The following is a 72,089-nucleotide window of genomic DNA, read 5'->3' as shown; positions in this document are numbered from 1 at the left end:
CCTAAAATCTTTGCTCAGCACTTAAAAACTGCTCGACACATGAAGGTGTCGAGTGCCAGTTTTGCTCGACACTTGAAGGTGCCGAGTCACAGATTGCTCGGCACTTGATGGTGTCGAGTGATAGGCAACAGGTGCCGAGTGAACTCGGCACACAAAGAAAAATTGCTCGGCAACAATGGATATTGAGTAAGCTCGGCTCCAACTAAGAAAGAGAAGAGATTGCTCGGCACTTGATGGTGTCGAGTGATAGGCAACAGGTGCCGAGTGAACTCGGCACACAAAGAAAAATTGCTCGGCAACAATGGATATTGAGTAAGCTCGGCTCCAACTAAGAAAGAGAAGAGGATGCTGAGTGTTCTATTCAAACTAAAAAATATTATAACTTATAAAATTTCAACGTGAATGCTTTCACCATTAAAACCAAAAAACCCAATACTTGAAACTTCCAAACAAACTTGTCAAATGCAATAAACAAGGGAAGAGCAATGGATTCAAGTATGTCTGCTTGCCTTCTATGCAATCTTTGATTTAAACTATTACAAAATCTGGGAGCATTCGGCTTTAACCAGAAAACCCTAAAATAACCCTAAACTGGTGAATCTTCAAACTTCAATAAACTTTAAATTTGCAACACTAATGGTTGCATACAATGGTGCCTGGAGCAATCATTGCTTCAACAGGACAAAACAAAACAACAACCAACTCACAGAATGAATAGAGGAGTCACGTGCAACTGGAGACACTGAACATACTTCCTTCTATCTCTGTAACAAGTGGATCTGCTAACCACTTTCTTCTTCTTCCTTTTCTCTGCTCTGCTGAACTGAATCTCTGAATAATCTGAATGAAAAATTGAATATGAATGAAGAAACATTCCCTTTTGTCACATTCCATTTTCCCCCTCATTTCTGATTTCAAAAATCTCACCCACTGTATTTATGTTTATGTCTGTTCTGGACGTCAGAGGTGGTAGGTGAGCGTTTGGCTCTAGGGGCAAACGTCAACTGTTGCATTAAATATTCCAACTCTCCCCTTTTGTCCTGAGCCAAACAAACAAAAATCAATCCTGATCCAAATCAATTACACCAAGACACTCTCTTAGGTGTACAAAAGATCCAATGCCTAAAGGCTTAGTAAAGATGTCTGCTAGCTGCTGCTCAGACTTGCAAAATTTCATCTTGATATCCCCATTCTCCACCAACTCTCTGATGAAGTGATATCTGATCTCAATATGCTTGCTTCTCCCATGGAAGACTGGATTCTTGGACAATGTAATTGATGAGATGTTGTCACAATAAATTGTGGTTCCATCCTCTTGCTTTTCATTCAAATCTGTCAAGATTCTCCTTAACCAAATAGCTTGACATGTTGTTGCATTTGCTACTATGTATTCAACCTCTATTGTAGATTGAGCAACGATAGGTTGCTTCTTGGATGCCCATGAAATTGCACCTGATCCCATATGAAACATGTATCCGGAAGTGTGCTTCCTATCATCTATACTTCCAGCCCAATCACTATCAGTATAACCAACCAACTTGAAATCATCATTTACAGTATACAAAATTCCAAATCCCTTGGTACCTTTCACATACCTTAGGATCCTCTTTCCCGCTTGCCAATGGGAATCCTTTGGTGTTTCTATAAATCTGGAAATCAGACTTACTGCATGCATTAGGTCTGACCGAGTTGCAGTCAAATATATTAAACTTTCAACTATACTCTTGTATAGTGTTGGATCCACTCTCTTGCTAGAGTCTTCCTTGCTCAACTTCAGACCTACTACTGTTGGTGTTGGGGCTGCCTTACTGTTCTACATTTTGAATCTCTCCAAGATCTGTCCTGCATATTTTTCTTGAGAGATGAAGATGTCATCATGCATTTGTTTTACTTCTATGCCTAGAAAGTATTTCAAGAGACCTAGATCTGTTATCTCAAATTCATTTTTCATGGCCTCTTTGAACTCACCAATTAGAGTCTTGTCATTACCAGTAAAAATTAAATCATCTACATACAAGACAACAATCAATACATTACCATATGTTGCCTTGATGTAAAGAGTGGGCTCACCATTGCTTTTGCTAAAGCCATTACTCATCAAATATGAGTCAATTCTGTTGTACCATGCCCGTGGAGCTTACTTGAGCCCATAAAGAGCTCTCTTCAATCTATATACTTTGTTCTCTTCAACTACAACTTCATAACCAGGTGGCTGCTCCACATATACTTCTTCTTTTAATACACCATTTAGGAAGGCGGACTTCACATCCATTTAGAATACCTTCTACTTGTGTTGAGCTGCAATTGCTATGACAGCACGCACGGTTTCTATTCTTGCAACAGGGGCATATGTCTCATCATAGTCTCTTCCATACTACTGTTTGTAGCCCTTGACTACCAACCTTGCCTTATGCCTATCAATCTTGCCTTCAGCATTGCATTTGGTCTTATAGACCCATTTCACTCCAATCACTTGCTTTTTTGGGGGCAATTCAGTTAGCTCCCATGTCTCGTTTCTTTCTATGGCATATATTTCCTCATCCATGGCCTTACACCATTTCTTCTCCTTAATAGCTTCTTCAAAATATATTGGATCACTATGAGAAAATAATGCAAAATTAACACTCTCATCATAATCTTCATACCTTTCATCTTGGTATATCTCCCAAAGACTCTTGGTCTTTCTTGGTAACAGGGAGGAGAGTGTGGGATTAGAATCTTCACTGCTGCTGCATTGCCGACTAGCTCGGTCTTCACTGGTACTTGGCACTGACTAGCTCGATCTTCACTGGTACTCGGCACTAACACTCGGTCATGCCTAGAAGAGTTCGGCAATGATTGAACCTGCTTGCCTTTTCTTCTATTTGCTCCTTCTTCTTGTTGTTCATCAGTGTCTTCTTCACTCATAATTGGCAATTTACTTGAAGTGCTCGGTGACTCATCAGTTGGACCATACCAAGACTGATTTTCAAGAAATTCCACATCTCTTGAAAGAGTCATCTTGTTGTTCAATGGGACATACAATTTGTATGCCTTTGATTCTGAGATGTACCCTATGAAGATGCACTTCACACCTTTGTCATCCAATTTCTGTCTTTTTTCTTTAGGCACGTGCATATGCAACACATCCAAACACCCTTAGGTGTTCAACTGTCCATCTTCCTCATGACCATGCTTCCATTAGAATTATGTCATGGACTGCCTTTGTAGGACACCTATTAATTAGGTAAATTTTTGTTGCCATAGCCTCTCCCCAAAATTCAGTTGGGAGACCTTTCTCTTTCATCATGCTCCTTGCCATTTCAACAATGGTCATGTTCTTTCTTTCAGCCACTCCATTCTGTTGTGGTGTGTAGCTGGCTGTGAGCTCTTTCTCTATGCCATGTTTCTTGCAAAAATTTAAAAAAGAATTGGAGGTATACTCCCCTCCTCTATCTGATCTGAGGACCTTGATATAGTGTCCACATTCTCTTTCAGCCTGGGCTTTAAATTCTACAAATTTATCAAATGCTTCAGATTTGTTCTTTAAGAAATACACCCATGTCCTACAACTAAAATCATCTATAAATGTCATAAAATAAGTACTCCCTCCAATGGAAGTAACTTGCATAGGACCGACTAGGTCAGTATGCACTAACTCTAATGGATATCTAGCCCTCCTAGAATTTCAAGAATTAAAGGGAAGCCTATGTTGCTTACCCAAAATACAAGCCTGGCACTTGTCACATGAATTTCCTATGTGTGGCAAACCTTCTACCATTCTTTTATTTGACAATAAATTTAAACCAACATAGCCAAGATGACCATACCTGAGGTGTCATAGTCGTGAGGGGTCTTCAATCACACTCCTTAGAGCTGATTGTGTGGGAGGTGCAGCACCAACTTGAGATGAGAAACATGTCTCTATCTTCAAGGGAAACATTTTGTTCTTTGTCATTTGAACTGTTGAAAGTAAGTTCTTGCTCCCATCCTTTTCATGGATGACACACTTGTCATTCTCCATCAGCACCTTGTATCCATTTTGAATGAGCTAACCAATGCTCATCAAATTGTGCTTCATACCAGGGGTGAAATACACATTTTGTATTTCCTTCTTCTCACCTTTCTTGGTGCGGACCATAATAGATCCTTTGCTCACAACTGATAAGGTTCCATTGTTACCCATCTTAATCACACATTTGAAACTCTTGTCAATAAATGAAAACAAGGTTTCATTATCACTCATGTGGTTGCTACATCCACTGTCAAGGTACCAAACCTCAGGGCTTCCTTCTTCACCAACATTACACATGATGAAGGCAGTGGCATTATTTCCACTTCCCATATTGACATCAGCGACATTTGCTTGTCTTGACTAATCTTTTTGCTTCTTCCAGCATTCATTTGCATAATGCCCATATTTATGACAGTAGTACCATTCTACATTACTCTTATTTGAGTTGTAATTTTTCTTACCTCTTCTTGAGGTATTTTGAGAGCTACTTGCTCCATCTGCTCTTCCTGAGCTTTCTACTGCAGCATTCCTTTGTCCTCTATTACCTCGACCTCTACCTCTAGAGTTTCTGCTTGAGCCATTTCTTCCTCTCCCCCTTCCTCTTGAATTTGTCTGAGTCTTGAATGCTTGCTCTTGGGAAGATGAAGAAGTAGATCTGTTGATCCTATGCTCATGGGTTTGAAGTGTACCCATCAACTCATCCATTGTCAAAACAGTGAGGTCTTTTGCCTCTTCTATGGTCATGACCAAATTGTCATATTTATGAGGTAAACTCCTCAATATCTTTTCACTATCCTCTGCTCTTGATAGTCTTCTCCATTTGACTTCAATTGGTTCATCACATTGGAGGTCCTTGAACTGAAGTCTGCAACTGATTCATTTTCTTTCATCTAAAGGTTCTCAAACTCCCTCCTTATGTTCTGTAGCTTTACAGTACGGATTTTATCAGTTCCCTTGAAGTTTGTCTCAAGGGTATCCCATGCTTCCTTTGTATAATTTGCTGCTATAATCTTTGGGAATATTGTCTCTGTCATTGTTGCTTCAATAAGACTTAATGCCTTAGCATTCTTCCTCCTTGACTCCTTCAAATGAGTCTTCTGTGCATTTGTGAGGGCAGCATACTGAGTTGGGTCTATCACATCATTGAACCCATTAACAACAAACTCCCATAAATCATTTGCAACCATTATGGTCTTCATCTTCTTTGCCCATGTATCATAGTTTTGCCCATTGAATGGTGGTGGCTGCTACCATATCTTTCCTGTATCTACTGCCATGTCAAATATCCCAAGAAAAAACGTTGCCCTAACTCACCGTGGATGTGGGGCCTCAAAGCTCTGATACCATGTGAGAAATATTATAAATTTAAATTAGAACTCACAACCCTAAACCTAAAATCTTTGCTCAGCACTTAAAAACTGCTCGGCACACGAAGGTGCCGAGTGCCAGCTTTGCTTGGCACTTGAAGGTGCCAAGTCACAAATTGCTCGGCGCTTGATGGTGCCGAGTGACAGGTTGCTCGGCACTTGAAGGTGTCGAGTGACAGGCAACAGGTGCTGAGTGAGCTCGGCACACAAAGAAAAATTGCTCGGCAATAATGGATGCCGAGTAAGCTCGGCTCCAACTGAGAAAGAGAAGAGGATGCCGAGTGTTCTGTTCAAACTGAAAAATATTATAACTTATAAAATTTCAACGTGAATGCTTTCACCATTAAAACCAAAAAACCCAATACTTGAAACTTCCAAACAAACTTGTCAAATGCAATAAACAAGGGAAGAGCAATGGATTCAAGTATGCTTGCTTGCCTTCTATTCAATCTTTGATTTAAACTATAACAAAATCTGGGAGCATTCGGCTTTAACCAAAAAATCTTAAAATAACTCTAAACTGGTGAATCTTCAAACTTCAATAAACTTTAAACTTGCAACACTAATGGCTGCATACAATGGTGCCTGGAGCAATCACTGCTTCAACAGGACAAAACAAAACAACAACCAACTCACAGAATGAACAGAGGAGTCACGTGCAACTGAAGACACTGAACATACTTCCTTCTGTCTCTGCAACAAGTGGATCTGCTGACCACTTTCTTCTTCTTCCTTTTATCTACTTTGCTGAACTGAATCTCTGAATAATCTGAATGAAAAATTGAATATGAATGAAGAAACATTCCCTTTTGTCACATTTCATTTTCCCCCTCATTTCTGATTTCAAAAATATCACCCACCGTATTTATGTTTATGTCTGTTGTAGTGCCTCTCGTGTTTGCAGTCTGTACCTTGTCTATTTTTTATTCGAGAGATACTTGATACTCTTTTGATATTTGTACCTTGAGACGACCTGAGGGTCGAATGTTATATTTTGATTTCTGTACCATAGATGCTTTGTTACTATGCTATTCAGTTTATCATATTTGCATGTTGATGTTATTTTGAGATGACAGTAGATCTATGATAACTGATTATCTGGTGATATGATGTATTGGACCTATTTGTTGACTATGCTATGAGATGGATTCTATACTATGGTTATTTACTTCATTCTCGTCTTTTACGCTTTCTGCGAATGTGAGTGATGTAAATGGATTAAATAGGTATTTTAATACATGTTGCTTCGGCTATGATATTATTTGCCATTGCACTTGATCGTGTGTTTTAGTGTGCAGGAATTATATCCCTGGCAGTGGCCTATGGAGTTAGTGATCCAGCTGTTCATATTTTGCCAATGTCGCTCCTATATGGTCGACGTACCCTTATTTACTTGTTTTATATTAAAACCTTTCGGTGATTAGTAAATCCGAACTCAATTGCATTATGTGATTAGACCAGTGAACATGTCTGTGCATTTAGAAGTTCGCATTTGTCGCGAAAGTGTTAAGTGTTTCTCTGTAATTTTGGGTTTTCGGGTTTTTTATCTTTTGGATTTAATTTCTGGCAGCTTTGCCTTAGGTGAAATCCCGTTGCGGATAATAACCTGTTTTCGTTTGGGTCATTTTGGAGTTTAACTACTCCAGCTAGCTATTTTCCAGAATTGACTATTCACCCAAAAAAAGTGAATAAGTATTGGAAAAGTGATTTCATAAATCACTTTTCACAATTTGGAAATAGAATTGTAGAGCAAATTTGGAAATCCTCTTCTGAAGGATTCTTGTTTTGCTCGTTCTGGGAGCTGTGAGCATGGGATCTGCGCGAGGTTGGTCTTGTTGGATTCGGCTCGAGGATTTTATGCTTTGCCGTCATTTTCAACTGTTTTAGCGGGTGGTTTATTTTATTGTGCGGGTTTCAGTTTCTGCCTCTTTTTCCTTCAGGTAGGGCCTTCCCGTTTTTTAGCTTTCGCTCCGTTTCAGCTTTCGTTTCTTGTAGCAATATGTTAGGAGGCTGAGAACTAGTGTTCCCCTCCGTTTCCGTTCGCTAGTTCTGTCCGGTTGGTCGGGTATGAACGTTTTACCTGTTTTTGAAATGGGGGTTTGGGTTTTTGGGCCGTTATGCTGGCCGTTTTTGCATACGGTGTCTGTTTTCGATTTTTTTGGATTTTTGGAGTTTTTGCACCCAAAGGCCAAATGGGTTTTAATTTTGGAATTTTTCCAAAATTTGGAGTTTTTACCTCATTTTGCGTGCCACCCTATTTTTTCGGGCTTTCTTGGCACATTGTGGTTCGTGGATCTGGATGATCCATTTGAATACCAGTCAGAACACTTTTGCATCTTTTGTTGCATTGGGATGCGTGTAGCATCCGTCATCCCGATTATGTTTTCGGTCGATTGACTTTTGTTTGCATTCTCATCCTGTCCTTGTGTATGATCTCTGTGATGGTGGTGCGCCACACACACATATATTGTCGAGTGACCTGCGCGGCTCGATCTTCCGTGGTACTTCCGGAAGTTGTGATCATTGGGGTTGGGTTGGGAGTTTGCATGCCTTCGGGCACTCATCGTTGGATGAGCATGGGTAGGGTAGGGTAGCATATGGAGGGGGCTTCTATCCTGTAACCTGGTGACTACTTCCTGGTTGGCAGAGGAAGTTTTATATAAGTGATAATTAAATTAAAACTTGGGGTGGTAATAACATTAAAGATAATAAATGGTACTTTTGTGTATTGGCCTTCCGTTGAGGGAGTTGAGCTACACAGTGTATTGGCCTTCTGTTGAGGGAGTTGAGCTACACAGATCCGAGCTTGGGCTTTGATGCCAAGCGACTCTCCATGATGTCAGTCCCTACGTAGTAGCCCATTGAGGTGTCTGACCAGAACCTGTAGTTTATGCATTGTTTATGTCTTGGATTCAGTCATCATACTGCTTGGCGTGTGTGTTAGCCATGGTTGTTGTTTTGTGTGTGTGTGGTTGGATCATTATCTCCATCAGCACGGTGGGTGTGGACCTATGGGTGCCACGTGGTTGGGAGGCGTAGCTACCTTCACCACTGCTAGGGACCGGTGTACAGAGACGGTCTATTGTTCTAGCGTGATCGTTGCTGGATGTGTCACTTGGTACTTCGGTATACGGAGAATGCTTCTTGTGATTTATGCTCTCATTATGATGTTATCATGCTTAGATGATGTTAGTTTTAACGCTTTCCTCATTATGATGATTAGCATGTAGTAGATGATGTTATCTGATTACAGGGTTATCTTATGTTCTACTAGCATGTTAGATTTCATTACTTATATTGTAGCATGTTTAGTAGTGATGTCCCTATCACGACAGCACCGATGATCTAATCGGTGGCTTGGGATGTCATGCGCGGGGGATGGCTAGGGCCCATGATGGTCCTATGACGCCATTGACGGTTGGGAGGAACCGCGTAATTAGTTGGTTATTTTGCTCATTGCAATGTTATCTATGTTATTGCGATGTTATTTCAGTTGTCGTGAGGTTTCCTTTCTGTACTTTCCCTTCTTTGTTTGATAGATGGTTAGATTTTGTTTCCTGTTACTCAATTTTGGTTCGAGTGTTTTGGCCTCGAAATGTGGATCCGGTACTCCCCGGTGTGGAGGTTCCTTTGTCAGATTTTCTCCGTTTTTGAGCTCTGGAAGTGTTTTTATTTTCTATGGGCGACATTTGTTCAGCATTGTGCAACACTGATAAAGTATCGCACGCCCATAGAAATAATGTCGCACGAAACTAAAAAGTGTCGCACGCAATAGTGAAGAAATGTCGTACGACACTGGAACAGTGTCACATGGCTTTATGAGAAATGTCGCGGGATACTTTTCCAGTATCGCACACCTTCTTGAGAAGTGTCGCACGCAGTAAGGGAGAAGTGTCGCCCTCCCTTAGTGAAAAGTGTCGCACGCCTTTTGGTCAAAACCTACGCGTGCCAACAGCGGGCACTTTTTGTAGTGTTCTGATCTTTTTGAGAGTTGATCTGGATACCTTTTTGGCGTTCTTCAAGCCTATGTTGTTGCATTTTGAATTCAGGAGGTTTCTTTTGAAATTCAGTTTTTGGGTTTCTGTTGTAGTCCTTCGGGGTTTAAAATATATCATTTAAGTATAAGTTAATTCCTTATACTTAAGATATATTTTAATATATGCGATGATTCATTTGAGATGGGTTTTTAGACCTCTACGAGCTAAGGTGTGGATTCTAGGAAAAATTAGGGCTTCAGAAATTCAGACTTAGCCAAAATTTCAGGGCTTCAGGATTTCAGACTTATCCCGTTTCCTAGAGTCAGCTTATGTCTTTCAGCTTGGTAGACCGTTGTGGTTTTCGTGATTGTGTTCTAGTTGGTAGTGGTGTTTTGAGATCCGTTGGTGCTTGGTTGTCTTTCAGTCTTCCGTTGCGGTCTTTTGGTTTGTGTAGGTTGTATCATGTGCACTTACACTTTTAAAAAAAAAAAAATTGTTCTGACTTGTTTTCCATCCTTGTTTCCAAGGATCTCCGGGCGGGGCATTACATCTGGTATCAGAGCCCATGTTGCTACATTGGGATCTCTGTGTTATGCTTCCACTATGGTTTTGGTTGTTGTGCATGTTTGCTTTGTTACATATATTTATCTGTTATCTCCTTGGTTTATTGTTCTAACTCTTATGCTGTGATCTGATTGTTCTGACATTATCTTGTTGCTTCCTATCAGTGATGCCTCCTGCACGTAGACCTGGTGGCCGTGGTGGTACCCGTAGTGGTAACCGTGGAAGTGAGCACCATGAAGAGGAACGTCAAGGAGGAGGGGGAGAACATGGTAATATTGGTGATCAGAATGGCGAAGGGGCGGTGATGCCTGTCCTCCAGCAGATTCTTGCTCTTTTGGGCCCTCGTGTTGAGGAGCGACAACAGAATCAGAATCAGGAAGAGGGATCTCATCATGGAGATTCCCATCACTCTGAGCATAGAGAGGAGGAACGTGAACGTGAGCGTTCTCTTACTCCAGCAGGTGGCAGAGGACACCGTCGAGGTGGTAGAGACCGCAATAGTGAGGACTCCATCAGGTTGGATATCATGAAGTCCCTTCAGAGTTCCAAACCACCACCATTCGATGGTAGGGGAAGTGGCCTCAAGGCTGAGACTTGGTTGTTGGACATGGAGCCCTGCTTCACCATGTATCCATATTCAACCAACATGAGGGCCCGTTGTGCAATTATGCAGTTGAGGGACCACGGATCCATTTGGTGGAATATTGAGAGTCAGAAGCTTCAGCTTAGCGTTGCAGATCTCACTTGGGAGATTTTTGAGGAGAGATTTTGAGAGAGATTCTTATCTCCTCAGTACAGGGAGGCTCGTGCTGATGAGTTCCATGCTATCCGTCAAGGGAATATGACTGTGGATCAGTACAAGATCCGATTCTTTGAACTTAGTCAGTATTCATGCTACAACAATGATGATTTTCTCTTAGCGCATCATTTTATCCGAGGCCTTAAGGATTCCCTCATTGGAGAAGTCTGAATGCATCAGCCCAGGACTCTTGTGCTCGCGGTAGAGAAGGCATGTATTGCAGAGGAAAATTTGGCTAGAGGATTCAGTAGCAGATCTGGTTCTCAGAACCAGGGTGCTAGGAATGCAGGGCAGGATGCACAGTTTACCCAATCCTCGGGAAAGGGTCAAGCCCTATCAGAACCGACTCAGGGTGGTAAACGTAATGGCCCTCGATGGAAGTTTTGGGGTAAGGGAGGTGGTCAGTCTTCTGGTAATTCAAGGAAGAAAGGAGATAATCAGAGCAGAGGACAGAAATCTCAGCAGGATCGTCCTCCTCAGTTTAGTCAGCAGACTTCCAGCAGAGGTAGTGCACCATATCCTAGTGCTACTCAGAGTGGTCGTGGGACAGGACCCAACTTTTCTGGGAATTGTTACTCTTGTGGCCAACCTGGCCATAAATCTTATGATTGTCCCATCAAACCATCTACAGGACCTGGTAAGGGCGCAGCGAGATCTGAGCCTACTGTAGGAGATGCGGGTTGAAATCATAGAGTCTTTGCGGCAGTTCACAACCGTCAAGCTGAGCATCAAGGTATGGTAGTCGAGGCTACATGTATGCTGCATGGTATTTCAACTTCAATTTTGTTTGACTCTGGTGCCACCGATTCTTTCATTTCACCATCTCTTGTTCAACGATGTGGGCTAGTGGCAATGCGTCAAGTTGATAGATGGCAGGTTGAGTTGGCCACGGGTTCTAAGGTGGCTGTTGACTCATTGGTTAGGAGTTGTTTGGATTTGGGAACCTTCACCACCATAGTGGATCTACGCATTCTACCTCTGGGATCGTATGACATTGTGTTGGGCATGGATTGGTTAGTTGCCCATCAGGCCAATATCGATTGCCATCGTAAGGTGGTACAATGTGTGGATGACACAAGTGGGCAGGGGGAACTTTTGGGAGTTCAACGACCAGTCTCGCTTCGTATGATCTCAACTAATCAGCTGAAGCGGAGTGTGCGAAAGGGTTGTCAGTTGTTTCTTGTATCTCTCAGTGATCTTGAGGAAGCCGAGAGCCATATGGTAACACTCGATGATCACCCACTCCTTCATGAGTATGCTGATGTGTTTCCTGATGAGATTCCAGGTATGCCACCGCAACGTGACATTGATTTTCGGATTGATCTCGTACTAGGAGCAGAACCTATTTCACGAGCTCCTTATCGCATGACTACTTAGGAGTTGAGTGAGCTCAAGTTGCAGTTGGAGGAATTATTGGCCAAGGGCCACATTCGTCCTAGTGTATCCCCGTGGGGTGCACCAGTCATCTTCGTGAAGAAGAAGGATGGTTCTTTGCGTTTGTGCATTGACTACCGACAATTGAATAAGGTGACGGTGAAGAACCGTTATCCTTTGCCAAGAATAGATGACCTGTTTGGTCAGATGAAGGGAGCACGAGTGTTCTCAAAGATTGATCTAAAGTCGGGATACCATCAGCTTCGTATCCAAAAGGCTAATATTCATCGAACGGCATTTCATACACGATATGGGCATTATGAGTTCACAGTTGTACCTTTTGGGTTGACCAATGCACCATCAGTGTTCATGAGTTTGATGAATGGGGTATTTCGCATGTACCTCGATCAGTGTCATTGTGTTTTTGGATGACATATTGATCTACTCGAAGACTGTGGAGGAGCACGAAGTCCATTTACGTCAGGTATTGCAGTGCTTGAGAGACCATCAGCTGTATGGAAACCTGTGTAAATGTGGGTTCTTCCAGTCAGAGGTGAAGTATTTGGGACATATCATCACTGGTGATGATATGCAGTGGATCCGGAGAAGATTCGTGCTATCATGGATTGGCCGGCACCCACTAATGTCTCAGAGGTTCGTAGTTTCATGGGATTAGCGGGTTACTACCGTCGATTTGTGAAGGATTTTTAACGAGTAGCCCATCCCATCACTTCTCTTCAGAGGAAAGGGAAGAAGTTTGTTTGGTCAAACCAGTGTGAGGCAGCATTTGTGGCTCTTAAGGAGTGTTTGACCAGTGCACCAATCCTTGCAGTGCCTAATCCTGTAGGTGAATTTATGGTTTGCACAGATGCTTCGTTGGAAGGTGTGGGTGCGGTGTTAATGCAGGATGGTCGAGTGATTGCGTTTGAGTCTAGAAAACTCAAGGACCGTGAGCTAAACTACCCCACTCATGATTTGGAACTTGCGGCCGTAGTACATGCCCTTGTCCATTGGAGGCATTTTCTTTTGGGACACAGGTTTGAGTTGCATAGCGATCATAGGAGCTTGCAGTATATCTTTACTCAACCAAACTTGAATGCACGACAGCGTCGTTGGATGGAGTTCCTATGCGAGTATGACTTTGATGTTCATTACATCAAAGGGAAGGAGAATGTTGTCACAGATGCCTTGAGCAGGAGGCGACATGAGGTATCAGTGATGTCATTGGGAGTGGACTTACGGAGCCGTATTTTGGAGGCCTTGCCTAGTGAAGCTTGGTATCAGGAGGTGAGGGCGGAGATCGAGTCTGGACGTACCCTTGAGGGAAGATTTATAGGTTATATGCTTGAGTCTGATGGACTATTGCGACACTCAGGGCATATTTATGTACCCTTGTCGGGTGATCTTCGTACCTTAGTTTTGTCGGAAGCGCATTGTGCACCATATTCCGCACATCCCGGAGTCAAGAAGATGCATGCTGATCTCAAACAGCTGTACTTCTGGACAGGGATGAGACGCGATGTTGCTGACTTTGTTGCTACATGTCTCGAGTGCCAGAGAGTGAAGGCAGAGCATCAGCATCCGGCGGGTCTTTTGCAGCCACATACCATTCCAGAGTGGAAGTGGGATACGATATCTATTGATTTTATCACAGGGTTGCCTATGTCATCGCGGAGACATGATTGTATCATGGTGACAGTGGACAAGTTGTCCAAGGTAGCACATTTTTCACCCATGAGAGCATCCTACACTGCTTCTTCTGTAGCGCATGTTTTCATGGTGGATATTGTTCATTTGCATGGGATCCCTCGTCGCATCATTTCAGATAGAGATCCAGTGTTTACTTCTGCACTATGGACATCTCTACAGCATGCGTTGGGCGCTCAGCTCAATTTTAGTTCAACCTATCACCCAGAGACTGATGGTCAGACAGAGAGAGTAAATCAGGTTCTTGAGGATATGCTTCACATGTATGTTATGGATAGGCAGGTGAAGTGGGAGGATTATTTATACCTTGTTGAGTTTGCATACAACAACGGTTATCATAGTTCTCTTGGCATGTCACCTTTTCAAGCCTTGTATGGTAGACCATGTCGTACCCCTTTGAGTTGGGATTGTTTGGAGGACCGTGTTCTTTTGGGTCCAGAGATGCTTCAGGATATGGAGCAGCAAGTTGTTCGCATTAGGGAGCATTTGGTTACTGCTCAAGACAGGCAGAAGAAGTATGCAGATGCCCATAGGTTGGATCGTCACTTTTCTGTTGGGGACCGGGTGTTTTTGAGAGTGCGGCCGAGGAAGAGCCCTATCCGTTATGGGAAAGGCTCTAAGTTGGCGCCACGTTTTGTCGGACCTTTTGAGATCCTCGAGAGGATTGGTCCTGTTGCTTATCGTCTAGCGTTGCCACCTAGCCTATCGCGCATACATGATGTTTTCCATGTTTCTGTTTTGCGGCAGTATATCCCTGATGTGACCCATGTTCTTGATTGGGATGCTTTGCAGGTAGCGGACGGGCAGCTTACTTTGGAGCCCATTCGTATCCTACAGCACCGGAGGCTGACCTTGCGAGGTCGGGACATAGAGCAGGTAAGGGTCCAATGGGACCCGAGCGATGAGGCCTCTGCGACTTGGGAAGATGCTACACGATTGAGGGGATTTTACCCCTACCTTTTGGCTGGCTTCCAGGAGTAAGCCTATGCTAGTGGCGGAGGATGTAGTGCCTCTCGTGTTTGCAGTCTGTACCTTGTCTATTTTTGATTCGAGAGATACTTGATACTCTTTTGATATTTGTACCTTGAGACGACCTGAGGGTCGAATGTTATATTTTGATTTCCGTACCATAGATGCTTTGTTACTATGCTATTCAGTTTATCATATTTGCATGTTGATGTTATTTTGAGATGACAGTAGATCTATGATAACTGATTATCTGGTGATATGATGTATTGGACCTATTTGTTGACTATGCTATGAGATGGATTCTATACTATGGTTATTTACTTCATTCTCGTCTTTTACGCTTTCTGCGAATGTGAGTGATGTAAATGGATTAAATAGGTATTTTAATACATGTTGCTTCGGCTATGATATTATTTGCCATTGCACTTGATCGTGTGTTTTAGTGTGCAGGAATTATATCCCTGGCAGTGGCCTATGGAGTTAGTGATCCAGTTGTTCATATTTTGCCAATGTCGCTCCTATATGGTCGACGTACCCTTATTTACTTGTTTTATATTAAAACCTTTCGGTGATTAGTAAATCCGAACTCAATTGCATTATGTGATTAGACCAGTGAACATGTCTGTGCATTTAGAAGTTCGCATTTGTCGCAAAAGTGTTAAGTGTTTTTTTGTAATTTTGGGTTTTCGAGTTTTTTATCTTTTGGATTTAATTTCTAGCAGCTTTGCCTTAGGTGAAATCCCGTTGCGGATAATAACCTGTTTTCGTTTGGGTCATTTTGGAGTTTAACTACTCCAGCTAGCTATTTTCCAAAATTGACTATTCACCCAAAAAAAGTGAATAAGTATTGGAAAAGTGATTTCATAAATCACTTTTCACAATTTGGAAATAAAATTGTAGAGCAAATTTGGAAATCCTCTTCTGAAGGATTCTTGTTTTGCTCGTTCTGGGAGCTGTGAGCGTGGGATCTGCGCGAGGTTGGTCTCGTTGGATTCGGCTCGAGGAGTTTATGCTTTGCCGTCATTTTCAACTGTTTTGGCGAGTGGTTTATTTTATTGTGCGGGTTTCAGTTTCTGCCTCTTTTTCCTTCAAGTAGGGCCTTCCCGTTTTTTAGTTTTCGCTCCGTTTTAGCTTCCGTTTCTTGTAGCAATATGTTAGGAGGCTGAGAACTAGTGTTCCCCTCCGTTTCTGTTTGCTAGTTCTGCCCGGTTGGTCGGGTATGAACATTTTACCTGTTTTTGAAATGGGGGTTTGGGTTTTTGGGCCGTTATGCTGGCCGTTTTTGCATACGATGTCCGTTTTCGATTATTTTTGGATTTTTGGAGTTTTTGCACCCAAAGGCCAAATGGGTTTTAATTTTGAAATTTTTTCAAAATTTGGAATTTTTACTTCGTTTTGCGTGCCGCCCTGTTTTCTCGGGCTTTCTTGGCACATTGTGGTTCGTGGATCTAGATGATCCATTTGAATACCAGTCAGAACACTTTTGCATCTTTTTTTGCATTGGGATGCGTGTAGCATCCGTCATCCCGATTATGTTTTCGGTCGATTGACTTTTGTTTGCATTCTCATCCTGTCCTTGTGTATGATCTCTGTGATGGTGGTGCGCCACACACATATATTGTCGGGTGACCTGCGGGGCTCGATCTTCCGTGGTACTTCCGGAAGTTGTGATCATTGGGGTTGGGTTGGGAGTTTGCATGCCTTCGGGCACTCATCGTTGGATGAGCATGGGTAGGGTAGGGTAGCATATGGAGGGGGCTTCTATCCTGTAACCTGGTGACTACTTCCCGGTTGGCAGAGGAAGTTTTATATAAGTGATAATTAAATTAAAACTTGAAGTGGTAATAACATTAAAGATAATAAATGGTACTTTTGTGTATTGGCCTTCCGTTGAGGGAGTTGAGCTACACAGTGTATTGGCCTTCCGTTGAGGGAGTTGAGCTACACAGATCCGAGCTTGGGCTTTGATGCCAAGCGACTCTCCATGATGTCAGTCCCTACGTAGTAGCCCATTGAGGTGTCTAACCAGGACCTGTAGTTTATGCATTGTTTATGTCTTGGATTCAGTCATCATACTGCTTGGCGTGTGTGTTAGCCATGGTTGTTGTTTTGTGTGTGTGTGGTTGGATCATTATCTCCATCAGCACGGTGGGTGTGGACCTACAGGTGCCACGTGTTTGGGAGGCGTAGCTACCTTCACCACTGCTAGGGACCGGTGTACAGAGACGGTCTATTGTTCTAGCGTGATCGTTGCTGGATGTGTCACTTGGTACTTCGGTATACGGAGTATGCTTCTTGTGATTTATGCTCTCATTATGATGTTATCATGCTTAGATGATGTTAGTTTTAACGCTTTCCTCATTATGATGATTAGCATGTAGTAGATGATGTTATCTGATTACAAGGTTATCTTATGTTCTACTAGCATGTTAGATTTCATTACTTATATTGTAGCATGTTTAGTAGTGATGTCCCTATCACGACAGCACCGATGATCTAATCGGTGGCTTGGGATGTCATGCGCGGGGGATGGCTAGGGCCCACGATGGTCCTATGACGCCATTGACGGTTGGGAGGAACCGCGTAATTAGTTGATTATTTTGCTCATTGCAATGTTATCTATGTTATTGCGATGTTATTTCAGTTGTCGTGAGGTTTCCTTTCTGTACTTTCCCTTCTTTGTTTGATAGATGGTTAGATTTTGTTTCCTGTTACTCAATTTTGGTTCGAGTGTTTTGGCCTCGAAATGTGGATCCGGTACTCCCCGGTGTGGAGGTTCCTTTGTCAGATTTTCTCCGTTTTTGAGTTCTGGAAGTGTTTTTATTTTCTATGGGCGACATTTGTTCAGCATTGTGCGACACTGATAAAGTATCGCACGCCCATAGAAATAATGTTGCACGAAACTAAAAAGTGTCGCACGCAATAGTGAAGAAGTGTCATACGACACTGGAAGAGTGTCGCACGGCTTTATGAGAAATGTCGTGGGATACTTTTCCAGTATCGCACGCCTTCTTGAGAAGTGTCACACGCAGTAAGGGAGAAGTGTCGCCCTCCCTTAGTGAAAAGTGTCGCACGCCTTTTGGTCAAAACCTGCGCGTGCCAACAGCGGGCACTTTTTGTAGTGTTCTGATCTTTTTGAGAGTTGATCTAGATACCCTTTTTGGCGTTCTTCAAGCCTATGTTGTTGCATTTTGAATTCAGGAGGTTTCTTTTGAAATTCAGTTTTTGGGTTTTTGTTGTAGTCCTTCGGGGTTTAAAATATATCGTTTAAGTATAAGTTAATTCCTTATACTTAAGATATATTTTAATATATGCGACGATTCATTTGAGATGGGTTTTAGACCTCTACAAGCTAAGGTGTGGATTCTAGGAAAAATCAGGGCTTCAGAAATTCAGACTTAGCCAAAATTTCAGGGCTTCAAGATTTCAGACTTATCCCGTTTCCTAGAGTCAGCTTATGTCTTTCAGCTTGGTAGACCGTTGTGGTTTTCGTGATTGTGTTCTAGTTGGTAGTGGTGTTTGGAGATCCGTTGGTGCTTGGTTGTCTTTCAGTCTTCCGTTGCAGTCTTTTGGTTTGTGTAGGTTGTATCATGTGCACTTACACTTTTTAAAAAAAAAAATTGTTCTGACTTGTTTTCCATCCTTGTTTCCAAGGATCTCCGGGCGGGGCATTACATCTGTTCTGGACGTCAGAGGTGGTAGGTGAGCGTTTGGCTCTAGGGGCAAACGTCAACTGCTGCATTAAATATTCCAACAATTTTTCCATGATTCGCTGTGGTACAAAATTCTGCAAATAATCTTAATGTAAGTATAAGTGCTTGCTTTATGTTATTCATTGTCTGTAAAGTCACAAAATATATATAAGAGATTGCTGTTCGGAATGTGTCCTATGATCTTTTCTGACATACATTATGCAGTTGTGCTTGTTTTCCGTTCTTTCAAATTCTAGATTACTTATTTGTTTGAAAAGGAAACGTTGCCTTGAACAGATTTAGGGGTTATTGATTTAGATTGGTTAGTTATTTGATGTATTTTAATCATATGTTATCTGTAAGTTGGATTGTAAGCATATTGTCTTATTTAATTCAATGAAATTTTTGTTGTTTCCACACAGCCACTTTTAAGCATTAGATAATAAGGAAGAAATTAAGCTTGGAAAAATAAATCAACTTTGACTATTTAACACTTCTTGTTTAGGAATCAAACCTTAGTGTGATGTTTAAGCCGTCCGATGTGACTTTGAACTTTGACTTCTGAATCTATTTTTCTTCAATCTACTTTTTTGCATTTTAATGGTGATTTGCATATGTGGCTTGTTAGTAAAATTACAATCTTTAAACGTTTAGATGACAAACTGATGTGGACGTATTTTTGAGCTACATGTAGGTAAAAAATTGGGATAGGCCTCTCAATTTTCGCTTATGGCTAACTTTTCGTATTTTGTTATCTATATTACGCTTTGGCTCAACAACCTTTCACCAGAGATTTCAATAAATAGTCCAAATGTTCCCTGCATCTGTACGATGACATGCAAAGCACTCAACGATGTGACAATGAGCCTTCTTTTATTTGAAAAATACTGAACTATTACTCATCTATTCTGTAATTTTAATTGCCCTTCTGCTGGTACATATGCATTATTAACAGGTATTTGAAATTTCTTTGATTTACAAGGACCTATAGCATATCTATCACAGCGTAGCCGAAGACATAAAGGGCATAGCAGAAAAGGTGAAAAAAATGTGTTTAGAAATTCGTTGAATAATACATATGTTTGTTTTCAAAATTCTCATAGATGAATGCTATGGTTCTTCTTTCGTTTGTATGCTTTTGCTTGTGTTGTTTTTGGTTGAGCTACTCCACAGTGTCTTGTTTTCTCAACCAAACCTATCTTTGAAATTTGTTTTGTTTTCATTCCATCTCTAACCAGAAACGAAGTCTGTCAACTTACTAACTAAACCCGTAAACTCAGAATTTAATCCTTCTGCTTATCGTTTTTCCCTAGAATTTATGCTTTGTCTTAGGCAAAGATATTGAACTTTTGGCAGCCGGTTGAAACTTAAGTTCTTTTCTTTTTAAACCAGACATTTATAAGAGCACAGAACAATCTCAATAGATTTTACCTAATGTAGAAAGAGCATGATACCAAGAACTGCCTCAAACTTATAGTTTTCTTTCTTTATATTTTTAAATTGAAACGATATTTAATATGCAACCAATGGATAATATATATAGCTCAAACCTGAAAATTTGCTATCGATTTATATAGAATACCTAATGTAGAAAGAGCATGATACCAAGAACTGCCTCAAACTTACAGTTTTCTTTCTTTATATTTTTTAATTGAAACGATATTTAATATGCAACCAATGGATAATATATATAGCTCAAACCTGAAAATTTGTTATCAATTTATATACTTTTTCTATCAGGACGAGAAGTTGGAAAGTAACTTGTAACAACAGTGTTTAGCGTCCATTGTTTTAGAACATCAACATATTAAGTTGTCTCAAACTCTTGAGTGGGCCGACGACATTGCCATCTTATGAAGCTGCTGGTGGCAGCTCTGTTGACAGAGGAAGGTGGAGGAGAAGCGGCCGAGCTGTGGTTTTGGGTGGCTCTACGTGTTGCTGGTAGCACGCATGCACTGTCGTTGCACCTCCGCAGAGAGGGTCGAGTGGCAAAGGAAGCAGAGGGAGAGGAAAGTGAGGTTGCCAAGTTTAAGAACTCCAAGTCTGGACACATTTCCATACTCTCGATTCTTTCAAAACAATGAATAATAGTATATTGAACATATCTCACTCATATGTTATTCAAATTTTCTCTATTTAAAGTATAAAAATGACCTTATTTAACAATATCAAAAATATTACATTTTAGACAATATCGTACAACATATGCTCCTATCAGCATACACATTGTACCTTCTAGTACAAGTGGTAGTATTAAATAATGACTTGTGTGCAATTTTTTGTCAATTTATTGATTATGATAGATTAGGGGAGGTTTCTCATTTTGCACTATGAAATCAGTACATTGTCGGTAAAGGACTTTTCAAGAGTAAAAATGATTAAGCCTCCAATTTGTTGAAAAACTATCTGTTTATGTGTTCTATACCAGTCATAAAATTTTGCATCAGCGCTGCAGTAATTATTTGTTTAAGTGGTCTTGTGATTGACATCACAAAAGTATATAGGTTTATCTGAAAAAATTAAATTTCGTAGTCATCTATAATATAATGAATAAGTATATGTTGAACAATAGAATTAAATGCCATATCTCATAAATTCAACCTGGGTTAAAATAAATTTCAACATGTTTTAAATTTTAACCAAAACATTAAATGTTATCTAACAACATTGATATTTTGAGAAAATAAATTGAATTGATTGGTAAATTGAAAAGTACGTGTATTGCTACATCCTATAAATATTTAAATAAAAATCCTAGACAACATACTTTGTAATTTATATTAATCATGTGGCAAGACTGTGTATTCATTTATATTAATCATGTGGCAAGACTGTGTATTCAATGAATGTCACTCTTGTATTAATTGATCGATAGTCATTAATACTACAACAAATCTCAAAAAAGAGTCCGAGGAATACAGCATCCTTATTGGTGTTGGAAACTGATGAATGGGGCAGAGAATTAAAGATGACTGCAGGGCAGAGTAGGATGGTTGAAGATGGTGTAGTTGTGGGCACACACTGGTGTCTTATTGTTTCACCAGTGAAGTGGAATAAGTTTGTCCATAGAGGGCAGTAGTAGGGGTCATTTGGATCCTAAAGAGCAGATAAAAGGAAGGTTAAAGCAGTTTGGTGGTGACTGTCTTAAAACACAGTCAAGCAAATGCATTAATAACATGTTTTCTTTTCATGTTTCTAACTATGTTGATACAGGTTCAAGAAGATTAGATCACGAGTTGTTATTGCAATAGATGCCTGATAAAAGAGGTCAAAGTCCATCAAGGAGACTATGTGGACTGAAGGCAAGACCCCTATCTCTTGGGGCAAGAACTCTTTGCAGGTGGGGAGTATGGCACAGGGGCACCTAGTAGAGCCAATGGTCACACGAAGACCCTAGACACCTTGGAAGGTGAAAGAGCATCCATCAAGGTTAATTGGGATGTTTTAAGGCCAATCATGGCCATTTTTAATGATCAATTCAATGAAAAGGTCAAAAGTCCTAAAGGTCCTGATAAGGACATTGGGACCTAATTGTTTGTATGGGGGGCCAATAGTGCCCAAGGGGATCTAAATGGACTAGTAAGGTCCTAGATGGGTTTAATAGGTCCTCAATATACCACAATAAGTAAAAACATTGAATAAAAACCTCAATATACTACAATTCAGCATTCAACAAACATGGTCATAATTATATCACGACACATTCTACAGTAGCATCATAGAGTCTCCTGTTGTTACCGTAGCCTCTCCTCCCTCTTTGACGAGATTAGTAAGGAAATCACTTATGATATTTGTTGTAAGGTTCGGGGGAGCTAATTTACCATGTTAAATCTTCACTTAATCTATAAATCATACAAACGAAACTTCACAAAGATGTAAACAATGTAGACCAAACTTGTCATATGGTGCAAATTTGTAGTACAAGAATATTGCAGCATTCTTATACATAAAATGTCAATTGCTTTCTTGGAAACACTTACTGTACATTTTGACAAATAAGATGCAATTTGTAGAATGTCCAAAACAAAGATTAAATTTATTTGAAGAAATGTGTGTTATAAGAAATTCGTTGACTATGGCTCAAGACAGAAAAATCCACATATCAAGTTACAGTGATAAGGATAATTAGAAAGAAGTTTCTAAGTAACCCGGTTACTGTAGCACATCACGCAAAAAAAACTCATATTGAGTTATAGTTGTTAGGAGAATGTACAAAATTCTGTATAAATACCCAATGAAAGCAATTAACCACCACCTTCCTCAATATATAGACACAAAAGCCACTACACAGTTTCTAAAAATTAGATGGGATTTTCATTCACATATCCCATGCTCTTAAATAACCTTCCTATCGTACATCGCATCTTTCAAACTGCTGCAATGCAAAATTTAGATAGGTTTTATCTTGAAGTGCAAGCCAATGAGGGAGAACACAAAACACTTGAGATCCTGCACAAAGGCAAAAAGATCAACAAGTCGGTATCATCAAGTTCAAAAAATTGTTCACACAATTAAGCCCAGAATAAGACAGTTGAGAATCCCTATATTTAAAAGAATTCAAACTTGTCAAACTCTCATAATTTGTACATTTATATGAAAAGTATATAAGCAAAATTTAATTGGATTTATGTCGTATAAACATGTGGCGCGTGACACAAATTTTAGTGGGGGCGATCCACAATTTCAAAATGATGGCAGGGGCAGATAATTTGCACGCTAAACATTCTCCAATGACATGCTTTATCTTGATTAGGCTTCAAATTCTGTTTTATATTAATGGAACAGACTACAGCTTGAAATAGCATCAACAAGAGCTAGCTGGTACATTTTTCTTGTTAACTTGCATAAAACAGGCATTGACGAGATGTTTTCTCTGCACTCATGAAAACCACTCCACTATGATGCTTGCTAGCACAATGAACAAAAAGTGTTCAATATTATCACAGTCTGAAGCTATAATAACTTTGCGACAAGCATTACTAGAAAGATGAAGAATACCAATTTATTATTAAAATTTGGAGGGCACTAATAATTAAGGCTACCAGTCCTTGATGCAGAGGAATTAATAGTTCTATTCATAGTTTGCAAACTCTCTGAGTACTCTCAGAGTTGCCGAGTACTCCCAAGTTTTTTTGTTGGGCGAGTACTGTTGAGTTTAACTCTCGCGTATTTATAGATGTAAAAAAAATGTAGGTAAAAATGATGATGTAGGGAAAACATTGGATTAGATGCATTTTTCACATCATTTTAGTGCTGTAAAACTGTACATTTTCTCTATTGAAACATCAATTACTAATTTAATACATTTTGTAATTGTATTCCACAAAAATAATATGTTTCTTTAAGAGATTTTTAAACTGTTTGCCAAGTTTTCCCCGAGTTTTTGCTGAGTTTATGACGAGTTTTTTTTTAGTTGAAAATTTTGGGTTTGCTGAGTGCTCTCCGAGTCCGAGTCTGCAAACTATGGTTCTATTAAATGACTTTCTTCTTGGAGAAATATGGCTTTATTGGCACTAAATATGCCAGCATAAAATTATACCACCAAGAAAATATGCAAACATCTGACTCAACTATCTAATACAGGGAAGAAAGCAACATATGAAAGCATTCTTCAGGTTTTGGACTTGACTTTGCATGATCAGAATGGGGATGTTGGAACTGATTATTGCATTCTATTTCTATGATAATTACCATTGTCTGTAAAAGACTAGAGTATTGGTACAAATTTTCAGCACAATTACCACCTATAACCTAAAAGTATGTTGTGCAAGCTATAGAAAATATTTATCTCTAGCACTCGTTCGATATAGCTGCACAAATCATGAAGTGGTCAAACTCTATTGTTGTCTGTTTTTTTCCCTCATTTGCACGCTCATTCAATCAGTCTCACAATCCACACATTTATTAAGGATTACTGATTCGTGATCAATATATATATATCTGTGTGCGCGCGTGCATATGTCCTGCTTTTCAGCACAAAATGGATTAAGAATAGTTTTTAAATTTAAAGAACCAAAAACGAATTATTTGAGTTGCCAAAGGCAAAGCTTGACACACATCCACACTTGACAAAAGAATCTAAATAGGGCAATTGAGCATTTACCAAGATGTACATCTTGTACATCAGATGGACCTGGAGTTCTTCCAATTTTTGTAACACAACAGAAGAATATTCTACAACACACGGATTGGTATTCAAGAGACTGCAGTCCCTGAAATACAAAAGGAACCCTTGAAATTATTTGTACAAAAATCTTGTGTAGATCACAAAATATTACAAAAGCATACAGTCCAATGTCTGGAAAGTAGATAAAATTTAAAATGATTGGTCCCCATCTTTGTCGTTTTGTACAAAAGCTTGTGTTAATAACACAAATATACTGAGAGAGGATGAGCGGGGGAAATCAGTGGGTGCCAACAATCACTTCAAAAAAAATCAATACCTAGGAGATATTTTCCACAGCAAGTCAAATTGTGATATTGCTATCAGAATACAACTGAATAGTTTTTGAGTCAAAACTTATTAAGTTTTATGAGTAGTGGGTTCACAAGAACGCATCTCTCATGAGAATGAGTGGAACACTTGGTGCAATGGAGTTACAAGAAAAGTGGGGTAAACCTTGGAGAAAACTCCATGGTAGGTGTGTTTGTTGAGTGGTTTTTGAGTCAAACTTATTAACACATGTTTCATGAGTAGTGGTTCACAAGAACCCATCTCTCATGAGAACAAATTGAACACTTAGCACATTGGGATTGCAAGAAAAGTGGGGTAAACCTTGGAGGAAACTCTGTGGTTAAGCACGCTTGCAGTGCAGTCTTTTAGTCAAAATTATTAACCCATGTTTCATGAGTTTGGAGGAAACTCTGTGATTAAGCACGCTTGGAGTGAAGTTTTTTAGTCAAAATTATTAACCCATGTTTCATGAGTAGTGGTTCATAAGAACCCATCACTCGTGAGAATGAATGAAACACTAGGCACAAAGGGGTCGCAAGAAAAGTGGGGTTAACCTTGGAGGAAACCCTGTGGCTTAGTGTGCTTGAGTTGGATACTACTAGGTGGGTTACCTCTAGGGAAGTCTTAGTGCTTCACCTCAATGAGCATCATCTAATTGCAGTGAGTACTGTAATGTCCCCATTTTTGCCAGCATCGGAGTTTGAAAGATTAACCTATTATTGTGATCCTCGTAGGCTAATTATTGTGGATAGAGGATCTTTTTAGGTAGAGGCTTGGCTTTAGAGGGTCTTGTCTTCTCCACAATTTAGTAAGTTACAAGTTGGTCTTCATTTGGCTCAGATTGGACTCCGTTTGGGCTTAGTCTTGTGTACTTCCTATTGTGGTCAGTCGGGTGTTGATTGAGATACATCCTTTCTAATTTTGGAAAGTGCATTTGGTCACATGGAGAAATAATGGGTGCGACTCCAATTTCAGACGGCATATTTAAATGATGAGTATTTTGGGAGTTTTATATTTTTAGTGGCCAAAATATGTTTTAATCATTAAATGGCTTATTATAAAGTTAAATTAACTTTATTATTTCACTAAAGTTGAGGGTTGAATCATCCTGCCAAGGGGCCATTTATTTAATTAATTATATGCCTAAGCCAGGTATTAAATGTTACTAAAAGAGTTGTGTAGGGAAGTTTCAAGAGCTGAGTTCTTTCGGGAACTTTCACAGTTTTTGAAGTTGAGTTCTTTTGGAAACTTTTGTCAACAAGGGATTATAAATATGAGCTCATTTTATTGGAAAAAGAACACTTGAATATTTATTTGCTTTTGTTTGCTGAAGTATAAGTGCTGAGTCTGAGATTCTGAGAAGTGCTTGACAATCTACAGCTGTGGTATTGTGGATTGCATATCTAGGAATTATTGCAAGTGCTTTCCCTACTGTACTTACTGTGACTAGGATTGATCTGAAGTTTCTTTCCACTGCTGAAGTTTTGTGTGGTTGGGTTTGCATTTTGAGAATCATTTTGGAGTATTTCATTTCTGTTTTACTGTGCTTGGAAGACTGGTTGGGGCCTGTTGTTTGGTGTGAGTTCTCTCTGATTTGGTGGATGGTTCCAATCTGCATACAGATATCTTAAGTGTCTTCTGTTGGTGTTTATAGCATCTTTCCTGGGAACAAATTACACCAGCGATCAGGATCTGCAACTTCACCTAAGTACTCTGCTATTTGGCAGAAATAATCTAAGCTAGTCGGCTTTGAATTACCTGTAATCTGAGCATCTTAATTGCTGCTAATTGCTTCACATAACTGGGACGTGAATCCAGTCCATGGTACAGATTTGGCCACGTGTAGTTTGACATGAGTTATTACAGCTGCTACAGGTTCTTGCATTTAATCGTGCTTATTAAAATAAATTGGAATTTTCAGAGGATGTATCACAATTGAGATTGGCATTTGTAAGAGTGATAGTGACAATTAAATTAAGTTTCAATGTTGTGATTTATTGAGAATTTGGTCGCTTGAATTGCTACTATTCCTCTAATGATTTCAGTATTTCGAACTGTTGGAAAAAATTGACTTATAGGTTTCAAATGCAAAAGCAATAAACTCAAAATACAGGAAAGTTATCATCTCATAATATTAGAGGTCGTTTGCCAAATGTTTAACAAAAAGTTAAAACATAATAGTCGAACATGTGTAACTAAGGAATTGGAAGTGGTTAAAGTTATAACCAGGTCAGGGTTATTACAAGTGCTAAGTGTTTCATACGTTCTCATGAGAGATCGGTTCTTGTGAACCACTACTCACGAAACATGGATCAATAAGTTTGACTCAAAAACTACACAGTTGAATAATGATAGCAATATCACAAAGATCAATACCATCACTGAATCTTACATTATAGTGATAAGCACTACCACACACCAACACAAGAGTACAATAGATTTACAAGGCAACCCAGAAGAGAGAAACCACACTGAGAACAGCTGCTAGAATCTACTGCTCAACCTCAGAAAAACATAAAAAGCTTACAATGATTTTGCAGGCACCAACCCACCAGAATTTCAAACTATGACAAACACCAAACTGAAATCAGATTTGCAGACCCTAACCTACAGGACACCAATCCTCTAACCCAAGAAACTGAGCACTAACTCAGATAACTAGGCACCAAACTCAAATATAAAGAAGATATAGGAAATACAAATGATCTATCATGCAGACCTTCCAAACTCGGACTACATCAGTCAAATCTGATCTACTACAAAACATTCTCAGTGTGGATGTAGGATCTGCATTTTATTTCATGCAGCTCACAACATGAAACTGATTGTCATTATATTATTCCAATATTATCTTTAGATTCATGTCAGCCTATAATTTAATTACAATGTCTACAAGTCAGCCAACTTCCTTAATTCAAGCATGTAGTCGGCTTGGTCCTAAAGCCAAAATGTTACACTATGAGTAAGATAATGCCATGTGTTACCCAACACAATCTCATTTGGGCCCAAACTATCTTTACAAACTTCCATCAACTAACGCATGTTACCTTCTTCTGGGGAATCCAATAGAACCTTCTACAGAATCAACGAACTAGCACTGTGAACACTCAGTCATCTCTAACTTTCAGTACATTGACCTAATCCACTGAAACATGGATATAACATTCTTCATGTATAACTTTACTAAGTTTACTTCCAAACTGCAAGCCATAATTACCAAGTGCAGTGGTATGCGGTACCAAAAACCATGACAATGCAACATAATACAAATACTATCTGTAAACAACAGACCTCAAAACTTAACACAAGCACCTCCAGACCTCCACAAATGCACTAGACATTCAGGAACAGCTGATAGTGGTACATAATGATAATACTAAGAGAGCTATCCAATCATTACTAAATTCTTTCCTTCATTGTTCTTGAATAATCTGACATAACTCAATCTCGTTGACATCAATGACAACATTATATTCAACAGCCTACTTGTGTGACATTTATTCTTTGAATATTGGGTTGGGTGCATTGTTTTCAGTGCCTCATTTTTTGAGCCAGCAGATTCAGAATCTAATTTTAAATTTTTTGGGGGTTTTCCGAGCTCTTTGTTAGGTGTCCTTTCATTTTTCCTAGGTCTTCTGTCAAAGCTGCCTCAAAGTTCGTGTCATTTCTGATATTCCCGTTTTTTTCATTGAAAAATGTGTCATGTCATGGCATCTCTCACCAATCTTCTCTTGGAAAGCAGTCAACGATTCAACGAAAAGAACTACAACACCTGGAAGCAAAGAATGATGACGACCTTCAAGTATCATTGCCAAGAGAGGCTTGTTCTAGGTACCGAGACTCGTCCTACAAGAGTCAATACTACTCAAGAGAAGTTTGATGAGCGTAATCGTGAAGCAGTTATGCTTCTTAAGCTTTCAATTACCGATGATCAGCTTCCTCAAGTACCCTCTAGCAAGACAGCTGTGGAGATTTGGAAAACACTGAAAGATCTCCACGAGACATCAAATAATAGTAGAGCCTTCTTTCTAAAGAAGCAGCTATTCTCTATTATTATGAATGAGCACATGTCCTTATAGGAACATCTTCTAAAGATTATGGACATCAGAGATTAGATTGCGGCCACTGGTCGTACAATGGAGGAAGAGGATATGGTGGTCATTACTCTGAAAAGTCTACCATCATCCTATGAGCACTTTATTGAGAGTCGAGACACTCAACATTACTACAACTAATGTTGACCTCAAACTTCCAGATTTATGCAACAAACCTTTGCAGCAAGACCGTTGGAAACAACAGTTTGGCAGCAATGTTCCTTCATCCTCTGAACAAGCATTTTCAGCCAAATCCTTTAACAAGGATAAAGGCCCATCTCAGTCATCTACTCAGTCTCAGAATAGCTCCAAGAAGAAGGAAATCCAGTGCAACTATTGCAACAAATTTGGTCATGTGATCCAAGAATGCAAAACTCGCATTGCTTCTAACCAGCGGAAGTAGGGAGGGTCTCAGCCACAAACCAATATCATAGAACATGTAGAGCTCACTGATTAGCCCGAGTATGCCTTTTACACCTTTTGAAAATTCTCCTACAATTTTTTTGTTTTGAAGTTAGATTGACCATTAAGGGAAGGTACTAGAGCCTCTAAGTTTGTTTCTCTCTCTTCCATAGATTTACTTCTATTTCTAATGGTCACTCTTCTTTTATGTTTCCATATTCTCTCTCTATTCCATATGGAAACTTTCTCTTTCTCTCTTCAAAATGTTTTGATTTCTCTCTTTGTTCGTTGTAGAAACATTCTCGTGTATACTAGTATATATAGATCATTTATGATCTCTGATTAATAATACATTCATTATTTTACTATAATACATATTTGGCTTTGTTTAACAAAAAAATTCGAAGTTACAAGAAAAAAATGTCTGATTTTTTTCCCCTTAGATTTCAGTATTTTGAGCTTGATCGTGGATGGCAGCAATGGTGGTGGTGGCAATAATGAAACATGGCAAGGGGGAGAAGTGGTAATTGGGGATGGTAGTGAAACTGTTGGGGGTGAAGCAAAATACAAACCTAAAAAGTTTGAAATGCCTTTAATTGTCTCAAAAAAGTTTGCACAAGGCCCTTGTAAACCCAAAAATCCTCTACTTTGCCTTGTTCATCCAACAGATGTAAAAAAGAAAAATTTGGATGGAAGTAGGGTGTATATTTTGTAAATTTAACAGATCTTTATTGGTGGAGACTAACTAAACTGTGTTTCAGACTTCTATACTAAACAGAACAGTATTTTATCTCTGTATTCTAGGTTCTGATTTGTGTTAACTTTATGTCTTTTATACTCTCAGTATTGATAAGTAATGATTCAGACATGCACAGTACTTCCTTCTAACTGAATTGATGTAGATCTTCAACCAGATCATTCTAACCAACTTTTCCTTATTGTATATTTAGATGAGTAATGCTCTATTTCTTTAACTGAGATCGATAATTGCCTTTGTGATTGATTTCGATCTGCAGTGAAGATGGTATATGTATAAGGACTTGGGGGCATGGCCATGTAGGGGCATGACCCTATGTGGCTCATGCCACGTAGGGTCACGACCCTACGTGGTCATGCCCAATCGAATCAACACGCCCAATAGTCAAGTTTAATCGGTATACCTAGAACTGAATTAATAACCCAATAAAGACTTGATCAGTAATGATAAATGGTAATATTCGTTTGGACATAAATTGATTATATAATATGTGTGTGTGTGTGCGCGCGCGCATGCACGTGCATGCGTGTGTGTGTGTGTGTATAAATTCATCTCTTCATTCTTATCAATATTAACATATTATATAATTATGAATTTACTTCAATTTACTATAATGCTAACATTCTTAACACTCCCTCTTTAGCAAGAAGGGAATTGAAGTAATTTTCATACAAGATTAGACACCATCTTAAGTGTGGTCTATCAAGTTATGGTGTCCGGCAAGATCCGGCCCGAAGAACCATAACAATTGATATTTATGGTGTCCGGCAAAATCCAGCCCGAAGAACCATGATAACACTTTGCTCCAACACATTTGGTGTTAGGAGATAGATCAACTATTGATAAGGTCATCGAAAGATCGTCTCCTTTCATAAAACAAGTTTGCAAAGAATCTAATTTTCAATTATTCATGAATATATATAAATTACAAATCTATTTACAAATTTGTCATACCAAGTTTACCTCTGAAGTACTCTATTTTCAACCTTGCAAAAGGCTTGGTGAAAATGTCAGCATTTTGCTCAGTAGTGCTGATATAAATCAACTTGATAACATCTCTGCCAACCATGTCTCTTATGTAATGATAAGGAGTCTCGATGTGCTTTGATCAATTGTGGAAGACAGGATTAGTAGAAAGTTTGATGCAGCTCTAGTTATCACAATGAATCACTGTGGGACTTAGTTTCTTTCCAAAAAGTCCAAATGATAGCTTTCTCAACCGTAGTGTTTTTCGAGCTCCCATGGAGGCTGTCATATATTCAACTTTGGTGGAACTCAAGGCAATTGTAGGTTGTTTTCTACTGAACCATGATATCATTGTTGATCCAAGATTGAAGCAACACCCTGTAGTACTCTTGCAATTTATGGAACAACCACCCCAATCAGAATAAGTATATTTCAAGTTTAATCTCAACATTTTTGTACTTCAAACCAAGACCGATAGTGCCATGTAGATATCTCAAGATATGTTTAGCAGTAATTAAATGAATCTTCTTTGGTTCACACATGAAATGACTTAAGATATTGGTGGCATAGTAGATATCAGGCCTAGTATTTACTAGATACATAAGAGATCCAATGAGTTGTCTGTAGAGATTGGGGTCAATAGCCTCTGAATTCACAGCTTATTTTAGCTTGTGTAGATTTGTTTCCATCAGAGTTGCTAGAGGTTTGTCGTCCATCATCCCAAATTTGGTCAAGTTGTCATGGGTGTACTGTCATGTCCCCTCCCCCAATAGGATCTCATAATAAATAATCAATTAATAATTGAAATGTTAATAATAGATTATAACATAATTTATTATTAAGATAATAATGATAGAAATAATGATAATATATCATCTAATATAATATAATGTATGATTATTATCATAATATCAAATGCTCAAACAACAAGATATATGTTTTAATTGTAAATACTATTATTAAATTGAATTACTAAATATTATAAGTAATAAATTAATCAAATAAAAGATTACAATAACAAATTCAAATTATAATATTATGTTTACTAAGTATGAAATAGTTTATTATTATTAAGGGACGGACACATCTCTTCCACACACGACCTCTCATACTCAGCGGGAGGTATAAGATAGCAATCTTTCTTACATCTGAGGGAGGATGAATTTTTTTTATTATTACTATCTTATCCTTTACAAATTACTTACTTTTATTAGAGGGGCATTCAGTACATTCTACCCAATTCAATTAAGGAGGATGACAGAAGGCAGACTGATTCAAGAGGATCCTTTCAGACCCAATATCTGCGATAAGTTTCCCATTCATATTTAGAAATACAGCTATACGTTAAATGCAACACCCATAGAACATGGTTCAGAAAATGGAGAACAGAAGACATTACTTAAAGGAAGAATAGACACTGCTTAGATACCATCGGGATTTAGCTATTAAACCACTTGTCGATGGCAATGATTGGAAGGAGCAGATCAATATCTGTGCAAACTAATAAAATTTGAAGAACACATATTATGGGATAGACAGCCAACAATTACAGTCATCAAATTTCTATACATTATTATATCAAGCCAATCTGTAAGGTAATCAATATTTGTGTCAGACCAAAGTGGAATTTTCTATGTGTGATTTTCTTTAAAGACTATGTGGTAAGGGACCACATTCAATATTCAAGACCATTAATATTCATTTTGGAATTGAAGTATCCGAGCCATGAAGAGTGGGATATAGAAGAAGAACTAGAACCTGTCAATAATAGTTTGGAATCACAAACATATCTTATTACTCCTCATCACTCAACAATATTAGAGAGAGAAAGACATAACATCATATAATTCACAACTAGTCTACAGCGGAATGAATAATTAGATGGACTCCATGATGCTTCATGATATTATTCAATGATTTGTTGCAGACTATAGATCGCACCTAACAAATTTCAACAACTGTATTAGATGATAGTAAGTCAAGGATCGATCATGGAAGGAAATTACAAAAACATTAAAATCAATCGAGATACAGATCACACTCTATATAGAAGGGAACAAAGAGGAGCAAAAACATTTCACAAGTAGTGGTAATAATTACCAAAACTCATAGATGATCAACATCCAAGTATCTGCCAGCGACTATATCAATATTATTGAATACATATTTAAATCAGATAAAGAAGCCCTATCATTTGAGCCAGATCACCAACTTTATTACATACATAGAATCTCACACCCACATAGCAACCTTGTTAGAAGCTTGTGCATAGTTATTGTTGACATATAAAGAAGATCAAACTATATACTCGCATCCTGTAGTGACTCTATAACTCTAGCAATTTGTAAAGATATAAGGATAATATTGACTATTATAAATACAAACACACATACCTAACCATCTTATATTTACGTCACTTTCCATATCAAAAATAGAGGCAGTGTGATTGGGAAAGTGATCTCTGGAAATTGACATTTTGGGGGATTGTCCTTATTTCCCACATTAGCTGGGACAAGGAACATTACATGTACTTCCCTTGATTTAGAAAAATATGATCTTTCTTTTGACATACTTCTAGACCCAAAAAATAGTGTAGTAGGCCTAAATCCTTCATTTCAAATTCAGCTATAAGATCTTGTTTGCATCTTTCAATTAAGTGATCTTCACCTATTATCAATAGGTCATCCACACATAAAACAAGTATTAACATGTCACTATTAGTTATTTTGAAATATATGTTAGGATCAACTTCATTTTTGGAGCATCCTCGTTTAGAGAGGTAGTTATCTATCCTTTCATACCAAGCTTGCGGTGCTTGTTTGAGGCCATAAAGAGCTTTCTTTAGTTTACATACATATAGATTCTTATCTTTTGTAACACAACCTTCAGGTTGTTTGATATATACCTCTTCATTAATGACACCATTCAAGAATGCAGTCTTGACATCTATTTGATGTATCTTCCATCCTATGGCTGCTGCAATTCCAATAATTATTCTTACAAAAGTGTATCGAGCAACTGCAGCAAAGGTTTCCTCAAAATCAATACGCGTTTCCTGGGAAAAACCTCAAGCAACAAATCTTGATTTCTATTTTTCAATACTACCATCTAAAGCATTATTTGATTTTGTATAACCACTTTGATGAAATAACTGATTTGTCTTTTGGCCTAGTTACAATATCCCAAATATCATTTTGTAATATGAATTCATATTCTTCAACCATAACATCTTTCCAAACTTGACAAGTTAGGGCTTCTTCAATAGTTGTTGATTCATATTTAGTAAGCTCAGTTACTAGTGCAATGTAACAAGATTTATTTCTTGCTTTCTTGCTCTCCTTGGAGACTCTTCCACTATGAAATTAAAATAAAAGCTATTCTTATATTTTTCTTACTAAAGTTGTACATGTTTTGAAAATGTTTAACTTACAGCTTGTTCCTGGTGAAGTTGATAGCATAATGATTAGGTTTTCAAGATCACTGCAAATGGAATAACACTATATTTTTTTTTTTTTTTTTTCCAAATGTAGATCCGAACTCCTCTAAAAAGGAGTAGAAGAGACATGTCTCTATGTTAATCAATATTGGTTATGGTAAGTTAATTTCCATTAGACATTTTATATATGTATGTATGTATGTATGTATGTATGTATGTCTAATTGATGATTAATCCAAGCCAATAATCATTGGGAATTAACTCTAGATCAATTCAATCTAGCTTAAGCTACAACATTAACACTCCCTCTTAGGTAGGTATGATTATTATAGAACCCATTATGCTCTCAAGCATATAGAGAGATGTCATCTCAATATGATATTCTTGGAATGACACATTTAAGTATATCAACATATATCCATCAAATCAGATATAATCCGACTGATGCTCTTTCTTCAACACTCCCTCTTAGCGAGGGAGGATTCAAACAACAACCATCTCACAAAATGGTGATCTGATTTTGAACAATCTTATTGTTAATGTTATAATTTTGTCAGATAAATTATATTATATATATGAGATATATAATATATGACAAATATTATATATGGAATAATTAACTTATATTAAGAGTGATATATATATATATATATATATATATATATATATCTTGTTATAAAACTATTACAATATATTGAAGATATATATTACTTGTGTTATAACTATAACTAATGTAAGTTAATATGTCAAAGGGACATGTCTCTTCAAGAGACATGCCTCTTTATTTCCTATATATATTTGTTTGTATAGTAACTTGGAAAACACATAAAAGATCCATAAGTGCTATTACAAGTTACAGATAGATGAATGATCCTATTTCACTAACATGGTATCAAAGCAGGTTCCCTACCTGCCTATGAGACTTGAGATTTAATGAAAATAAAGAGTTAGTACAAATGAATAAACTGTATTTGCAGACGATGTCATCGATCCTTAACCTCAGTTTGAGATGAAGTGGATGGAAAATAGGAAATTTCCTTATGTAGGGTATGGCATTGCAATTTTTTGTCTGAAGATAAGAAAGTAAATTCCTCTGGATCATGCGCAAACAATCCAATATTGGCGACTCTGTGGCTATTTATCAATAGCTTAAAAATGTATTTGGTGGATGGTTTACGCTGAGGCATTCATTTACTCGTGCCTTACATAGACTTCATAGCTTGGGCTTCTATGTTCTACATTTGCAGATCGACAATTGCTAAGGAGGGCTAGGTGAGAGTGCAATATTGGAGTTTGTGTGGCTTGCAATATGAACAAATTGAGAGATAGGGAAAGTTACCGCGTGGAAGTTCCTATTATGGACTGTTCTAAGAAATTCAGATCTAAGGAATCCAAAGAACATGTGATTGGTCTACAAGATGTAGAGGATAGATGTGAAATCTCCATGACATTGGTAGTCTAATTATATAACTATTTAGAACAATCTAAATAATGAAGATGATGGTAACGATATCCTTGAGATTGTGATCGATAAAGTTCTTAGAGTTCTGCAACTGATGAATGTTGATAGCCTTTTATAGTCGACTACGTGTGCAGATCTTGATTTGGTATCTTCAATCCCTTGAAGCGAGTGTAATGCAGAGATATGGCAGTAGATGGAGATTGTCATGTGTTATAGTCACTAATACACTCAATCAGAGGAATACACTATAAAGACAAGGTACAATTGTTGACATTGGATGAAGTTGGACACGAAGGCTATTATGGGTGTCATGACCAAATTTTTTAGTTGAAATTGCTTATTCCATGAAATATAATACCATTGCCAAACATTGTAACAGAATTGAGAACAACCAACGTAAAGGGCAACAAACGAGGACATAAGGATTAAATGGGATGCAATTTGTGATAAGGTTAGTCACTCTGCACTATACATGTACAAAACCACCAGCAGAAGAAGAGGACGTGGATGCCACTATACATGGAACATCAAGATATATGGAATTATAATCTACAGGATTAGAATCGTGAAGCTACCAGACTATAGGCTTGATTTAGATCACATATGCAATATGGTTTTTGATAATCTCGACCTCTATCCATGTCGACACTTCTAGTAACAGAATTGTCTCTGAATGTTCTTGTTGTGGATGACAGTATCGCAGATTGAAAGCTTATTGAGAAGCTTCACAAGAAGAGCTCTAAAATTCCTAGAAATGAGAGAAACAATATTGTGCAAACCATTAAATCGAAGGTTAACATAGATAATCATCGACTGTAATATGCCAGGAATGACTGGCTACGAATTGCTCAAGTATATAAAGCCTCTCCCTGGACACAGGAAACTCCACGGAGGCAGCAACATCAATGTTACATTTAAATACATTGAATGGAAAGTGAAACTAAAATAAAATAAAAATAACTCATCACTGAAGTAAGCTAAACATGGTTGAACATTATGTGACATACATTGAAGATTGATGGTAAAATAAATGCTTGGAGACCAAGTCAAATCATACTTTGCATTTGACCGTGATAAAGGAGGGACCACCTTATTGTATGTGATTGAATTGTGCTAAATCAGGGAAAGAAAATAACATCCATACCACAACTGTGAAGGGACACAAGCATTATAATTACTCCACTGCAGGGGATACCTCAACACCTTTAGGAGGAACGAGACCTGCCAACACGTATAGTGAAGCTTAACACAAAGGTACCAGGTGTTGGGGCCAACACATAATGAGGTAAGTTAAGGAAAGGTATATCTAAAGCTTCCCTTGCATTATTGAAGTAAATAAAATATAATCTGAAGTTACATTTCTTGATAAAGAGTGTTGAAATTAAAATTGATGAGAAGACTTATGAAAATCTCATGTACACCATTATTAATTGAGACTTATGGTGAGTGTGTAAGATCTATATATAAAGAGATGTATGAGTGGTTTAAAAAGATGACGTGAAAATAAGTCCCACTTCTAAAGGGATTCATTATTTTGGCATCTTCCTTTAACTATAAGAGTCTAGGAACATTAAAAGATGCAATATCATATAAATTTATTGGGAGTGGTTATAAATTAAAGATGATGTGTATCACAACAAAACTTATTATCATTATTGACTTGGGAGAAAGCTCAAGTATTTTGATCACCTTCAGCATATATGCGATGGTTGTCTCTACCAGTAACAATTATATTCTTTATTCAATGATGATAAAGCTAAAGGTTAAATGTGAAAGTAATCAAAGAGAATATAAATCCTTTGAGTGGAATATCATTCTCTTCTGAGTGCTAATCCATATATGAAGTAGAAATGAGTAAGTAAACAAAATAGTCATTGCTATCGAGTACATAAACAACATATTAAGCTCTTACATGACCAAAGGGTGAATGGATGATACACAAAGGCAATCAAACAATAGAGCATGTACAATGCGACACGTATGAGTGTGTCCCGTCACTAAACAAGAGGAGCACATGGGCATGGGACACATTGCGAAAGCCATACCAATGTGGCTTGAGCTACAAGGAGATAGGTTGTGTGTCCAAATATAGGCAACTTTGTTGGCATACCTATATGTTCAATAATATAAGAGTGGGAATCTAACATTGTAAGGGGGAATGATAACCAATGTTCTTTTCCCATTTGAACCGTCCTTATATGAGAGCAAAAAAGATGTACTCAAATTGTTTGACAAATTCTTACATGGAGACATTTCTTGATTTAATGCATATGGACATTCATTGGAGCAACTTATTATTGCAAATAAGTATTTATTATCCTCGGGTATTGCATTTATCTACTCTTTGTAGTCTCTCTCTTATTTTGTATTTCTATAATTACTATAAAGAGCTATTTGCCTTGATCTTTTTCTTTGTCTCTGAGGATGTTCTTGCAGGAAAAGAAGATTGGTACATTAGGCATGCTACCAAATATTGTGTAGACTCAATCTTATGATAGTAACTCCAAAGAAGCCGTGATTTAGGATTCACGAATCATCTGATGATTAGGTTGGATAATATGAGTTTCTTGAAGCAAATATCCTTGATGATTGAAATTATGAGAGGGAGTCTAACAGTTCATTAGAGGCAACCTTGGAGAAAGAGAGGGAGCAAAAAATAAAAATGCTTCAATCAAACTTTTGATGATATTGGTTCAGAAGGAGTAGACCTTGTTGATGGATTCAACACTAGTCAGAAACTATAACAGCTAAAGGACTATGATTCATGGGATAAAGTCTCATGTATGTAGGCTAGAAGGCCTTTATGCTATCAGGATACCCATTGAACTAGGGAAGCATGACATGACTTGCTTCCAAGAGGATAGAAGGATGATAACAGATTCAGAGGAAGTCTGATACTTCATCGGAGAGAACCTTGAGCTAAGAAGTCAGAAAAGTTGATATCAAACTAAGAGGGAGAAACCTTATTCTCTGATATGTTTTATGGTGAATGTTGTGACACCACAACATGACAGTATTCATGGAGACTTCATGTGAACCTTTGATGTCATACATGTATGAGCATGTCCCCTGTGTACATCATGAAGAAGTGATGACTTCTAAATGATTATCACTTGTATTAGGAGAAGTTGTTGTAAAGTGACGTTCTTACAATAACTTGTAGCATGATTCATTTTTGTGAAATTGATTCATGTAAAGGCTTTATCTTATAAATCAACAACTAGGCAGTTGATATCATTAATTTGATTATCTACAAGTTGCTTGTATAGATATATTTTCGGTAAATGATTATCACTTGTATTAGGAGAAGTTGTTGTAAAGTGATGTCCTTACAATAACTTGTAGCATGATTCATTTTTGTGAAATTGATTCATGTAAAGGCTTTATCTTATAAATCAACAACTAGGCGGTTGATATCATTAATTTGATTATCGACAAGTTGCTTGTATAGATATATTTTCGATACTTGGTGTATATCTTGCCTTGATATTCTGATAGGCCATTACCACATTGAGTACTTGGTGGATATCATTTAGTTGATATTCTGATAGGCCATTACTCAAAGTATTTGGTGAATATCATTTGATTGATATTCTGATAGGCCAATGCTCATGTTACCAAATATGATATCAAATAGTAATTGGTGAATATCATATGTTGATATTCTGATAGGCCAATACTTACATGATATCATATTCTAGAAATCTTCTAATCAAAGATTTCCTATATGTATTATTTTTAAAATATTACCTATAGTGTAATATCTATGTGTTTTATCCTTCTTCATTAAGAGGGAGTGTTAATGTTATAATTCTGTCAGATAAATTATATTATATATATGAGATATATAATATATAACAAATATTATATATGGAATAATTAACTTATATTAAGAGTGATATATATATATCTTGTTATAAAACTATTACAATATATTGAAGATATATATTACTTGTGTTATAACTAATATAAGTTAATATGTCAAAGGGACATGTCCCTTCAAGAGACATGCCTCTTTATTTCCTATATATATTTGTTTGTATAATAACTTAGAAAACACGTAAAAGATCCATTAGTGCTATTACAAGTTACAGATAGATGAATGATCCTATTTCACTAACACTTATCAATATCACATTCTTGTAATATGAGCACTAGCATAAACACCAAGATGCCTATCAACAAGAATATCATCTCCTAGAAAGATATGAGTTGTCTAATTTCTAGCACACTCCGGGACAATACTAAATGTAGTCTATCATATAACAACCTTGATCTCATGGACAACAAAGTAGTCTCTATTATGGCAAGTAGCATGCTTTGTGGCACACTCTAGGACATCAACTTAATGTAGTCTATCGTGATACGTTAGTTATCATGATCTTCGGCACTTTCTAGGACAATAAGTTAATGAAGTCTATCATGATAATAGATCAAGAACTCAAAAACAATAAATGTAGTATCATAATCTCTGACACATTCCGGGACATCAACTTAATATACTCTATCATGATACGTTTGTTATCATGATCTCCAACACATTCGGGACAACAACTTAATGTAGTTCCTCATGATAATAGGTCAAGCCATTGTTAAGATCACCACCTTATAATAGCGACCTCACAAATACATCAATGAAAGATCATCACCTCTCATGATGTTTTCCAACAGAATCATGTCGTAACTCACATGATATCCACTATGAACCAAGTTAGAGGGTGTATACACCATAGCTGGTCCTAAATGGGTGGAACAAGGGCTTTCACCCCAAGCTTGTCTCTCACAGAGAAGAATACATTACAAGGAATTTCACCTTGAACTTCTCACTCATAGAGAAGAACTCATTAAGTAGATATCAATCTGTTGACATCCTTGTCCAAGGTTGCCTCTAATTGAGTGTCGAACTCCCTCTAAATCTGATGATCAAAATCCTGACAAAAAATCCTTGAGTTACTCCCTCTGTCATGGGAGGATACTTTGTTCACATAGCCCCAACCATGGAAGATGTCTTACTCGAAGAGAGTCTCGTCATCCAACATGATTCACATGCGGCTGAAGGGCTAAATCCAAGACATCCTTGGACTTATTGTCATCAGATCAAGTCTCAAACCAAACAATTATATGAGTGTTTTGAGATTTGAACAAAATCCCCTTTCAGTATACTCCCTCTCATTGGAAGATCCCCTTTGTCTAAACTGTGTATTGCAATCCCAAATGCTATCATCACCTGCACAAATGCCTCGACAACATTAGCAATAAACTATTCTTCTTTTTCTGCAAGAACATCCTAAAGGGCCAAAGATAAGAAGAAGAGCATAACAAGGCAAATGACCTTTATAGTATATACAATAATACAAGGATAATGATAAGAGACTTTATAGTATATACAATAATACAAGGATAATGATAAGAGACTAACTATAAATCAAAATTGTACTCAAAAAGAATACTTATCTTACTATTCTAGAGTAAGTGCTAATCAACATCCTTCTAGATGTAAAAAGCTTCTTCCATTCTTTAGTGTTGGTCTACTTCCAAGATCTAATTTGGTCCTCCTTCAACAAGCTAAGATTTTCCATTCAAATTTCCCAACTAATGATATTTCTAGACCCATTTCCATAGTCAGCAAAATCAACAACCATCAGAATACACTAACTCTTAGTATATCCCAGCAACCATCTAGCTAAATGTTTGTTTTGATATTGAACATGTATCTTTAGTTCTCCAATAACAAGAAATCCATTTAATGGGTTCTCCTCCAAGATCATTTGTCACTTGTATTTGTTATCCATTATAGTGAGTGAACATGTCTTGAAATAATGTCCAATGGCTTCCCATGTATATCATCAGGCAATGAATTCATGTCCTATATCAATATTTGGGTATCAATAGAGGCCTTGCAATTCATAAAATCTGAATTAGTCTCTCCTGATAATCCTCGGAAGATAAGTCTTATTTTTAATATTCACAACTAGACTATTACATAGACTTTCCTGATGGTGTTCCATTGTATTATACAAGATGTTTACTCTCATCCTGTCATATTTGTATGGATACCTATTCTGCTGTACCAAAAAAACATTGAATAAACCACTGTCACAATTACAATGAAGGTGAAAATACAGGTCTCTACTTTTATCTTTGTCTCTTATGGCAGAATTCGGTTGTGGGTTCTGATGATAAAAACAATCTCGTAGTGCATCTGGGTTTCAGCCAAGCTCATAGATTCACATCGAACGCCAAACATCTTGGGCCCATGTCAACATTGCAGACAAGCCACTGACTTCACACCCATCAAACACCATGGTGGCCTCTCAGCCATTTTGAGCACAACAAAGCTAGAAAGGGGTGCCTCTGCATGGTTACTGCCATTAAAACCAAATAGACTTCTATAATACAGCTCTCTGGACTAATTGATTTTTCTTCCTTGGCTCACTGAACTAGTGGTCCATGACTTCTCAATTTATAGTTACCTTCATATCATGCCAACTATTTTGCATCTCCTATATTGAGAGGTCTCCAATAGATAATCTTGTCACCAGCACTGCCTGACTTGAAATCTATGGGCAGACTCGTATGCCACTGAAATCGGCTCAACATGGTAGTTTCCTATTTATTTGTCTACGGATCTTATATTTGAATAATTCTCATATTTGTCCATTTCATAGCTCAGTTCACCTCCAGTGATATGCCATGGTTCTTGACCTTTGATCTTCTCTGCATGTTCTGCTCTAGAGAATATTCATGCGACCATCTGCTCCAAGGAATACTCACGTGGTCAACAATGATAAATCTCAGCAATAGTGTCACCAAATGAACTATATTTTACGCTCACTATTATAAGGATGCAGTTCCATAAATATTGTTGTTGGAGGAAGTTCAAATAGCCATTAACCCTTTTCAATGCTTTGCCCAAACTGTATTCTCTTCTACAAATAATATTTGTCTTCACCTAATTAATATTAATCTCTAGCGAATGTGACACTTGGCTGCTTTACCTATGGTCCATACGAAAAAGTTTATGGACAAAAAACACTTGATTGTCTTACTCGAAAACACACCCGTCATTTGTAGGAAAATATTTTGCGACTCCTACAATGAACATCTGGAATCACATCACTCCTTAAATTTACACAATACACAGACTTAATAACTTCCACAATAACGCACAATGGTTCTATGTCTGACTCATAAATATTATTCCTATGCCCAAGTAGGAATCTGAACAGTTGGCATATATAGCACTTCCGAATGTTGAAGATTTTTTTTATTTTTTATTGAACGCTAATTCTCTGTAAATATAAACTCTGCACCAATGATAAAATCTCCGAAAAGATGCTACACGGATGTACTCGGATGAAGATGTCTATGTTATAGTATAGCAACACTAATAGACCACATGCCTTTGGGAACTTCAAACACATCAGTTTTGCAATTGTTGCTATCCACAAATCCGAGACAATTGATGCAAATCAACCATTCACAAAGCTTTAGTATATTTAAATTGTAGCTCATCATTATAACCATTTCATCATATGCAATGGCGTTTTGAGGCCATTCTGACTAAATAGGTATTGTGCCACGAGTTTAGGATCTCCAAAAAAAACATTTCTGGCTATTTGAAATTTCATAGTTACGGGACTCGGACTAGCCTCTGACTCGAAAAGTCAAAATCGAACTTGGTGACCGGACTCGGCCAGGACTCGGCAAGGACTTGGAAAATCAAAAAACCCATGAAATTAAAAAAATTTTAAGGATTTAACAATTTTTTCATGAATCATTTAGTCAATTGACATCAAATACACAATAATTGAGATAAATAGAAGCTACTTAACACTCATACACAATTTTGCATAGATCACATAAGTATAGCAGCGAATTTCTGAAAGAAAAAAACTAAATAACATAATATAAAGTTGAAGATTTAAGATTTAAGATTCGATCTGTAATAAATTCGTGACATGCCACAATATCATTTTCAAAATTAATATACACTGAAAAAAAACACCTTCTAGAAATCTCTATCTTTTTAGATTTTAAAAAAAAAATTTGGAGTCTTAGGCTCGAGACTCGTCAGAGTCCTTGGACTTGGCGAGTCCACGTGGACTCTGCCAAGACTCGGCCGAGTTAGAGTCCAGCGGCCATTGGCCTCGGAAAGGTTGCCTCTGCCTCGGACCCGCAGAGTCCCGGAATATTGTGGAAGACAGTATCAATCCCACAAGGAATGACATACACCACTGGACTGGGCCAGGTGGATTTGACATAAGAGAGACTCCTCAGACATGGCATCTAAGCTGAAGATTGTCCTACATGGAGATCTTAGCAAATCAAGAGAAATGCTACAAGCTTACTTGAGCTGTGTTTGAAGCTTTCTAACAGACAGTCCAGTTATACCAAAGGTATCATTACTCCATTTCAACTTTCAAAGTTTTGTTTTCACTATGCGAAGCACTAAGCTACTAGTGGTCCAAGATATCAATTGGCACTTTGTTCAGGCCATTAAGACGTCAGCTTCAACAGATATGGGCTCGAAGATGAACATTTTCAAAGCCTGGACAGCTTTAGCAAAACAAAGTATAGGAATAGCTGTTTATGTACGTTCATAGTCAACAGTGCTGTGGTACCGAAGAGAATAAAAAAATTATGATTCTTGATTTTATCTGTTATTGTGAAAGTAACATCTAAAAATTATTATTTTCCAATCTGTAGGATCAGCTGTGCTATGCTTCAAAGGACTAGAAAATGAGAGGCGACAAGACAAAGTAAAATTTGTATCGCCGTACTCAGTTTTCAGAAGTGATTAACTTAAAATTTGTGCAATATGCTCAATTTTCACATATATGTTTTCAGCAATTACATAGGTTAATTTTGCCAATGCACTGTCTGAGTCTCTGAGAGTCATTCTCAAATCAACTCATCAGTGTACTTTAAAATGCACATTCATAATTGTAATCACCTAAAAATGGTCATCTAGACTATTAGTCCCCTTCTCAGCATTTTGGCTAATTTAATTAATCATTTACCTAGACCAAATTGCTAATAATCAATTAATTTGATTATAACCTATAGTTTGACTATGCTATCCTAAGTTCATTATTTGATTAAAAGAACATGTCCTCTTTTAATTAAATAAAAGACCCCATTCCTCTAACCCACTTAAAGTGCACACAAAGTCTTTTTTTTATTTTGCAATTAAAAGAAAAGGCTTTGTGACTTTTGTCTTATATGACAAGTCAACTTATATTCTATTGGTTGACTTGTGTGTGCACATGGATCACTCCTCTTTTCAAATTCCACCATTGATCATCCACCATCTTCATTTTGATCTCTACCAGCCGTACGACTTTAAAAAGAGAGAGCTTTCCCCCTCAAAGGATCGATTCTCATTCGAATATTGTTATGCTGCAGGTTTTCCGACAAAACTTTGTGGAGAACTTTTCACTTCTTGTCTACATTCTCTCATTCCATCATACTAGCATAAGATCATATGGCATTCTTAGCATAGTTGCATGTTAGTTTAGCTTTTATTTTTGCAATAATCTCACATAGCTTAACAGTTGGTTTTGTAACACTCTCATTCATGCTTAGAATAGTTGCACTTTGCATATTCATTCTAGTGTAGTCTTCATATTTGCATTTGTATCCTTGAGGGATTCATTGTAGACACTTGCATTCTTTCTCGTCTCAAAGAACCTCCTGTTGCATGGTTTACTAGCAAGAAGCGTATCTCTAAGGCTCGGTTGAGAGTCTTCAAACTTGAAACATGTTAGAGTAAATAATTAATATTTAAATATTTATTCTATTGCTTAAGCTTACTTAAGTCATGCATTTATTTAATATTTCATATTTAATGCATGTAGTGGTTAGTTGTTGACAACACGGGAGTTTGTTCCCTTCTTGTTGTCATCCTTATCTTCTACCACCTTCCAGCTTGTTCTACAAGCTTCCATGAGCTCTTTATATTCGGGCTCTCTCTCATTGTACAACACATCATAAGCCATTGTAAATACATTTCTTATTGTGTTTGCACATATTGTCTCTCATGTCCGTTTAGGGTTTTCCCTTGCTCCATGCTCCTCCCCTTCTATGGCTTCTCTTTGACAAGTTCGCATGCAGGTGATCTTGGGCGTCTTCGAAGTTGGCTTTCCTCAACTCCAACAAAACATACCTTCTTGCACTCCGTGGATAGGGAGCTCTAAGCCGGCATTTGAACATTCCAAACTCATGGAATCGTTTGGATAGAAGGGTTTAGAGTGTGACACAATTCGAGTATACATTTTTGGCCCCCAACCATGGGGCAGAAGATCAGGTTTTGTCCTTTGCATTCTCATTGTATTGCTTTTTTTCGCTCACTATCTGTACTTTCTTTTTTTTTACAGTCGCAGTTCTAGGCGACATTTTCCAATTTCGTATGATAGTTCATAGTACTGTCGTGCGATACTTTTTGTGGAAATAGTGTCACACTAGTATACTGAAAACTGTCGCCTTGTTATAGTCAACTATGTCGCCTGGCTAAAGGTAATATATCGCATAAAGAAATTATGTCGCCCAGTGAGCTAAGAAGTGTCATACGACAGTTTTTCAGCAAAAAAACCATCTCCTGACAGAGAGTTGCTTGCTGTTTGAGGTGTTCAGGTCAGTTTTTAAGGGTTGTTGGTTGGTTTCTGGTTTTTACAGGCTCTTAAACTATTTTACAGAGGTCTACTTGCAGATTTCCCTTTTGTTTTTAAAGCTAACCCGTGGTGCTAATGGTTGTGGTTGCAGGTTGCCATGTTAAAAACTTGAAACATTGCCTAAAAGATGACATGTCAAAGCTTCAAATGCACAAGGGCTACTAACTATTGTTTGCAAGGCTACCCAACGCATAAAAACCCCAAATTGTTTGTTTACTTTTATTCAATGTGTGGCTTATACTAGTTGTTTATCTTTCATAGGCACAATTAAAACTTACAATTGGGGTCCTTTGGCAATCGGAGAGTATGCTCTTCACCCTTGTGGTGAATCAAAAATTCGGACTTGTCTTTGGATTTTCGAAAACAAGGGGTAATTGAGACTTCTTGGCGTGCTTGGGGGAAACAATCGAGATAGGAGAGTATGCTCTTCACCCTTGTGGTGAATCAGAAATCCGGACTCTTGAGAGTAGATCCATTTTGTGATAGTTAGGATCCTTTAGTGGGCCTGCGCTCAGACAACCTGAGAGGAACGACCCAAGTGGGGACAAGCAAATTACCCAGCTCTTCCAACCCACTATAAACTCAAGGCTACCAAGGACACAAAACCTTGGTAGACGTAATGTTTGTCTTCACCTAGTGTGATCGCTTATGAGATTTCGACCATAGGGAGATCACTAGGCAAGCCCTATCTAAACATCCTAAGTTAGTAACTACCCTTTTTAGCTGCTCAACTTCTTGGTGCAAAGATCGATCCTAGTGGACTACCCAGATCACCCCAAGATTTTACACTCACCATATGTGTTCCCTTAGTTGTGCTTATGGCACTTCTATGACAAAGCCAATATCTCTTGTGGGTAACCACTTGGTGTGAGGTGAAGGAGCATCAAGCGTGGGCCAAGTTGTTGAGTAATGAACCATGACCTTAAGATAGATTGCTTGGCTACTATTTTCGGATGTGTTGACCCATGTTAATGTTCTCGCAACATAAACATTTCAGTAATATTGGTAGGAAGGCTATTCTGATATCACAAGTGCATGTTGACAAGGTTGTTGTTACCCTTGATCAACTGTATGAAGACATGTCAAAACACTTACTGTTTGCAAACCTTGCTGATAACTGACACAAACTGAAACGTACACTATTTGATTTGAAAAACCACCTGGCTGTCGAGATTAAAACACAAAATTTGGAGTCAAAATTGGTCTTTTGTACACACAAACTGGCACTTTATCATCTGGTCTCTGAAGAAATATCGCACGATAGAATTTTTCCAAAATTGTATCGCCCTGATGTTGTGAGTTATATTGCCTTTGTATACTGCGTTCTATCGCACCAACTTGTGCGAACTGTCGCCTTCAAGAAAAGTGTCGCCCTGATGTTTCAAACTGTATCATACGACATTTTATGCTGTCCTACTATCGCCTGGTCTTTGAGAAAGTCTCGCCTGGAACTATTTGATGCCAAAATAGGGTCTGTGTTTTGATTTTTTTATCTAGGGTCTCATCACTTCCATCTCCTAAGTCCTGGTCATACATTTGTATGTTAGAAAGTTGTCCTGAGTCGAAAAGATGAGTTTAGTCCATCGAATGTAAGTCTTAAAACATCCCTAATGAATCACTTGTCAAATCCGGTTACCTCTCTTCTAGCTATTCGCTATTGAGCTTCTTGCTCGCCTGCTCAACTCGAGTCACCAGTACTGTAAATTCTTGAGCGCTGTTTGACAAGCCATCTGATATACTTTGACAAGTGACTAATCTTGGTTGTGATAGCTTCAAATCCGACATACTTCTCTTATCCTATTAAGCAAAGACAAATCCTTACATGCTGGTCACAACCAGACATCAAGGTGGTGATGGTAATCATACCCCTTTCGTTTTCAGGCAATTTGAGACACCACCTAAGCGTCCCCGCAAACAACTTTGTGTGGAAGATCTTGAGTCTACCCAAACACAAACAGCTAACGTTAAGCGTAATCCGCTTTATAGTTTTGAAAATCCATTTGGTACACCCTCTGAGACACCCAAGGATACAAGTGGTATAGTCACTATGGTGCACCCTGATGAAATTAAATGTCACTTAGAAGAACAAGCACATGAAACCCAAAAGACTTTGGAGGCTATATACGCTATGGAAAGAGAAAACCAACAAGTCGACACTAACAATCAAGCATGCTATGAAGGACATAAAAGAAATTGTCCTCGAAATCCTTTTGAGAACAATGATGGCAATCACACACCACCAAGGACTCCTAGAGTTGCCGCTGGCGCATGTCCTTCACCACCTAAACCATCCCATCATGATAGTGATGAAGAAGTAACTAGCGAAGATGTGATCAAATTTCAACAAGATGGCTTCGCCCAAAAACTAATGCTTAGAGCTTTAGAGGAAAATGGAGACCAATACTTCCAATACATGGCAGCTAGGGGATGGAAACTCCCTCAAGGTTTTGATGTTGAGCATATAATTCCAAAACGAGAGCCCACTGAGGCTGAAATCTTAAGGGAAGAAATACAGGAACTAAGGAAACAATTTGCACAACTGCAAACTTCAAAAGAGCCACCTAAGACATCATTTGTTGAATCAATTTGGCTCTTCCATTTGATAGGAGTCTTTACATGCTACCATTTCCTAAAGATATAGAGGTTCCTAAATATGACAAATATGATGGAAAAGGTGATCCTCACGATCATGCGAGACATTTCTATGCTCTTAGCATGGATTTTATGCATGAAGACACCTTTCTTATGAGGTTATTTCCTAGGAGTCTAAGAGGACAAGCTATGGAATGGTTTACAAAATTGAGTCCTCCTCTTATAACATTTGATGAACTTGCACAACGCTTTATCCAGCAATATTCATACAACATTCAACATCCTGTGACTATGCTAGACTTATGCAACATCAAACAAAAATTAGGAGAACCTTTTGCAATGTACCTTCAATGATGGAAATCTTTATACTCTCGGTATCCTCGGCAAGTGCCTGAGGCTGAAAAAATTGACATTTTTGTCAATATGCTTGTATCCGAGTTATACTTTGATCTAAGAAAACGGTTATTCACATCCTTCAACGCCATGGTGGAGAGTGCATATCGCATTGAGCATGTTGCTATCAAAAGAGGTGACATTGTTATAAACAAAGACAAAAGTAACAATGGGAATGGTAAAGACAAAGGAAAACCTTGGAATAAGAACAAGTATGTTGTCAACGATGGAGTAGGGGACACTCCTAAGACCAAGGAACCTGCGTTTAACCTTTCTAGCGCCATCTATGCTCTGAAACAACAAGAAAGTTCGAAACCACAAACATTTGACAAGAGCTCTAAGTTTACCAAGAAACGACATGTTTGCACGCCTATGGTTGAGCCTTATGAGGTGGTTCTGAAAACTTTGATTGCGAACAAACTGGTTACTTTACCGGACAACTCTCGTCCTTATGATCCACGTGTCAGACCTCCATGGTGGAGAGAAGACCACACTTGCAATTATCACTGAAGCAAGGGTCATAACACTGAAAACTGTTTTAAGTTCAAAGACGTAATTCAAGATCTCATTGAGGAAGGAAAAGTTGTCACAGATGGCCTCATTAAAAATGCTGACCACAAAGCTTTTAAACAACCCTTGCCAGAATACGAGAACGGTGAAACCTCAAAAGCTGTCAAAAAGAATCATGAAGCGAAAATCAGTAATGCTTACACTAACACTGATAATGTTATAGGCATGCTTGAGCCCGTTGAATACATATGTATGGCAAGCTCCAACAATGACAACTGGCCAAATTATGATGCTGAAGATGAACAACTAAAAGTGGTCTTAAGGACACGATCCACTCCTCAAGACCATACTGATACTAGACCCAAGGTGGTACTCCAAGTGGCTGAGTCTTCATCTTCTCAAAGTGAACCACTTAACGTTGTTACTAGGGGGCAATCTAAGGTTGTCCTAAAAGTTACTCATGACCCTAAAAATGCTTCATCATCTAAGCAACCAATTACTTCCAAGATCTCCAACTATGATCTTGTTAGCCAACTACAACGCACACAAGCACAAATCTCCATTTTCGAATTGCTAGAGTTATCTCCTTTGCACAAGGATATCCTTGAGAAAGCTTTACGTTCTACCAACGTTCCCACAAATATTGATGCGGAACGATTCCAAGCTATGGTGAACCACATCTCCTCACCTCACTATCTCACCTTTTCTGAAGAAGATGACCGAGCTCTCAGTCATCCCCATAACCTTGCTCTCCATGTCAAAGTTCAAATCTTCCGTACTTGCGTCCGCCGAGTCCTGATAGACAATGGTGCAGGGTTAAATATTATCTCATTCAATGTGATACAACAGTTGGGCATGTCAGAATTTGCCATTGACCCTAGGCGAAAGATGACCATAAAAGCCTATGATGAGGTCGAACGCCCTTCTAAGGGTTTAATTGTGCTACCAATTTGAGTTGGTCCAGTGGAAAAAGATGTTGTCTTCCAGGTCCTAGATATACCTCTCGCATATAACTTGTTGTTGGGACGACCGTGGATTCACGACATGCAAGCGGTGCCCTCTATGTACCATCAATGCATCAAGTTCCCATTCAATGATACCGAGATAGTTGTCCTCGGTGACAACTCGATGTCCATCAACACATCGTCCGCTGCTGAAATGCTGGTCCCACACAACCGCTCTTCTCATGAGCCAACACCATCTTTCATAGAGTGTGAACAAAAACTAAAAATGATGAGCCTTGGTATGGGCGAGTACACTTTGGACTCTATTGCTGCCTTACCAGTTTCCCCTTGGTCCTATGGGAAACCAACTACCGCAAAGAAGCCTTCTGCTTCCGCTATGACACTTTTTGGCACTTTTGTGCAATCATCAATACCTCTAAAAGCAGAAAAGGAAGAACAGACCATTAAGGACTGGATCTATAGAGAAGAGGAAGACGAGGAAGTTACAGTGACTACTCCTATTTCTCCTAAAAGATATGGAAAAGGCTATAAATTTCTAACAAAAATGGGCTATCAGGGCCATGGGTCCTTAACTGGTCATAAAAATGCTCTAGTTGAACATTTAAGTCACACTCAAGGTCATGATACTCGAGACATTGCTGGTCTAGGCTTTGGGCTAGACAATGATATACCAACATGTGATCGAAGATTGCTCACGTCTAGCGAATCGGAGGGTGATGACCCTCCCATAATTGCTACCACTTCACAAGACAAAGACTTTGTCCCTCTCACTTCCTTCTTTTGGGGAGAAGAAATATTGACTACTAATAATAATGAGGAAGCTTCTACCTTCCAACAACAGGAACAAGAAGAATCTACTCCTAAGGACACGAATAGAGGACAAATTAGACAGAATATTGCTCGTCTCAAAGCTAGAGATCAGAGTACAGATTCTCATGAGTATGAGTGGGAAAGTCTCTCGGATGCATCTTGCGAGCTAGGGGTGGATGTAATTCATGCCTATACAACCCAACCAAATGTAGTCGAACGGTCTAGTATAGGGTCGGATGAGTTTGACTGACAACATGTCTCAATGGATCATGCTAGTCCCTCTAGGTCTATTCTTGAGTTGGACTCCTTTGCGACATTCTCTATAGGCTCGACCTCACAAGTCACCAAAGATGACTCCTTCCATATCAATCACATTGAAACTTCCGCCTCACTCTTGCTAATTCACCCGGATCTCATAGATTGGTCTCTCCAAAATCAAAGACCTGAAATACAGTCTTTCCAAAACAACTATGAGATCGCTTGTTACCTGAATGCCATTGAACCCGTCACTTCTTCCACCAGCAAACCCGCGGTTAATATGACAGAATCAGATATCAAGTACCTCAGTCAAAAAATTAAAAGAAAAAATAAGCGGTCAGATGGCGAAAACCACATTGTGGCGATGTCTGATCCTCAAAAAAGTAAAAATAAAGGCGTATCTAATGGTGAAAACCTCCCTGAGCCACCTGCGGATGAGGTACTTGGTAGTCTGCCAAGCTATTTCCAGGATAGATCTTCAGTTCTCATTGAACCTACGCAACCTATCAACTTGGGTATAGAAGAATGTCCTAAGATTATTCATGTAGCTCAGTCCTTGTCAAACGAAGAAAAGACATAGTTTGCTCAATTCTTTCAAGACAAGAAGGTCAACTTCGCATGGACATACTCTGATAAGCCAGGGCTTGATACAGATCTCATCATGCATCACTTATCAATCTCACCAGATGTCAAGCTTGTAAAACAGAAGTTGAGAAAAATGCATCCACATGTGGCCCTACTAGTCAAGGCAGAGTTTGAAAAACTCTTAAGTGCAAACTTCATTAGGGCCATTGATTATGCGGAGTGGATTTCCAACATTGTACCTATCTCTAAGCATGACAAATCCATACGAGTTTGTACTGATTTCAGAGATCTCAACAAAGCATGCCCCAAGGATAACTTTCCACTACCAAACATCGATATGATCGTGGACATGACTACGGGTTATGAGATGTACTCGCTCATGGATGGATTTTCTGGGTATAACCAAATCAAGATAGCTCCAGCAAACCAAGAAAAGACAGCTTATACATGTGCATGGGGTACCTTTTGCTGGAATGTCATGCCTTTTGGGCTTAAAAATGCTGACGCTACATATCAAAGAGCAATGACAACCATCTTTCATGATATGATGCATAAAAACATGGAAGACTATGTTGATGACACACTGGCTAAATCGAAAAAACGAGACACACATCTCGGAGACCTTAGTCTAATATTGGACCGTATGGAACAATTTCAACTTAGGCTAAATCCAAAAAAATGTGCCTTTGGTGTCACTTCTGAGAAATTGCTAGGGTATATCATTTCAGCAAAAGGCATTGAGGTTGATCCTGAAAAAGTCCAAGCTATCATGGATATGCCTCCACCAAAGAATATCAGCCAGTTTAGAAGTCTGCAAGGACATCTACAATCCATAAGAAGATTTATCTCTCAATTGGCTGATAAAGCTCAAGCTTTCAATAAAAATCTGCATAAAGGATCTACCCATATTTGGAACAGTGATTGTCAACAGAGTTTAGATCAAATCAAAGGCTACTTGGCAAAACCTCCAGCTGTGATGCCACCCATTCTGGGAAAACCTTTGATTCTGTATATTTCAGCTACGAATTCTTCTCTAGGAGCACTCTTAGCCCAAAGTGATGAGATGGGTAAAGAAAGAGCCATATACTATATCAGTCGAACTTTGGTAGCTTATGAAATAAACTATACAAGTATAGAGAAGGCATGCCTTGCTGTAGTATTTGCCTCTCAAAAGCTCCGACATTATATGGTGGCGCATACAGTTCACTTGATTGCTAAGATAGATCCTTTGAAATATTTGTTAAGTAAAGCCGCACTTACTGTTCGTCTTGCTAAATGGATGATGATTCTTTCTAAATTTGACATTCAGTATGTTGAACATAAGGCAATCAAAGGACAAGCCATAGCTGACCAGTTGACTGACTTTCCACTCAAAGATACAACACCTATGCAAATTGAGTTTCCAGATGCCTCAATCATGTATATTACTGAGAGGACATGGAAGATGTTTTTTGATGGATCTCATACTCAGAATGGAGCTGGAGCAGGTGTTTTGTTTGTTTCCCCTCACGGTTATACGATCCCAAAGTCCTACAAACTCCTGTTCCCATGTACAAACAACATTGCAGAATATGAAGCATTAACAAATGGGATCAAAATGGCTCTTGAATGGCGGATAACTGAACTACACATCTATGGCGATTCTCAACTTGTTGTGAACCAACTAAACAATGAATACCAAACGAAGGATGACAAGTTGATCCCTTATAAGAAGTTGATAGATACTCTAAGGAATTATTTTACCTTTGTAACCTTCCAACAGATTCCTAGAGCAGAAAACAAGGTTGCTAATGCTATGGCCACCTTAGCATCTATCCTCCAACTACAAGAACATGAATCGCGATTTGAGTTCCTGGTGGAAGAACTACGTCACCCTACCTATGATTCCTCAAATAACCAGGTGATCTGCATTGTTGTGGGTCATGATTCCTCCCGCTACACGGCTATCTTCTCCTACCTGCATATTTAGGTTATACTTGAAACCCTCACGCGCAACCAAAAATGCCAACTTCTTTGTAATGCTTCACATTACACTTTGATCTCTAGTGACTTGTATAGGAAGGGTCTAGACGGAACACTACTTAGGTGTTTAGAGCTAGAAGAGTCTGAGAAGGCACTTGCCGAAGTCCACGATGGCATTTGTGGGGCACATTCTAATGGCCCCGCACTTGCCCGAAACTGCTTAGGACGGGTTATTATTGGCCCACCATGCAAGCTGATGCTGTGCGCTATGCGAAGTCCTGTCAGAAATGTCAGCTCCATGGCAACTTGATACATGCTCTCGGGCGAGAGTTAATCCCTTCTGTGACATATTGGCCATTTCAACAATGGGCCTTTGACTTGGTAGGAAAGATTCACCCAAGCTCATCCAGCGGTCATAAATTCATCATCACAACAACGGAGTATTTCACTAAATGGGTTGAAGCTGTACCATTATCTACTACTACAGGCAAACATGTTGCCCTATTTATACTGAATCACATCATTTGCCGATATGGTATCCCATCCTCTATTGTTACGGATAATGGAGGGCAGTTCAAGAATAAAGACTTAAAGTAGTTGTGCAAAAAGTTTCGAATTAAGCAACACTGGTCCTCTATTTACTATCCTCAAGGGAATGGTCAAGCAGAGGCTTCCAATAAAACGTTGTTGAAAATCTTACATCGCACAGTTCATAAGTCTAGGAGAGATTGGCACCTACAGATAAATCCAGCACTTTGGGCCTATAGAACTACCATTCGTACTCCTACAGGGGCCACGCCCTTTTCTCTAGTCTATGGCTCTAAGGCTGTCCTCCCATTAGAAGTCGAGATCCCCTCCTTGCAAGTCTCCTTACATGGGTTGATAACTGATGAGGACCATAGAGCTATGCGAGTACAGGAATTAGAGACTCTTGATGAACGTTGTAAGGCTGCTTTTGATCACATGAGAGCTTATCAGAAGCACATGTCTACTCAGTATAACAAGAAAGTTCACCCTCGTGAGTTTCAAGTAGGTGAACTCGTGCTTAGAGAGAATCCAAAAAATCAGCAACATCGAGAGCAGAAAGGGAAATTTGAACCTAACTGGTTGGGCCCTTACATTATCACAGCAGCATTCGGGTCTAGTGCTTATCAGTTGTCTACTCTTGAAGGGGAAGAGCTTGCAGAGCCTATCAACATCCTACATTTGAAGAAGTTCTATGCTTAGAGGCTTGCTGCTCAGTTATCTTGTATATATCTATGATCTTGAAAAAATACTAAAAATTGAAAAAAAGTCCTGAAAAGAAAAAATCTGCCAAGTGGTGAAAACCTGGAAACAGGCGCTACTTGAGACCCTTGCACCTATGTCTATCAATCTCAATCACCCATTTTGCTACACATTCCCTAGCTTGGGATTATTTTCTTGTCCTCGTCTTGGGGGCACAACAGCTTAGCGTATTTTGAGGTATCCTTGTGCATTAGGGTTTCTTTGGCAACTTACAAAACAGTGTTTCTCAACACTACCCCCCAACTTGACATCAAGTGTTTCTCAACACTTATCAGAGAGTTTACCTACGGTCTTCGATGTCGTGATATTTCTCACTATCAGGATCAAGTCTTGAAGAAATGGCCAAGTGACTTACACACACGCACTTCAACACTTAAATGACTAAGCTATGTTGATCTTTATCTACTTTGTCTGTTGTCTATGACGATTTCTTTACTATATGTTCCATCCCTAATAGTCTTTCAAGGATGTCATTGACTAGAAGACTAGGGGCATGGGGCATGTTTTCTTGATTTCTGCTTGTGGGTATACTTTATTTGTCTATAGTGTTTTAAGCATTCATGCTTGTCCTATTTGACACTTTGACTTATAAACATATCATCCTTGACTGTTTTCGCAAGACCGCACTTGGGGGTTATCCTGGCGCTTATACAGGTGTAATCTTGCTAACTTAAACTTAGGGAATCTAATCGCGTAGTTATCTTGACTTACATGTCTCTGATGCTTAGATTGGATTTCCACATACCTATCTAATATCGATCATATTCATATCCTCATAGTTATACTAGTGATGGTTGTATGATCTCATGATGTCCCTAATAAACGCTCAATAATGAAATTAAGAGTCTAAATGTTATGTACTTCTTGCTGGTAAACCACTTTGCATATTAGCTTGCATTTTAGGTCCATTTTTTTTTAGTCTAGTCTTGCATTCCTGCGTGTGGGGAGAGCTCTCTCTTCATCCTTTTGCGGACATTTCGGCTAACTATTTCTTCTTTGCTTTCTTTATCTTTCATCTTCTTGAGCTTTCATTTCATCTCTATCTTGCTATCTTGTCATCATAAGGGGTTAATCTAAACATCACATTCAATTTATCCAAGTGTCACATGTTTTCAGAAACATAAAGTCTACATCATACACGTAAGAGCTAAAAACATCGCACATAAGAGAGATACATGAGCATAACCATCCAAGCCAACGCATACATGGGCAAGAAACAGAAACTGAAACATCACATGAAAACCAAAATGCTAAAACATCCATTTGAGATAAGTACACAAAACTGCCAAATCAAAATCCAGTATCTCATATATATATATATATATATATATATATCTCAATGTGTCACAGTACATATACAAAATGAGATCCAAAATCTGGATATCCGTCTCAAAAATACACGCTATACACTCAAAATGTCAAAACTATCAGCCTATGACTGACTGGCACCCTCTCCAGCAGCAGGAGGTGGTGGCCCTAGTGGTGGAGCCTGTCTCCTATCTAGCGGCTATACAGCACCCTCTAATCTGCCCGCTCGCTCTGAGTAATCGGGAAGTCCTTGCCCTAGTGGCACCACACCCCTATAGGTGGCATAATAATAAGCGGCGTGTGCACCATGATGTGCTAGCTCTCGCCTGGCAGTGTCTCGCTCCCTCCGGAGCTCATCCACCCATGCTCGCTCATCTATCAACTGCTGGTCTCACACTACGATGGCTACCCGAGCTGTCTACAGCTCTACCTCCAGAGCACAGATCCTCGCATCCTAGTCATCACCTCCCCGTGCTGGCTGCTCTACCCGCACCTACTCTGCCTGTACCTCCTCTGCTCGTGTCGCCCGCCGTCGCCTCAGTAGCACCTCCTCCTCCTCCTCTTCCTCCTCCATCTCCCTCGCGGCTTGTGCTCGCATCCTCCTCATCCCTGCTCGGGATCCCTCTCCAACCTCCATCCATCTACCGCCTCCACCCCCTCCATGTCCACCTCCTGTCGATAGTGCATCAGGCTTTGTAAACCATGGGAATGGGTGCCTCTGCCTCTCATAAAGGTATACTGGATCTGCCCCCGCATCTGCCACATTTGGGCGGTAATCCCAGGGAGTCACCACTAGAGCTGCTGTATCCCGTACCGCCGTCTGATAGTCCAACATCGGTAACCTTCCTAGGGCCTCATTAGCGCGCATCCGAGCGTAGGTGGTCGTCTCCACCGATATCCCCTGTCGCTTCGCAAACTGTCGCCATACTCGGCTGATCACGAATCACTCTATTATATCTGTGCTCCGACCCACCAATGGCCTGCTATATCGCATATAGTCTAGCTCCCACGAATCTGACCACCACTGGCACTCCCGGTACGGTCGTCACATGAACGTTGTCAGCTCATCAAATACTCCTCAATAATAGGTCACATCCCCACTATGTCTTTGTGGGATAAAACCTCTATAACAAAAAATGTAAGGCTAGCTCCGCTCTCGTGGTTGCACTCGTGGTCAAATCACTGCAATGTGCTCCCAAGCCCAAATCCGTGCCAGCACTGCTCCACATGCCCAAGAACCACCACCATGGTATACTATCTCATGGAGCTCATGATACATATCGGCTAGGATTGCCAACCCCCATGCCATCCTGCGCGATCGAGCAATCAAATCTGCCACCAGTCTGCCCCATCCCAATGGGAAGCCCTTCTGGCTCCTATCAGTCACCAAGGCCTAAGCAACCAATGAACATAACAAACTCGGCAGAGGGTAGCCAGCACCATAATCATCAATCAGTCGCTCCCAACTCAGATGACGGTCTAGGATGGTCACATCCTGGAACATCTGCTACATAGATGCTCGCCCCTCTGTCGGGGTCTGATCATAGTACACCTGTGACATATCACCAAACTTGACATTAGTATAGCTGGCATCAACATCAACTTGCTAAAACATGATCGATCAATCAGACAAACTTACCGGCTCGCCATGGCATGGCACTCGCAAGATGCGATACACGTCCTCTAGTGTAATAGAAGCCTCTCCAGTCGGTAAATGAAAGGTGTTATGCTCACTGTGCCACCGCTTGGCCAATGCAGTCAGCAATCCATGGTTTGCCCGTATATGGGGCATCCGTATGACCCATTGCAAATCCATAGCAGATATAGCAGCCTGCTCAACATTACTCAAAAGGTCTACAACACGCAGCCCCACCACCTTGGGGGCTCTAATATGTAATGACGGAAATATCTCCTGTCAACACAAAACATGCAAACATCAGTAACATATCGAAAACATGATCATAATGCACAAAACTCATAAAAACATGCCAAAATGCATCTGTGCGATCTTTTTTTCCACTGAGGCCAATACAATTTTCTGAAACAGTATCGTATGATACTTATATTAAATTTATGCGACACATTTCTGTCGTGCAACATTTCGCACTGGTTCATGCGACATATGGGTATGTCCCATACGATAGAACCTAAAACAGTTGTGCAACACTTTATTTGCAAAATTCTATCGTGCGATATTTTACAAAGTAGTCGTGAGATACTTTTTAAGTATCGCACGATATTTTGCGAAAAACCCTTCATACGTGCAAAAAAACACCAAAAAAAGCTCAAAAACATGACAAAAAAGTGTTTACTTACTGGCGCACCATACTGCTCTGGCCGGTTGTGCAACCAGCTGCGCTCGAAACGGTGTCGGTGAAGTGGAATGTTCGCCAAAGCCATCGTCGCCTCTCAACCACTCAAAAGCTCTCCACAAGGCACAAAAGACAAATGATTTTTGAAAATGACACTTGGGCCCCTTTTATAGCTTCCAACCTCATTTTGACCTAATTTTCAAACATCTTGGAATTGCACGAAAATTGCACCCTTGGCTAATTTCGACATCCCGGATCCATTTTCGGGATCAAAATCAAAATCTGAGTTCATCTTGATGGTTAAAATTGCATTTTAAAATTCCACCTTCTTCTAAGCAGTTAGCTGACCCTTTGAGGTCTAATCTTCGAATCATTGCTGGGGCATCTTCATGCCTTCATCATTTCTATGCTTCATATCTACTTCTATTCACCTTTTCACGTCTAAATCATCTTTCTACTCGATTTGACCTAATTTTTATGATTTATCCTTCACGGTCAACTTTGGTCAAACTAGGGCATTCTATCAATTTTTTATAGTCACTCTTTGGTTCTAATCATTCATCTATCATCCCAGACATTGCTATATCTCGAGCTCATTTCTGCATTCCCCTTACTTCATTTCGATTTCGATCCCGAGGGGGCAAAAATAGTCTATCAATACTTGATACAGCTATCTACTTCTTAGGAGCATTTGTTTTATCTTTTCACTTGCTCTTGATCTATCTACTTTGCTAGGTGTTAGTATTCTTCTTGAATTCTGACATCATCTCTATCCTAGTGTTTAGTACTACTGCTATCAGACTATACATTCAGGATTTGCTATCTCTTTCTGCATTTCGTTTTTCGGAATCAAATATCTATTTCTATTGCTGTCTACTTGGCTTCTGTTTTCTTTGACGTAATGTGTTCCCAAATTGATCACACATTAGTCAAACAGGGGCAAATGTAATCACCTAAAAATGGTCATCTAGACTATTAGTCACCTTCTCAGCATTTTGGCTAATTTAATTAATCATTTACCTAGACCAAATTGCTAATAATCAATTAATTTGATTATAACCTATAGTTTGACTATGCTATCCTAAGTTCATTATTTGATTAAAAGAACATGTCCCCTTTTAATTAAATAAAAGACCCCATTCTTCTAACCCACTTAAAGTGCACACATAAAGTCCTTTTTTTATTTTGCAATTAAAAGAAAAGGCTTTGTGACTTTTGTCTTATATGACAAGTCAACTTATATTCTATTGGTTGACTTATGTGTACACATGGATCACTCCTCTTTTCAAATTCCACCGTTGATCATCCACCATCTTCATCTTGATCTCTACCGTCTGTACAACTTTAAAAGGGAGAGAGCTTTCCCCCTCAAAGGATCGATCCTCATTCGAATATTGTTATGCTGCAGGTTTCCCAACAAAACTTTGTGGAGAACTTCTCACTTCTTGTCTACATTCTCTCATTCCATCATACTAGCATAAGATCATATGGCATTCTTAGCATAGTTGCATGTTAGTTTAGCTTTTATTTTTGCAATAATCTCACATAGCTTAACAGTTGGTTTTGTAACACTCTCATTCATGCTTAGAATAGTTGCACTTTGTATATTCATTCTAGTGTAGTCTTCATATTTGCATTTGTATCCTTGAGGGATTCATTGTAGACACTTGCATTCTTGCTCTTGTCTCAAAGAACCTCTCGTTGCATGGTTTACTAGCAAGAAGCGTATCTCTAAGGCTCGGCTGAGAGCCTTCAAACTTGAAACATATTTTCTTGCACTCCGTGGATAGGGAGCTCTAAGCCAGCATTCGAACATTCCGAACTCATGGAATCGTTTGGATAGAAGGGTTTAGAGTGTGACACAATTCGAGTGTACAATAATAAGAAATATTTTGCAAACAAAGATTTAATAAACCTGAAAACTTCTAGCTTGCTGAAAATAAAAACTACCAGTAAAAACTTTTAACATCCTATGTGGACCTCATAAATAAAACCTGGTACCTTGACTCATATTTCTTTATTATTATTTACAAAAAGTGATTCCATAGGCACCCATCAGGTCATCAAGCTAACTAATTGAAGCTTAATCAAAAGATGGATTTATTGATATGATATTAGTTTTTTAACATAAACCTCTATGCAAAAAACAGTAAATAAACATACCTGAACAAGATAATAGAAAATACGAAGGCCTTCAGGATCCTTGCTGCTCTGGACATCGACCAACGACCCTATTTTGGATGTTGTAAATGAAATGTGTTCATTCCCCATCACTATTTCCAGCTCCTGTCGCCCAACTCTATCAGGCTCAGGCCAGTTATTGTCATCTTCCTTCATTATCTACATTATTTAGCAAAGTTCAATAAAGGTCGCAAATTATACTTTAAAATAATTTGCATGCAAACTCTAAGAGCATTTTTAGAAAGTGGGTTTTTTAAAGTTTACCATTATTTGTTACAGATTTCTTACATTAAATGATTACGTTTACAAAAATTCATGTGGAAGCCCTAAAATTGAAAAGTTAAAACCTATTTTTAAAAGGACATGAAACTTCAAGTAGGTTCTTGCACACAGATTATCAGAAAATACACACAAGCTCTGGATAAAAACTTTAATTGGTAGCACATTAAAGTTTACAAATTTAGTATTAAACATCAAAGCCCTAAACCCTTATTTAAAGAATGAGTTTTGTCTCATTTACTAAAGCCTAATTAGATATTCCCCACTAAGATTTTAAAAAAATCACATGACCAATAAACTTTTGTTTACCTACTGAATTCTGCAACTTGACAAAAACTTTAACAACCTCAATTGAGATGAGTTAAGTGGTTAAAAAAATCACAGTAGTCATGAAAATGCACTGAAATTAGCAACAAAAAAGTTATATCCAACAGACTGTTTCCTGCATATCCCGAAGGACAAGGCAGGGTGTAAATCTAGTATGCCCTTGAGGTAACAGATACCCCTTGATCATCGTCTCTAAGCCAGTGGTATGGATTTTTCTCACAAGACTTCTATCAGTCAGAGGTGAACCGATTTTGCAGCAATGAACCAACTTCAACAAAGTTTCTCGCATCAAGATTCACAAATCACACACAAACCATAAAAACTTGGGGAAAAATGTTCACCTCACTTTCAGAAATGATCCGACGGCATTCTCTGAGCACGGCCTCGGTTAAAAAAACTTCTTTGCGAATCATGGTATCATTTTTGTAGTTTGAATTGTTCGCATAACGAAGCTTACCATCAGGACGAAATTCGAACTCAAGAAACTCATGGCCGAATTTGCCCTTGTGCCCCACATAGTACCGAACATAAAACTCCCCAGCCTCCTCTGCCATTCTCACCCAAGCTCCTCAAAGACTCAGCTGCTTAATCTAGCTACTGAAAAGCAAAAACTGGTAAAGGAAATTGACAGAAATCAGATGTAATGTACAACTTCTAATCAAAATAAAAACAAGAATAAGTAGACATAACTTCTTATCTTAAATCAAATAGGAATAAGATGTAATGTACAACTTCCGGTATAAATAGACAGCTGTCAACTCTTTTTCTTCCAACCAATGAATAATTAAAGCCCATTTTGCAGACCTTCAACACCAGATATGAAGTGTTGTAAACCTTGCCGTAAAAACCTATATAAGTTATTTTTGAACAACACATCAAAAATTAAGGAAAAAGAGCTCAAATGATAAACAAGATGCTAGAAAAAAACAGGTGAGTTCTTAGATGGATCTGATGGTATCCACCACACATGTTTCGCAATTGAAAATATAACTTCTTGTTTAGTCTCACAAGGATGTGTAGCACTCAAGGTGTTTGGTTAAATGTGGCAATATCCATGCCAATACAAGAAAACCCAGTTCAAAGAACAATTTATCAAGGGCAAATCATCACATTCCCATCTACAATAAAAATTTGGTTTTTTGGGCGAATGCACAAAGAGTTTGACAAAATGATGTCATTTACAAATGTAATTGCAGTATATGCGCAGAATAAGGCCAATGACGAGTCCTTAAATTTCTTCGGCCAAATGTCAATAATAAACAAACAAAAGTAAACCAGAACTAGGGGTAAGAAATATGCTCAAATTGGCAATTTATTAATATTTCAGAAATATCTTGTTCAAATTCAAATTTTTTAATGCATGTTTCTGATGAATCTTACTATGCATATCAGAAATTTTGTGGGTATCTTCTTATCGCGTTCATATCAGTATTTTACTAGCGCTTGCATCGAGCTGCAATGTCGAGTCGATAGGATACTGTTAAATATCTTTGAAAAAATTTAGTTATATGAACATGGTTTATATAAAATCAGTAAAGATTAATGTAGATGGATGCAAATTATAAGAGAGTACTTAGTTCAATCTTTGATGAATATAAAAATATATCTTTTAAAAATATATATTTTAAAAATTTTTCTAACACAATTACAGTTGAGAGACATGTTGAATAATATTCAATCTCAACAAAAAAAAATTAAATTAAAACTTAAATGATCTTAATATAATTTTTTTAAGACATTTCTTGAATTTGTCAACCATAAATTTTTCTAATTAATATTATAACATTAAAAAATTAGCTCAAAAATATATTTGTATACTGCATGTAATTTTGTTTTTAATTTATAGAACAATGATATTACAAATTTGTAACACATTCAATCATTAATTTATTGTTTAAATTCTTTAAATTAAATATAATTAAGTTTTAATAATTGAAAAGTAAAAATCTAAAATAAAAAATATATATCTATTTATAGATTTCAACTTGTGAAAACATTTAAAATTTATTTTTAAGCATAATTTTTTTTTATTAAATGAAATATATTAGAACTATTTTTTATTTGGGAACCACGTGTAACATTGTAACACTACGTAGTATTATTAACAAATATAATAAGTTAAAAAACACCTTGAATCATTCCAATAATAAATGAAAGACATTTATTCGAAATGAATCTCTATAGATCGTACATACTCAAAGTAACAAGGAGCAAAAGCTCTTCTATATGAATTGTATTTATAGTCATTCTAGGTTGAGGTGGAAATCCTACGGACTACATAGAGACAATCTTATCAATTTGATCATTCCCTTAATAAGCATTTCCCATTGCTCTGAGACATTTCAATATTTACATGAATGGAGGCCAAAAGTTTGAAAACAATTTTTTTTGACAAGTTTTACTTAGTATGATTTATTTAGATTGTGTTTCTAGATTCAACTTTGTCAATTTTATTTTTATCAAAGTTGAGATCATATTTAATGATTCATCATCAAGATGTAACAAAGTGTATAATATAATCTTCATACAATTGTCTTACAACTCTCTTACATTTTAATGATAGATTATTGAGTATGATCCAAAATATCCACCCAAATAATGTAGAAGCCACACACATAATTTAATTATGCAAATAAAATTGAAATCTACAAACATACAATCTAATTGTCATGAAAACCTAATATGTACTATTTATGTATTTTAAAAAGTTAATCAAATACCTTTTATAATAAATTTTTCATAATATATATGCTAAAAACAATTTCTTATATATATATTATAATATAATTATTATTAAAAAAAAAATTAATATAAAATATTTAAACATATAAATTATTATTCAAGATATAAAAATATATTTTCTTTTTATTATAAATATATTATATTTATTACATTATTAAATATAATATAATATAATAATAACAAAAGTAAATAATTAAAGTAAAATATTTTCCAGATTAAAAAAAGTATTACGACATACTTATTCTAATTCATAGAAAATAAATAATTATACTAACTTTAAGAAATTATTAAAATTTTAAAAAGCACTTTTTAATATGAGTGGATAGCCCTTGTGTTATAAGAAAAGTTTCTTTTATACAATATTCGCCATCCTTCTTAATTTATTGTTTCGTTCTTTAATTATTCGCTATATGTTTTACTTATACAATTGTTTCTAGTCTCACCAGTAACAAGGCCTAAAAATATTTAGCATCTAATTTTTTCAATTGCATGAGAGCACGAGCGCAAGACTTTTTCTGTGGGCTATGTCCCGATGTAAAAGCCTATCGGCTAATTATGTTCAAATGGCAGCCATCACAGTGATCTAAATCAAGCAATATAGGATGAAATGAATTTCTAAATTCTATAATCTAAGGATGAGAACTGGATCAAGAAAAGGAAAAATATTCAATTGGATCCTCACAGAGACATCCTCTGCATCCAACCGAAAGTAAGCTAAGTCATCTCATGGCGTAGGCTTACCTAGTCCTCTACAAGGGTGGGTGGGAGGACAAAAGGGGCACCTCAGAAGGTGTATGCACTTCGCGAAGGAAACCCTGCAACATTATGAGCACCGGATGCGTGACACCTAGAGTAATACCCCGAGTAACCCTTGATGGCGAGCGATACTGGGGTAAAGAATGGGTGTTGCTACTAGAATTCCCCATGAACACCCCCATTAGAAGAGGAGGGCAACGACATCCACCTGTTGATACTATGCCCCCCACCCCTCTTTAGAATAGTAATCTACCTCTGCATGCATGCACTAGAAGGCCCTTACAAATAGTAGGGGCCATTGTAGCCCTCTTCACCGACAATAGAATTGAACCCTCTTAATTAATCAACCCCATTAGAATTGTAGGGGGGCCCTTCCAATTATAGTTGCAAGTTTCGGGTTGAATAATCTACCTCTTGATTAATAAGCTTGCTAGAATTGGGGGGGCAATCATATGAGCCAAACTTTTTGATCAATGGAGCACCCATCCCCCCTACCATTCTAAAGGAATAGCAGGTTTATTAATTAGTAGGCATGTTACATATATAATTTGAACCCCCTACTATTCGACAAGGGGCCAACTATAGTTCCGTCCGACGGCAATTTAGAAACCTGCTAACTACCCCATAGAATTGTAGGGCACGCTACAATTATCCGCTACCTTGGCCCCCTTCAATATAGACAGACTGGGGTCTTGCTCATATGATCGGAAAAGTGACCTGCCCCCCCCCTTCTAGCACCCTACCTTTTGTCGAGTCCTTTCAAATAGTAGGGGGTTTGGCTCATATGACTGGTGAAGTGACTTGGGGTGGAGGGAAATCGAGAGATCAAACCCTACCTTTCATCGAGCCCTGTAGGGGGGTCTGGCTCATATGACTGTGAAAGCGACCCAAAATGCCCCCTACCATTCTACAGGTGGGTTCTATTAGGGTGGTTGGGAAAGAAAGTTAGTCCAACCAAGCTAGTCTAAGAAGTGTCGTAGATCTCCTTCGGGCCATCAACCCTATCTCGAGAAAAGGCATACCTATCTCTTGACTCTCACCCTACCATTCATCAAGGCCAGTTTCAAATGGTCCTTTCTACCCCTACCCCATGAACCATAGGCATGCTTCTACAGATTAGGCTTTCAACTGAATAGAAAGGCTTGAGGGGTGGGTGGGATAATGGCAAGAGGTAGGAGATGAGATTAGCTACCACTGGCCCTCCATTGGATTAGATGTAAACCCTAGGTGGATAAGGAACACAGATCAGGCTTGGAAGAAAAGGAGGATAAATGGCTTGTCCTGATGCGCTAGTTGGGGTAGTAGGGTGGGGGGTATACTATAGTTGGATAGGCTCTAACTGGTTTCAAAGCAAGATTATGGGAGCCTACAATTCTACAAATTGTATACGTAACATGCCTATAACATTGTGAGGGGTTAAAATTCCTTCCCATGCAACTATACTTGCCCCTTATAATAGTAGGTTGGCTAGGGATCTGGATATGTGTCTTGATCTCCATGTTATAATCCCCTCCCACCCTACTACTGATGATGACAATTGATAAGTTACTTATGGGTATGGATCTTTGGCTCAATCAGCAGCTTAAGCAACTGCATAATCAATAGAGTTAGCAACCTGATCAACTTACTCAACAACTTTAACAACTGGATCCCTGTAGGGGCTGGAACTAGAATTGATAGCTTAGTGGTTGGATCTACCGCATCCCAATCAGTCTGACTCTTCTTATCGATCACGTCTCAGAACTGGTTATGGACCAACACCGAGGTCTCTAACCAGAACTAGGAACATAGCTATGGGATAGGGATATGGAAGGGATGTTGCGGGTAGATTTGTTTCTCGATAAGAAGGTATGGACTTGGTACTATCTATACTTCATATGGTTCTAGAATCATATTTGGAGGATATAAAAAAATTGTCTTTGTTACTAGTGTTTTTGTTCATCGTTCAAGCTAAACAACTAGTTCAACAGCTCTTAGAAAACTGCTTAGTCTTGATCCACTCATACTCAATCCACTACTTCAATTGACTCTACTCCTTCCACCTATGTCATTGGTTATCAATCCCTAAACTCAGAATCTTGATCCCCATCATGAGCATCTGAATTCGGCTCTCAACCTAGGTAAATTGCTTACTCAATTGACTCAACCTAATCAACTGGTGTTGGACCCTATATTGATCCTAACCTAGAAGGGATGCATTTGTCTTTGCATCTGCCCATTAGAATAGTAGGGGGCGTTGCTCATGGCTCCACCACTAGGTATGATACATTTGGATATGATGCTGGTCTTGGATCAGAAACTAGTACTAGAAGATACATTATTGGTATTGATACTCATTATTCCACTGGTTCTACTGGTGTTATATGATCATATGCTCAATCCACGAGATCTACTACTACTGGCACCTTTGTTGGATCGGTAAAAATTATTGAACCAACCTCGCCAGCTTGTTGTTAGACCAATTTTGGAGCTCGTACTGCTTCTTTACAATTCCCATCCCTTTTGTATGCAACTTGACTTGGAGGAGATGCTACGAGAAGGCTATGGAATATGAAGAGATGTCATGAGCTATGGGACTGCGACTAGAGGATATGGATCAAGATCAGAATCCCCTTCAAATAGTAGGGCTCGTGAAGACTTGCGTGTGTAAACTATTGGATCAATCGATTTAGGATCATGAATCATACTTGGCCAGTTCAGGACAAAGCACTTTACTCGCTACTGGACCATTCACAATAGGATAATTCATACTGGCTCATGGGTACCCATACATGGACTTGTCCCATTCACTCTTGTATGCTACTCTCTGCTTTATCTTCCACATGCCATAGAATAGTAGGGTAGTGTGGGTGGGAGGTTGGTTCGTAACCTGAATGATATTAAGGCCCCAACTAGAATTGCCCTTAGAATAGTAGGGGGCTAGCCCTACTATTCTAAAGGGGCCCCTACAATTCTAATGGAAGGGCTAATTAATTTACTAATTAATTAAGGGTGGGTGGCACTTCTGGAAGGTAGATTCTTGTGTTGAGAATTTTCCAATAAACTAGAGGAATCATCACTACCCCTTAAGAATAATAGGGGCTAGCCAACTCGGTCAAGGGCCCTCCTACCATAGCCTCCTCCCACCCACCCCTGCTTTGGCCCACTACCATTAATTAGTTCATGCAAGCCATTCATAACTATACCCCCCACCCCAATCTTTTGGCCCCTACGGGGTAGGGGAGATACCAACTACCTGTAGAATGGTAGGGGCCCGGGAAGCAGGGTGGGAACTCTAGTGCGAGTGGGGAAGTAAAGTTGCTTATTCTAGCTCAAGGGTTTCTAGAACTATTTTAGTTACTCTAGCAAGTTGCTCGCATTGGAGGAGGGCCCCCAGCTAGGGCATCATTAATGAACAACTCGCCCTATAATTTTATGGTATTGATTAATGGTAATGGGAGGCCCCTACTATTCTAAGGGATTCCCTGACTTTTGCCTCTAGTGCTAGAACTAGGTCAACATATTAAAAAATTTCCTCGTCAATTTTGTTGTTTTCTTTGTTGCAATCGAGATAAGAGAGGGCAATTGTCGGTGAGTATGTTGCTATCTCCGCCTTTGCTTCTACAGGTGGAACCCAATCTCAATCTATATATGCTCCATCGTGATGTTGAAATGGGTGCTTATGCCTTTGCTATGGGTGGTGTGGGTTCCTCTGCTATGAGATAAACTAGATCATTTACATCATCAACCAACTCTATTTCCCCTACTATTCTAAGGTATCCATGAATTGGTGTTGGTTCACTTGGCATCTAGAATAGGAAGAGAAATTGTGATGGATGTTTTTGCAGATAGTACCTTTACTTCTTTATATAGAAGTGCATACACAAGGCTTCTAGGTGAGAGCTGGCTTGGGCCTAGCTTATAGTTCCCCATAGAATTGTCCCTTCTAGACGATAGAATTTTAGGGGGCTCACCTTCTAGCACATTAGATGAGGGCCTTCACAAGTGAAGATGAGTGCCCCTTCTAGACCATAGAATTGTAAGGGGCTCACCTTCCGGCATGTCAGATGAGGGCCTTCACAAGTGAAGATGAGGGCCTTCACGAGTGAAGATGAGGCCCTTACTATCCAGAGGTAATATAATAGTAGGGGTACAATAAAATAATAGGCCCCATACTTTTATGGTAGGGGGTAGGGCTAGATCCACGGCAACAGAGGTAGAGACAAAGCCAACATCTTGGTAATAAGCATCTTGCTAAGTCATTAGTTTCTTTAGCACCAGCAACCATAGTTGTTCACCTTGAAGCAACACCCCCCCATAGTTTTCATAGGGATTGAGTTTATTTGGTTGATTGATATCGATAACTAAAGCGCTTGTTCCTAGGGGTGATTAGAGGCAAGGGATTGAGTTCTAGGAGCAAAGTCAAAGGTCAAGCTAGCACCTATAGTTGACCTCGTTAATTGAGAACCAGAGCCTGTTCGAGAAAATCTAATTCTAGGCACAAATATAGTTTCTTAATAACCAACATCCTCACCAGTTCCAACTTCTAAGAATTGGCATCCCTATTCTAGTATGTGATAATGTTTCCCCTCATGAGGTTCTAACATCTACCCTCTATTCATTGGTGTTCCTAGGAGTGATGTTCTAACATGTTCAATTGTTCTTAGAAGCACTATCCCTATTATCAAATTTTAGGCATCTGCTAGTATTCCAACAATTTATGTTCTGACATATGCTATGTTTCTAGAAGATTCTATTCCAACATTTGGATATGTTCTAGGGTGTTCCAACATCAAATCAAATCCCATCCAATGGCATTGTTACCATATATGTAATGACAAAATATGATAGTGATCCAATAAGTTATGTTTCAATAATCTATTTTAGGGCCCTTACTATCCCAGCTTCTTTTCTATCATCCCCCCCATCAGAATAGTAGGGAGAGCATCTGAGATAGCCAAGACACAGGTGGCATAAGCAACAAAGAAAGGACCATAAAATTATAGGTAGTGGTAGCACATGCTACTATCTATAGGGCTCTAGATATAGAAATAATAGGCCAAACACACGCAGCTTCAAACGACCCTATTCAATTCCAAGCATCGATCAGTCATAGTAGATATAAGTCAGGGTGAGACATAGATGAACTCAAGGCCTACTATCTAAAAGGACAAACCCAATGAAACACGGCTTAGCAGTACCCGTCATATAGCCCAGGCACTAGCCCACACCCTATTGCACATGCCCACCTTAGGGTTTGTTTGGTGGGCCCAACATGCTTATGTACGCAACTAATGGTTGCAAACAATATGTTACCATCGATAGGATAGAACAGGGTGGGGCAGTGGGACAGACAGTGCAGAGCAACGGGTAGGACAAGAGAAGCAAGAATGAAAGCACTCCACCTAGCATCGGGTGGGAGGGAACTATAGGGCCCCAGGTTCCCAAGTCTAGGCTTAGGTCCCCCTACTATCCATGAGTAGTTGATTACATAGTAGTAGCCAATAGATAGTAGGGGTCAGGCATAGCTCGATATTGATTTCCAAGCCCTGGGTAAAGGAATAATAAGCTTGTTGAAGCACCTGTTGAATAAATGGGTTATCTATCAGTAGAAGCACCACTTGCAACTGATGACCCTTAGCCATCAAGAGAAAGAGTCCTACTATCTATAGGTCCCCTACTATTCTAAAGGGCGAGGGTGTAGGCAGGACCAACAATTGAAACTGATTCAGTTAACCCCTTGGCTCTCTCTGGGAGGTATATTATTATAGAGGCCTACCTCCCTCTTGAAGCTTTTCAAAGTACTTGATCCATCAGTTGACCCATGGTTGTTACCAGCATCCATAGCAGTAGTTTCTATAGTTTCTTCAAATCCAAGGGCAATCACATAGACCATTCTAGGTCCAGTTCTTAACCGAGTAGTTTCTATAGTCTCAGCGCCAAGGTGGGTTAGGGGATAGGCAATGTTGAATCAAGAAATCAATTCTAGGGTGGGCATCCTTGCTAGTTTCATATCGTCTAGTAGAACTATATAAATTGTGCTCTATCCATGAGTTATGGATTTAGTAAACTAAGTGGTTGTAATGTTCCCCTTCACTTTGCTATAGAATAGTAGCCTACAATGTTTGCTATGCTCTACGCCCAATAGAAGGGCGG

General features: G+C 38.6%; 1 protein-coding gene and 1 long non-coding RNA gene across 5 annotated transcripts; one reads left to right on the top strand and one right to left on the bottom strand.

Annotated features, from left to right (window-relative positions):
• Positions 1–19,259: 19,259 nt before the first annotated feature.
• On the top strand, positions 19,260–20,635 carry LOC149538474 (uncharacterized). Its single transcript, XR_016356063.1, has 2 exons — positions 19,260–19,482; positions 20,184–20,635. It is a non-coding gene; the product is annotated as an uncharacterized LOC149538474 (long non-coding RNA).
• Positions 20,636–22,449: 1,814 nt separating this feature from the next.
• Positions 22,450–63,993, bottom strand: LOC149538473 (protein mago nashi homolog 2). Of its 4 annotated transcripts, none has more exons than XM_089799804.1 (5): positions 63,837–63,952; positions 63,189–63,260; positions 62,798–63,067; positions 61,833–62,009; positions 22,450–22,892 (listed from the first exon to the last, which is right to left on the bottom strand). In XM_089799804.1, exons 3-5 carry the CDS (start codon positions 63,008–63,010, stop codon positions 22,833–22,835), a joined length of 450 nt encoding a protein of 149 aa, XP_089655930.1. In that variant the 5' UTR covers positions 63,011–63,067; positions 63,189–63,260; positions 63,837–63,952; the 3' UTR covers positions 22,450–22,832. The 4 variants fall into 4 exon arrangements, with proteins under 4 accessions (XP_089655930.1, XP_089655929.1, XP_089655928.1 ...); XM_089799803.1 differs by lacking the exon at positions 63,189–63,260 and adding an exon at positions 63,261–63,304 and having other exon boundaries at positions 63,837–63,947; XM_089799802.1 differs by lacking the exon at positions 63,189–63,260 and having other exon boundaries at positions 63,837–63,993.
• Positions 63,994–72,089: the final 8,096 nt, after the last annotated feature.

This window comes from Cupressus sempervirens, chromosome 9, assembly GCF_028749045.1.
Source record: "Cupressus sempervirens isolate cs-2001-9-10 chromosome 9, ASM2874904v1, whole genome shotgun sequence".
NCBI lineage: Eukaryota > Viridiplantae > Streptophyta > Pinopsida > Cupressales > Cupressaceae > Cupressus > Cupressus sempervirens.
This window is presented reverse-complemented; position numbering and strand designations above follow the sequence as displayed.

Excerpts from the sequence above, each read along its gene's own strand:
- LOC149538473 (XM_089799802.1), bottom strand. The coding sequence starts at position 63,010 with ATGGCAGAGGAGGCTGGGGAGTTTTATGTTCGGTACTATGTGGGGCAC. Across the intron at positions 62,010-62,797 it reads GGATCATTTCTGAAAGTGAG|ATAATGAAGGAAGATGACAA; the intron begins GTGAACATTTTT and ends TAAATAATGTAG. Across the intron at positions 22,893-61,832 it reads TTTTCTATTATCTTGTTCAG|GATCTCAAGTGTTTTGTGTT; the intron begins GTATGTTTATTT and ends GCCTTTGTGCAG.